The following is a 72,089-nucleotide window of genomic DNA, read 5'->3' on the forward strand; positions in this document are numbered from 1 at the left end:
TTCTGTCCTAAGCCACAGGCCTGTGGAGCTTAAATGGGGATGTACATTAGCTGTTGCTTATGTCATCTTTGCTCTATGTCAGCTGCTGCTAATAGAAGCTAATCAGTCCCAAGCATATGAGGAAGACTGATTTCTTCCAGCAGAGGACAGTGGTGCACATAAGCACTTGAAAGTATCTTGCAACCTTTATACCCTCTTGTCTTCCCAAGCTGAAATAGGAGATGCTGAGTGGTTCAAAATCATGTGGAAGATAATTTATCCAACTAAGAAAATGTTTAATAATGATTGTTCCATAGCACTGATTTTCTAATGTATTTATATTTTAAATTAGTTAAATTAATGGGAGGTCTTTATAAGAAGAACCAGTTGAGAGATACCTTCAGCAGATACTAATCTACAGTTACTTGTACAATATAGCTTAGTTTAATTAATTAGTCGCATTCCTTTTCTTGGGGAATATCCCTCCCTTGTAAAATTCCTTTCCAGTAAAGAAGAACTGGCCACAGGCCATCTTGGACATGTTGTGGAGAATGAAAGAACGTTAGAGTGACCCTTTTCTTTCTCTCCAGTTGTGAACCTCTTCACATATGAGATAACCTAATGTAAAGCCTGTATAACAGACTTTAAGCTAATGAAATAGGTAAGAGTTTTTGATAATTTTGATATGAGGAAAACCCCATTGTCTTTTGGACTTAGTGGGGACCTATATAATATATTGTGATGAAGAATGTATTGCAGGCTGAAGCTTTAGTATATGATTGTTATTTCTGCAACAAATTTATTCCTTTAATGATTGTCCTCCATGAACTCTGGATTTAGTTATTATTTGATACTTTGTAAGGATTGATGGATCATTTCAACCCAGCTATGAGGATAGGTTTTGAATATAGCTCTAAAATGTTTTTACTGGTGTAAAAAGGGTAAGTCTGGAATTATTTTACTTTCTTTTAAGCCTGTTATTCTGATGTAATACAAGATTTTGTAAATAATCACTAAGAAGTTAAAACCTTATGAATATTAAAGTCATGTTACTTAAAGCCTTACTCTGCCTTGATTGCACAGACTTCTGCCCTTTGTGCGTATTAGTTAAAAGGGAGTAAACACAGAGGGGTTGAAATTCACTTTTCACATCCCAAACAATTCCCCTGGAACTTTAGGTGTATGGGTGTTGTCTTACTTAGAGAGGAGAATTAGGAAGTGCCATTGTTTGTCATTTAAATTGTCTCAATACTATTTTAATTCCTTTTCCAAAAAAAGTATTGTTAGAAAGATCTTTTTCTTTGCAGCCCTGTGCCAGTGACCAAGTAGGTAATAAATGAAAGCTCACACATCCATATAGAGGAAACTGATCAATCACAGACAAGGAGGGAATAATTGGCTTTCCCAGCAGCTTACTTTGAGGTAGGAAAGGTTACGTATTTGTTCCTTATATACCCTGGGCAGCAGCCTCTACTTTGCAATGTGTTTGTAGATCATGCTGTGGCTTGGAATAGAAAAATATCTCTAGCACTGCGTAAAGATTGTGCAATGATAGTTCAGTAGTAACTATGTAGACTTCTGTTTTAGAGAGGGTAGACCCAGGGGGCAGGTTGCTCTGAGTCTGAATTTCTTAATACTGTAGGAATTTAACCAGTGCCTCAGAGGAAATCAGAATTTTGTAGGGGAGGAAGACCCAACAGCATATAATTTAAGCTATAAACATGCAGTCTGTCCCATTTATTTGAAAGAAGATGCCTCTGAATTTCAGTTTATAGGGTCTGAACTCTAAATTCTGCTTTCTTACAAGCCATGTTTAGCATGCATACTTAGTCCATTTGTGGACTGTGAGATCTCCTTTTGGTATAGCAGGGAATGGGGTATTCAGACTGGGAATGGGGTCTTCAGACTGGGGAGTTTGTTAGATACCTCACAGGCTGTCTGCAGTGTCTTATTTCAGCATGTGAAATCTATTAGATATTGAAGCAGAGGGTGTGGTTTTTGGAAGAGTAGATCCGTATTCTATCAAATAATCAGACATTGCCCTAGAGGGAGTAATGAAGAGGATTGTTAAGCTTGAAAACAAACTATGGTATGGGATGTTCTCAAACTTTTAGGCCCCTAAGATCACCTGCGTGCCTTGAAAGCCTTTTTTTTTTTTTTTTTTTTCTAGAGGTATAAAGAGAAATTGTCCTGTTTTTCTGCAACTTTCAACTAATAAAGGCAATGCTTTTCAGCCTGGACTATTGAGTCATCTATCTACCAGTAAGGGGAGATGGTCTTGCAAATTAGAAAAGGGTATTTCTCTTAACCCCAGGAGGCAGTTTTTAGGGAGCTAATAGAACTGCCTTGTATGATCTGCTGACTATGCATGCATGCAGTGATAGAGTGGGTAGTATGAAGGGCCCCGTGGTTTGAAGGGTCTTGCATCAAAGTGTGTTAATGTACAAATGGCATCAAATTCTATTGACTGAGAGGTAGTGCCATTTTATTTTATTTCATAAAAGTGTTATAAGTTGAAAATAAAGGTCAGACTCAGCTAGAAAAAACTACCACAATAAATATGTATGCAGAAGCAATTTCTATAAACAGTCATGGAAATATAAAAGTAACATGCAGATACTAATATTATGTGGAAGGTGAATTCACTATTCCTCAGAGGCTGTGTTGTAGGAGAGAATCTGTATTTTTGGTTCAACCTTTATACTATGGCTCTTCTGTACTGGTTTTCACCTGGCATATCTTGCCCAGGAGTGCCGCAATGAGCGAGTGACTGCACCTGTGATTTGAATCAAGTGTTGGCAATCTTGAAAATGAGCCCTTTGGTAATAGTATGCTCCTTATGTCTCAGGATACTGAGTTAGTTGGAAGCAAAGTTGGTTACTGAGCTTATTGTATTTGGGGAGCTTTACAGTCCAGTCCTTAAAGGTAAGGGCAGTGTTTGTTTGAGGGAGTTCAGCACCCCTAACCTTGTCTTATGATAAGTACTACTGCTAATCTTATTGTTTAATAAATTAAACTCTTTTTCTTCCAGTGTGAAGTTCAGCTGTTACAGGCCTAAGAGGTTTTCCTGATATATCACTGCCATATTGGTGTTGTATCTTGACTAAATTATTGGAAAATTCACATTACCAGCCTGTGCTACCTTTGGTATGATTTCCAGCTGCCTAGAGTTTCATTTCTTTTAACTGGAAATCAGTATAATTTATTTCCAGGGTAATGGCTTCTTTTGGTTTGGACCTGTTATAAAATGTTTTCTAAATGCTTGAGTTGTAATTCAGGAATTGTATCAGATACGGTTCAGTCTATAAGGAATATGCTTTGGTGGTGCTGGTTTTTTTTTATAGTATGTTTTTCAAGCAATGAGAGCTACATTTGGAAACAGCAGAGGCTAGGCCAAAGTGTCTAGATTAGAGAAGAGTTCATAAACTTATCGTATGAATCTCATGTGCGTACTGTCTGTGATGGAGCATGCAGAAAAAAGTGATTGATAATATTTCAGCTGACCTAAAATTTACTAGTATATTCTCTCTAATTGTCTTGGCACATGCAAGAAAGCCTTTAAAATGTCCTTCCAGCCTTTGGTTTTCACTTTGTTCTTCCTTGTTCTTTACTATATGGTGTAGAGAGCATGTAGAAGCGAGACTAATCTGTTCCTGTGTTTTGTTACTTTTTGCATGGCATTTTTGTGTATACTATTTCTTCTGTTTTCAGTCTTCAACTGAAATTTCAAAGACCTGTGTTATGTCTGAGGCATGTTAACTTCCTAAATTAAGAGCCACAACTCTTGTTGCAGGCTATCGATGACTTTATATGTAAGGTCAGGGATATAAGATTTCAGCAGCATATGGTTTCACGTAACCAGTACTAAAACAAGAACTTTCTCCCTTGACCCCAGGATAAGGCAAGGATCTAAATGCTATTGTACCAAGTGCAAGACTAAGTACTAATCTTTTGTTTCTAAAGGTAGCCTGAGATAGTCTTGATGCTTGTTAAAGTGTTTAATTTTAGACAAAATATACCTTCCACACTGCACTTGAGGTATAGATTGTCTGTTCTGGTATCCTTTTAAATTGTTTATGGCTTCAGTTTCATATACTCATTTATAAGATTCCAGCTGACAGCCCCACCCCAGGAAAAAATAGATACCAAGATCTCTGCTGAATTTGTTAAAGAATAAAAATTTTAGTTGAGCAGTCAAATCATGAATACACATCAAAGTGTTTTCCCTGCTAAGAGATGGCATTAATAATCAACAAAACCTTCAATTATTATTGACTTCTCTGTCATGAATAAAGTGAAAGAATTGTTTGAAAGAGTTGTCAAGCAACATAATACTTGGAGTAAGTCAGTTATAATAATTACATTCATTTAGTCTAAAATTAAATTTTTTAATCATAAAACAACCTAAAGATAGTCTCTAGTGTTAAATCCTGTCAAGGTGCTGCTTTTCAGAGAGAGATTTCTTTAAAACATGAGATGTAGGTTGAAGCCAGTTTGAAGAAGTTATATTTTAAAAGAAAATTATATTCCAGAGCCTCAGCACAGTGCTTTTAGAGGCTACTTTTGTTGTTCTTAGCACTAAGGATGTGAACTTTGTGATTAATTACTGTGCTAAAAGCACAGCAGAAATGTAAATGAAGGAAAAGAGAGAAAATACTGCAGACAAATGCTCAAAAGCTTTGAATAAGGTTCCACATCCTGAAGCGAGACAGCCGTCTCACCTCTTTTCTGTGCAACAACAGACTTTTGTTTTGCTTGTTTAGGATTGGTTTATAAGAATTATTTATTTTCAAGACTGTTTGTATATTCCTTGCTTTCAAATGAATATACTTATACATTGCGTTATGCATCACCCAAGTGGGCTTGAAGAACACAGTCTGAAACCCTTATACTGCTGGATATAAAATTTTTACTCCGGGATAATTTTTTTTTTTTTTTTTTTTACTTTTATTACTTGCATAGTTCATACACATCTTCCCGCAGTGCCTGTGGCTTTTGAAGCAAAATCTGATTTATGTTCTACTTTTTTTTAATAAGTGACAAGAATGTTTGTGGTGTTTGGTTTTTTTTTTTTTTCCCTCTCTGGATTTATGCCACACCTATGTGTTTGGTAACTTTTCTTACAGTGAAACAAAAAATGTCGATATTGCTTCCTCCTGAGAATGAAAAGAGAATGGCAATGCACTGGACATGATTCATCCATGTCACAATTTAAATAATACTTATTCCTGTATAAACACTGAATACTTACATGCCAAAGTGATGAGTGAAATAAAGAAGAAAGGAAGTACCACTGTTTAGTAGATTAGATGGAGGGATGCTGTTTGTTTTTTTTTTTCTGCAGACTAAGAAAGGTTTATTGCTTTTGAATCCTGGTTATGATTTCTCCATGGACCTGGTAAAGGTAGTTAGTGTGTTAGTCAGAGGCATCAACTGAGAGCTTGTAAACAGCCATTGTGGTGGTTTAGCCCGGATCACCACGCAGTTTTCACTCACCCTCCCCTTACCCTGTGGGACGGGGGAGAGAAATTGGGAAGAAAGGAAAATTTGTGGGTTGAGGTAAGAACAGTTTACTAAAAAAACTAAAAAGTACAAAGCTAACAGGATATAAGGATATTAATATATACAAAATGAACGATGTACAATTTCTCACCACCTCATGTCCGAATGACCGACGCAGCCCGTCCTGAGCAGCGATTACAGGAACGACACCGAGCAGCAAGCAAAGTGGGGAGAGCAAGCTAGCAAGGTAGAGGGAACAATGCCGACAAGCAAGCAAGAAGCAAAGGATGCCAAGGGTGCCCAAACGGATACCCGAAAAGAATGCCAGAAAAGAATGCCCTCTCCCATGAGCAACCCCCACTTATATACTGAGCATGACGTTTATGGCATGGAATACTCTCTTTGGCCAGTTTGGATCAATTATTCCGTCTGTCTTTCGCCCAGCTTCCTGCATCTGCATGTTAACGAGACTTTAACGAGACTTGGAAAGCCAGACAGTGTCCTTGGTGTCATTAACAACAACTCCTATCATCAGAGTGTTTTTATCAACATTCTTCACACACAAAATCCAAAACACACCGGCTACTGAGAAGAAAATTAACTCCATCCCTGCTGAAACCAGGACAGCCATATTGTGCCCATCTCGAGAAATTAGTGCCTTTGGGTGCAAAACAGAGCAGAACACACAGAAGCAGCACAAACATATTTACTGTTTTGTTACCTGTGTATCTAGTGTCCTAATGGAAAGGACTGCTAACAAAGTTGAATCAAGTATTTAATCTTGTGTCATTTATTTGGTCCTTGGGCTTTCCATGGCACCATCAGTTCCTGCTGCTGACTGGTATGAACTGCTGCCCAGCAGTAACAGCAGTCTATTTCACATAGGCTGCTGGCTAACCAGAGTATTTTTTTTGTTTTGTTTTGAACTTGTGACCTGGTTGCTCATGGGATAACTTGGCCCCACTGAAGACTCTTGGGATGGTGTTTTGTACATATTATATCACAGAGTTTCTGTTTTCCAATTTATACTTCAGAAACATTCTTGTGAACAACAGCCATATTAAAGCCATATGGCAGTGTATAAAATACATTAATACTAGAATACCTGTTTTACTATTATTTTAAAGATAGGGAAAAGAATTACGTGCTGTTTGGGGGGGGGGGGGGGGTTTGTGATTGCTTTTATTTTATTTTTTTTCTTTCCTTACATCATCTCAGATCTGCCCCTTAAACTTCCAATTATGAAAGTGAAATTCTGTCTGTAGAAACTTTTACTGACCGATGAATCTGTAACTGCATTCTGAAACCAGAATGTAAGAGGTGTTATGTGCTTTGCACATATCGGGGCAATGGCTCATTAAGTTTTAGTAAGTTGGATAATCTTTGAAGTTTATATTTCCTCCTTGTCTTGTCCAGTATAGCAGCATGTGCAAGGCATGCAGTACAAGCCAGCAGCAGCACAGTATACTGCAACTGTGTCAGAAGGCTGCTTCTACAGGCCTTGTTCAAACAAAACTCTCAGACTTCGGTAAGAGTTTGGGATTGATCCCAAAACCAAAAGAGTTAGCATGTTTTAGATAATTGCAACAGTGCCTTCAGTTAAGGGAGTTCAGAGACCAACCTTTGTAGCTTTGCCACATGCCCTCTTCTCTTTCCTCTCTAAGTATTAGCATCATTTATAGTATGGTAGCACTGCTTTCTGTGTACTCGAGTAATATTTTCTCTCTCCTGATGCTCACTGTGGTGGTCTAAGTAGTCGTAACGGCATATGAACGCATTGTTGGCTTTTGTTCTAACAATACTTTTGGTCTCTCTTCTGTCTTTTTCTGCTGCTGTGTAGATTAAGGCGATACATAAGTGATTGCATAAGAAGCCTTTTTACATCAGGGTAGTATCAGTATGAAGAGAAGTGATACTCTACTAACTCACTAGACAGTTCTTGTGTTTGTAATGGATGTACAGAAGAACCTTTCTTCTGGGCCAGACTTGCAGTAGTGACTGTGTATTGGAAGGCTACGTGATGTACTTGGCCTCACAGGCACGCTCTGGATTACTGCTTCCTGTTACTGAGATGGAAATTCAGTGAGATACTGTTTTGAATAGATATGCAGCTGCCTTCTACATGGATGAAAGAAATACATCTGTGTATCAAGAGATTTTATTTTTTCAATTATGATGTGCTATCTCATGGTACTAGATAGGAACTATCTAGTTCAGGGAGCACTTTATTACTGCTATATGAGTCATGCAAAACTTATTATTTCTTTTAGGTCTTGAAAGCAAGAGATTTAACTTCCTCTTGGAGTCCTCTTCCCCAAAGCATCTTTATTGTTTTCTTACAATGTTCTGAAATGTAGTTAAGCATTAATTGGAAAAAACACCACACAAAACAAATGGGCAGAAATTAAAACAAATATTACTACTGACAGTCTTTCAATGATTGGAAAATGCAAAGGACAAGAGCAGTACAACAAGCTGTGCTCTGAAATATGCAGGTCTGGACATACTGTCCTGTAAGTATATGTATATAGTGTTTGGTGATGCAGAGTTTATACCCTCAATGAAAAGGGGTAAACTACCTTCTGTGGTAGTTTCTGTGCCAAATCTGATGTTTTGTAATTACACAGTCTTACTTGATCTTTCCCAGGCACTGAATGTCTCCTGGTCTCCAGCCATTTCATTTTAAAATCCATTTTTATTGTTATACACAGAAAGTAAAGACATATATTTAGTCGGGATGGTTTTACTCTAACTTAAGGAGAAGAAAGAATGAGAAAATTTCCATGAAAAATATAGTCAGTATATCTGCTAACCTCCTCAGAACTGAACACAAAATGAATTTGTTGTCCCTTTGTACCAAGGAGTACTTGAAAGATTTGCAAATGCATGGTAGTAGCATAGTAAATAAGCAGCACATTGCAAATATATCTTTCAAAGGCCAAGGAATAGCTTAAATACTATTTTAAGTTGTGGTTGATGTAAAACATTTCCAGTTGGATCATGTCTAGAGTAATTACTTTTGACAAGTTAATTTTGCAAATGTCCAATTAAGCTATTCATTCATAGCTTATCTCTTCACACTGTGGCTGTATTCACTTAGATGTTCAGGCTTGAATTTTCCTTTATGCATTTAAGTATGGATCAAAATCCATGCAATGTGGAATCATTGAAAGGCCAGTTCTTAGTGTTGAGAGTTTGAACCACCCAATCTAGATCACAAGACTAGCTTAAATCAAGAGGAATGTGAGCTTCATAGAATCTTATCATATGATGGTTTGGGTTAGAAGGGACCTTAAAGATCATCTAGTTCCAACCTCCCTGCCATGAGCAAGGACACTTCTCACTAAACCAGATTACTCAAAGCCCCATCCAATCTGGCCTTGAACGCTTCCAGGAATGGGGCATCCTCAGCTTCTCTGGGCAACCTGTTCCAGTGTTCCACCACCCTCATTGTAAAAAATTGCTTCCCTATATCGAGTCTAAATATACCCTCTTTTAGTTTACAAACAATTACCGATTGTCCTATTGCAACAGGCCCTACTAAAAATTTTTTCCCCATCTTTCCTATAAGCCTCCTTTAAGTATTGAAATGCTACAGTAAGGTCTCCCCGGAGCCTTCTCTTCTCCAGGCTGAACAGCTCCAACTCTCTCAGCCTGTCCTCATAGGAGAGGTGCTCCAGCCCTTTTTTCATCTTCATGGCCCTCCTCTGGACCCTCTCCAGCAGGTCCATGTCCTTCTTATGTTGGGGGCTCCAGAAATGGATGCAGTACTCCAGGTGGGGTCTCATGAGAGCAGAGCAGAGGGGGAGAATCAACTCTGTTTTACTGCCAGGCACGCTTTTTTTTTTTTTTTTTTGATGTAGCCCAGGATGTGGTTGGCTTTCTGGGCTGCAAGTGCACATTACCCACTCATGTTGAGCTTCTCATCCATGAGGACTCCCAAGTCCTTCTTCTCAGGGCTGCTCTTGATCCATTCTCTGCCCAGCCTGTCTTTGTGCCTGGGATTGCCCCAACCCATATGCAGGACCTTGCACTTGGCCTTGTTGAACGTCATAAGGTTCTCATAGGCCCACCTCCAGCGTGCCAAGGTCCCTCTGGATGGCATCCCTTCCCTACACTGTGTCAATCATACCACAGAGCTTGGTGTTGGCAAACTTGCTGTGAGTGCACTCAATCCCACATACAAAGATGTCAGTCCCCATGCTGACCCCTGAGGAACACCACTTGTCACTGTTCTCCACTTGGACATCAAGCCGTTGACCGCAACTCTTTGAGTGCGGCCATACAGCCGATTCCTTATCCACAGAGTGGTCCGTCCATCAAATCCATGTCTCTCCAATTTAGAGACAAGGATGTCATGTGAGATAGTGTCAAATGCTTTTCACTAGTCCAGGTAGATGGTGTCAGTTGCTCTTCCCTTATCCACCAAAGCTGTAATCCTGTTGTAGAAGGCCACCAAATTTGTCAGGCATGATTTGTCCTTAGTGACCACGTGCTGGCTATCACCAATCACCTCCTTATTTTCCATGTGCCTTAGCATGGTTTCCAGGAGGATCTGCTCCATGATCTTGCCAGGCACAGAAGTGAGACTGACCGGACTGTAGTTCCCCTGGTCATCTTTGTTTCCCTTTTTAAAAATGGGGGTTATGTTTCCCCTTTTCCAGTCAGTGGGAACTTCACCAGACTGCCATGACCTCTCAAATATGATGGACAGTGGCTTAGCGACTTAATCCATCAGTTCCCTCAGGACCTGCAGAGGCGTTTCATCAGGTCCCACGGAGGAGGTTTCCTTAGGAGGTCTCAAACCTGCTTGTCTCCTAGAGTGAGTGGTTCTTCATTCTCCCAGTCTATGCCTTTGACTTCTGCAATTTGGGCAGTGTGGCTAGAGCACCTGCCTGTAAAGACCAAGGCAAAATAGTCGTTGAGTACCTCAGCCTTCTCCATATCCTGTGTAAACATGTCTCCTGTTTCCTTCTGGAGAGGACCCACATTTTCCCTAGTCTTCCTTTTATCACTGACATAGCTGTAGAAAATTTTCTTGTTGCCCTTGATGTCCCTGGAGAGATTTAGTTCTGTCAGGGCTTTGGTTTCCTAAACTGATTCCTGGCTGCTCTGACAATTTCTCTGTATTCTTCCCAGGCTACCTGTCCTTGCTTCCACTCTCTGTAGGCTTCTTTTTTTGTGTTCGAGTTTCTCCAGGAGCTCCTTGTTCATCCATGCAGGCCTCCTGGTGTTTTTGCCTGTCTTCTTCTTTGTTGGGATGCATTGCTGCTGAGCTTGGGAGAGGTGATCCTCTTTCTTCAGTCCCTCTTCCTTCCTTGGTACTCTACCAAGCAGATCCCTGAAGAGGCCAAAGTTGTCTCCCCTGAAGTCCAGGGTAGTGAGCTTGCTGTATGCCCTCCTTGCTGCCCTGAGGATCTTGAACTCCATCATTTCATGGTCACTGCAGCCAAGCCTGCAAGGTTGTTTTGTTCTTTTTTTTTTTTTTAGTAGTCATAAGTGTTTGTTTCTTAATTACTTGGCTTTATTTTTTAAGCTGTTAAGATTCATATTCTCAGTTTTTCTTTAAACTCACTTTAATTAACAATATAAAATAAAATTTAGGGGTGTGGTTTCTCATGAGGCCACCGAACTCCCAAAGTCGAGACTTTAAATGGAATACCAAATATCAAAACGTGCCTTAGAATTAGAAGACTAGACAGAACTACTAACTCTGTATAAATGTCGTAACATAAATATGAAGAGTATGGAGTATCAAATCTTTGAGATCCCAGGATGGCGCTAAGTATTTTCAATTGAATGTGGAAGCTGTTTATTCACTGCTGTTGATAGAAGTGGAAATAAACCAAGTCAGGAGCATTTGATTATACAAAAAGTTCAAGGGCATCTGTAACCTGCTTCAGTCAGGTGTTCGGTTTCTAGGGAAGAACTGATAATATGCATTAAAAATGGACTTTGGCAGCTAGAAGCTTTTAAAAAAGAACTTAAAATTAGTATCCAGTGCTTATCCTCTGAGTGAGCAGAGCAGGATTAGGGAACTGCCACACGATTAATCAAGCTAGTGATTATACCAAACTGAAAACTCAAGGGACCAAACTTACTAGGCCTTGGGCAGATAATTTACATGGTCTGCTTTGGTATTAGTGAGGCAAATTCAACAAGATGTATGATAGTGATGGTAGCTAGTGTTTCGTCTCTGTCACCTGTCCTGTTTTTCACTTGCTCAGAAATGTCTCTAGTGGTGGTAAGATGGGGTCAGAGCATGACTGAACCTTTATGGTTCTTTGCTGCTGACACAGAAGTTTGTAGGTTGCTGTTCTAAATCCCACTGAGGAGAGAGAGAAGCATGTTTATGATAGACATAACAAAAAACCTAGACTAACGCTTTTGAATCTTTTTGGTTTTTTCCTCTTCTTCTTGCAAGCCTACCACCTCAACTTGAGAGAGACATTGATTTAGGTACAGCTCTCCCTTGCTCCCCCCGCCCCGCCCTTCCTTCTTAAAGGAATTCGTATGGACACTCACACACAGACTCGGGTACCTACATAGCTCTTTCCAGTCAAGACTTAAGTACTTCTGAGTTCTTTCAATTCCTTTGTCTGTTTTGAAACTTAAGCTATAAATGGATCTTGACAGCAGGTTTCACACAGGCATCTAGATATCGAGCCGTATCATCCCACGCACATATTTGGATTAATTTCGTATCTATTCTGCAACTCTCACGTTGACACCTGTTTGAACACAGCAAAAGCCTAGCTTTTCCTTGCATGGCTGCAAGTCACTAACATGAGAGGAAGGGCAGGCCAGGCAAGCACATGTTGGGAAAGATAATTAGAAGTTGTGAACGTGACTTGGATTTCTAGGATTGACAGGTGAGCCCAGCAGATTTATCACCAAGTTTCATTAGTGCCAGTAAGCAATGCAGTCTGTAAGCAGCAGTGATTGTTTTTCCCAGACTCTGAGTAGCTTGACTTTCTCAGAAGCTGTGCATTCAGAGGACTATACCTAACCATGTGGCTCAGGATGCCAAGAAACTCTGTCTCTCCTAAGGTTTCTGAGTTTGTGTCCATCCTACACACTGCTATTTAAGTACCACTGACCTAGGCTTCCTAAACATGGCATGTCTAATGCTATTTGTCTACCTACTTATTGAAACAAAAATATCTGATCTTCAGTATTTGTCCGCTGGGCTATTTCTCTGAGATTAATTTTGTAAAAGATAGCTGAAAATCACTTTATATATTTGCTTTCATATCCAACTGTGGAATTATCTAAAGAATAATAGTAATATAAATCTTCCAGCCAGATTTTATGGCATAGTTTCTACTTTTTTTTTCAGCAGAGTTACAGTAGGTCTGGGTTCAGGTTCACATTGTTCCCTCTTGCATTATTGCTTGTATGTGAGAAAATAACTGAAAAAAAAGCACAGTGTTCCAGGGTACACCTCTGTTGACCTCTGTTTTGGTGCAGATAGTGTGATAACTGATGACCAATAATATAAACACGTACCAGTTTTAGTATGATTGCTTTTAGCTGAGGCAAGAAAGATTCCTTGAACTCCATTCCAAGGACAGCAAAGCAGCAAACAAACGGAACTCACATGGCCTGAATTTTAGTGACAATAGCATTAACGATGCAAAAGAAATATAATTTGGAGGGCCTTCAAAAGAACATTAAACCTGTGAGGATTTTCCAGGTAGAAAAGCATGTTCAGATAATCTGCTTGAGACTGTTGTATCCCAGAGTTGGTGTGAAAAAGCTGAAGAGGTGGTAGTGTTTTGGTTGAAGAAATAAACCATTATTAGTGCTCCTCCAAGTGTTGGCAATGCAGGACTTCAGAAAAACTGGTTAAGTACCATTGCATTAAATGTAACTTAAAACAAACCTGATGCTTTTCTAAGTTATAATGGAAGTCAAATTTCTTCCCAGCAATCCTTAGCAAAGTACAGATGTGGCTGAACGTTTTCTTCCTGTAACCAGTGACAGCAAACAGAATTGTGGTGCAGTTGAAGCTTGGTTTTCCTCAATGCTAGTTTAAATCAAATCTTGGTGTAGTGAAGGCAGTGTCATTACAGCCATATAAAATGAATGTAGTGTAGGCTGGTATCCAGTCCAGTTGTGTATTTGATTTTGATGTCTAGACTCAAAGATGTTTTAGCCTTCAGTTTCGGAGTTTGTTCACATATTTAATAAATACATCATTAGTAAAATTTAGTACTCTCATTGTACTTCCTGTCTTCTGTCACTGTGCTAGTATTTAATCTTCATTTCATTAGTTATATATTCATTAGCCTAAGCAAACACTTGAGGCTGGATTCATTGTCCATGTAATGGGTGGTACAATGATTTAAATGCAGGAAAAATTGCTCTCTAGGGTATTTAAGTGAGGGGGGAGTCTAATTTACATTTTGGAACAATTTGGGGCTAGCAAAACAGTGGCTGACAACCCATTCAACTAGATTGGAATGGAAATGGAGGGAAAATGTACTCAGCAGAGGAAATGTGGATTATTGAAATGTGTATGTATATGAGCCTTTAGGGCAGTTCCTTAGGAAAGGGGAAGTGCCCTATCTGTTTTTCCCTCCTTATGCAACAGGGAAGTAAATGACCTCTTTCAGTCTGACCCAACTTGACTATAGTCACCAAGGGCATCTCTACTAGGGCGACAGAGGCATTGTCACCCCCGCTACCAGGTCCTGGGGGCAGACAGCTTTTACTGAATCTGTTATTTTCTCCACCTCTATGTGAGACTTAAACGCCATCTCTCTTGCAGCAGAGAATGAGGCGTCTGTCTGTGCTTTGGCACAGGTCACAACAAGAGTGTAGGGTTGTGCTAATGTGCTGAACTGTGATGAGGGCTGGCTGAAATACAGTAATGGTTTTGCCATCCTGTCTAGGATTCCAGTTGTGCTGCTTCTACATTTTTTTCCAGGAGTAGAACAAGCTATTTAGTTATTCTGTGCCTTGGCATAGGCATGTGAAACTGGTGGCACACTCACCCTTTCAATTCAGTGAGACTGAGGTGTAAAGTACTATTCCTTATGAATATGTTGTATGACTCTGTCTTTTGCAAAAGTAGATGAAGTTCCAGATGCTGATAATACTGTTTGTGTGGAATTGTTACCTCATTCCACAATTAATCTCAACGACAGAGGAAAAAATATAAAAATATTTTGTATCAAACCCTTCAGTCTCTTCTAACATGGGTAACTCCTTGATTGGACAGATAGTCTCATAAGATTTCATACTAATAGGGACTACTGACTAAACTGAACACATACCTTAAAATATTTTTTTAGAAAGCTTATAATGTAGCAAGATTTTAAGATAAAATAAGCATAAGTAGCAATTCAACTATAATATTGATTGAGTTGCCATGTTTGTCCTGTATGGTTGCATTAAATTTTGTAACATTCATTCTACTGGAGCCCACAGGCATCCTGCTGGTTGTCAGTTCTTACTGGAAGATAAATAACATAACAAAGCGAAGAGGTTAATCAATGCAGTGGTGCAGCAGCTATTCTTGTAGAGAGAAAGACCCCCAGAAACGTCTTGCCAGTGTGCAATGCTTGAAATAATTCTATTATTTATTAGTTATTACTAAAGTATTTGCCCCATCTGCCCCCATGCTTATTAATGCTACTGTGCTGCCCATTGATAACCCTTTTCATTAACTCCCTATTATCTACCACCTCCTCCTTCCACAAATACTAGAGTTGCTAAATCATGTGTAAGGAATGAAAAAATTCTTAAACACTTTGAGTAGAGATTCACATAATCTGTTTGGTGTACTGTGATTTATTTGACAAATGAGTTGAGAGAAGGATAGGGCATGCAAATATTGCAGTGTTCTTGCTTTGTCACATTTGAAATTTCTCTTTCTTGATTTCCTTCATTTCCTAAACACAATTAGTACGTGCATGTATGTCAGGTGCAAGATGATGTGTATGTCTTCCTAGAATTTACATAGCTTTTCAAATTTTTTGAAAGAGAAAAATGAAGCACAGTACACTGGATAAGTTGACATCTTTGATGTATTGCTTCTCAGCTGCAGTAATGCATAGCTTTGGTTTAGCAAGAATATTCTCAGGCCTTTACCAGCACTCAAGAAGTCTTACAGTGGATTGTACTTCTTAAGTTATTACTTTATTCTTTAGACTACTTTTTTTTTTCCCTCACAAATTCAGGCATTTTTATAGGACTTTTTATCCAATAGAAATTGTTTTCAGCTAATACTAGGCATTGTTTTTGAGTCCTCAAAAGCTAGCAGTTCTGCTTGCAACAGCTTTCAGTGAGTGAATGAACACTTGTGCTATCCCAGGCCAGAAAGTGAAGATGGGCTAAAATGAGTAAGTTACATACTACAAAATACTTTGAAGAGTATGCATAGAATCAGGAAATACTCTTTAATCCCAAGAACTCAGCTGTGTCTTGGCCTTGACTCTGGTAGTGTTTCTGACAAGTGTTTGTCTACCTGTTCTCAAGGACTACCAGCAGAAGATATTTCCTGCCTCACAGGCAACTTATTTCAGTCCTTTACTATCTTTACCAATGCAAAACTTTTCGTAATATTTGTCACAAATCTCTCTCTCTTTTTTTTTTTTTTTTTTTTTTTTCCCCTGTTATTAAGACTACTACTTTCTGTCCTATCCACAGTGAATGGGCAGAACAAATGGATCCCTTCCTCTTTGCAGCGGTCCTTTATAATCCAGTAAGGCTCTAACTAGTACATTTCCATTTGATCTCTTGAAGCTAAATAGTCCTGTGTCTGTCTTTCCTTATATCAGATATATATTTTAGATCCTTCATCTCTCATCTTCTCTGAACTCTCTCTATGTGGTCTATGTTTTTCCTGAAATGTCATGCCTAGATATGAATCCATAGCTTAGCTGAATTTTCACTTGTGCTGAATAGGGTTACTAAACTTCTCTTTCAGCTTATATATTATGCCTACAGATGGCACATCTCCTTTTCTTTTGTATGGTACTAAACTAAAGAAACATAATAAAATTATTTAATTCACATTTGTGATCCAAAGTAACTACCAGATTCTTCCAACAGAACTGATACCTAGCAAGCTGTTCTCCGTGTGCTTTGAACAGTTAATTTTTCCTACCTAAGTGTATGAACTTGCAATATGAACGCTTTCCAATTACTATTACAAGTTATGTAGTTTTTCTTAACAGACTAATTGCTATGCTTGTAAGAAGGCAGGTTCTACCCCTTTCCCTGTAAGAGAAAAGATTGCAATACAGAAATAATTTTTATGATGGTAACTGAAAAAAATTACATGGTGAGTCAGTCTTCTTTTCTTCTTCTTTTTCTAGGATTTAATGCTGTTGTCCGTTTGAATTCCCAGTAGCAAATTAAGATTTCTTTTTTGAGTAGTGTGTTTCTTTTTCCCTATTCTGAAATAGTTGGAAGAGGAGACTTGTTCTGAAAATCTGTATTTGCAAACTTAGAGTGGTCTTGCAGTCAGAGGTGGTGATAGCAAGATTTCCACAATATGGAGCAACCACAATATGGTTTGTCCTATCAGATCCAAAAATTCCTGCTGGAATTTCAGAAGCCTGTAGAATTTTAGGGATGTGATGGTCTTTTTACCTAATTTTTCTGCCATTTCATTTTCGTAATGTTTCGTATTAGGACTGAAATATGATTGTAGATCTGAATGCTAGAATATACATGTGTTTAAAGAGTTGTTTTTAGAGAGAATCAGTCCTTTCTATGGAAAACAACAAAGGGATGGAAATTATTAGCAAAGACTCTAATGGTCTGGAGTTTGTGCAGGAAAGCAAGCTCTGCTGATGTATAATAAATAGATTGTAAGACCTTCTCTGCACAAAGTTCTTGAGAGACCATCACAGTGCAACCTAGTAAGTATAATTGACTAGATGGAAAGAATAGGACTTCCTCCCAGATCATAGCATACATAGACTTCATTCAGAGGATCAACTTTAGACAGAGAAAGAAGAGCAGCAAGGCTTTAATCCCCTAAGCAGGGATTTTTTTAAAATAAAAAACAAACTACAACAACAAAAACTAAAGAGGAAAGACTGAAGTAGTGCCAGTTGTCACAGGAGTCTGGGAACTGTCCAAAACTTAAAACACTTTCTCCTTTCTCTGTGACTTGGATATTTCCATCAGCATCCTTGGTCACGAAAAAGCTGCTATTTTGAGACCTCTGTAGGAACCAAGATGTGTAACATCTTGACTTTCGCTGTCCAGCTGATCTCCAGATCAGAGGTTGTGATGCAGACTCATCAGACTATGAGATGGATTATTAATATTTACTTTTACCATTATTATTGTGATCCTGTGGATTTTGTGAAAAAGAACTGTAGCTGTTGTGAAATTCAGTGACTGAGTTGCATATATTGTTTCATAATTGCAACAATAAAGATTGAGGTGAGATGCAATAAATTGCCCTAGGGATGATTTTTTAAAGCACCATCTGTGGCCTGATACTTCTGGGTTGTAAAAAGTGGTATTGTTCAGAAATCTGTTTTGTGGCATACAGGTGGCTCATTCTGTATTTGCCTGCTAATCAGCAGTAGCCCATGTTGGTGGGGGATACCTCCACAGTGAAAGACTATGGTACTTATTACTGGTTTTGGAACAGAAGCACTCCCCACAGGCCATAACACAGTGTTTTATTTTGATTGTCAGTTTCCCACAAGACCGAGTTTCCTGAAAAGGGCGAACACTCAACCAAATGCTCATTATTTGGCTTCATGTATTTGAACATAACACAGCAATCTGATATAATTCATTCAATTCCACTAAGTAGCATATGATGATGTTGTTGGTTTAGATGCACTGTACAAGGAAAACAGTAGGAAGAAAAATGCTCTAGTGTCACGTCTTTATCTAGTGACCTTCAAAGCTGACAGATCTGCATTACTGAATCGTAACCACAAAAAAGCCAACAGTAGAACAAACAAACAGAAAGAACACACCATTCCATCCAACACCCCAAACCAAGTAACCAACCAAAAAAAAAAAAAAAACCAATCCTCAATCCCTTAAGAGTAAGTCCTGGATCCCCTGAAGATATTACTTGAAGTTGATGTCAAGGAATCAATTTTTAATTTATATACCTTTCACCCCTCACCTCCTCTTGTTAGCTTTTATTCCTTCATTGGACCAAAATCAGCATAAATCATATTGCCTATTCTGTGCCAGTTTTACAAGCAGAACCTTTTAGGGTGGTAGCAGAGTAGAGGGAGAAATAAGTTCCTATTCCAGGGAATTTTAAAGAGATGTTGGCAGCTGACCAGTTATCTTTAAGGAGGAGAGTTCAGAATGAGTTTTGCAATCAGTAGTTGTCCTGGCTGTGGTAGGGAGAAATACCACCAAGAAGTATGTGCTGTGCCATCAGCTAAACCTTCCAGCACCTGAAATGAGCAGGTGCCCCCACAGGAAGCCTACCACTAGGAAGACAGATAATATCTCATAGGGAAAGCAAACTTAAAATGTTGATTTTACTGCATTGTTGTGCAGTGCCAGTACGTGTCAGTCAAGCTGGCATCCCATTGTGCTTGAGTCCATGTAAAATAATGCATTGAAGTGCCAGGCTGAAAAGTGTAGTAAAAAGATAGGGGCACAGTGTGGCCAGAGCAGAACTTGCAAGTAGCGTGTGTTACAGTGTGGCGCGTGACTATATTATCCCTAGTAATCCTAGATCTCAGTATTACGCAGTTTTGACATTTCCCATGGCTTTCATTTAGAAGAGAAATACTTTCTTCTCTTGATAGCTCACCCATCACTGCTGAGCACTTACTAGTCAGTAACATAAATTTATTTGTATCATATGTTAAGGAGATGGAAATTTATAGCATTAAAAAAAAAGATGAGTATTGATATGACATTTGAAAAGGTTTCTTCCAGTTTGGCTAGGAAAACGTTTGAAAATAAACCAAACCCCAAAACTCACATAGTGTTTGCCCAGAGCCTATTGCTGGCCTATTGAAAACTGTACTTTTAGGATGCCTCATTAAACACTAGTTAGAAATCATGTTATAGCGTGCTGGTCAGTTAGAACTTGGTTACTGAATGGAGTCTTCCATTCTTCCCCCACGCCCCCTGTATTGGCCTTCAGATAGTGAATGAGATAAACATATGATGTGTCCAGAGAGGACAGTAAATTCTGAGACCTACAAAAGGAAGGATATTAGTAGAAGGTATTTTTTTCACCTATATAATTTGAATCCCCTTGTACTATTTGCAGTGCCTTTCCTTCAGCCACAAAAGCTAACTTCATATCACTCTCATTTTGAAAATATTTCGAATTCCGCTGCTTTCTGCCCTCAAGTTACATTTTGACTTGTTTATGCTAAAACTTGATTCAGTAGTTTTTGAAATTAGTGTGTTGTTAAAAAGGATGGATGAGATTGAAGCCTATAACAAAAATTGGTGAAAAAGATTAAGGATTTGCAAAAGCAGGGTGAAATGTCTTACGGAAATCTTTATTGTAGATAACCTTAGTTCAGTGCAGAATAGAAACTATGGAAAATAGCATTAAATCCTACAATGATAAGCAGTAAGTGCTGAAGATTCTATACTGCATAATATTTTGTCTTTAATCTTAAGAAGTGTTTTGGCTTATTTCAAGTGTTTTTGCAATGTTTCATTTCGTGTCTTTTTGCTATAGGCTTGAGCCAAAACCCTTTAAAGTCAATGAGAGGATAATATTTCACCTTTACCTCAATCAGCTTTGGATCCAATACCATGACTCATGAAGCTCTGTGGAGTTCTTATTGTTGCACTTGACTGATAATACAATGGCTATTCAAGTATGCAGGAATTTAAACAGATTTTGAAAAATGAAACTCAGCTCGCACACAATAGAAAACAAATTTGGATTTTTAAAAATATTTTGCTGTTTTTTTATGAAGATGTTCTTTGGGTATGATTTGTACCATTGTGGATAATGCAAATGTAGTATCAGGCAACACTTAAACTTCAGTACCTATCTGTGTTATTTTATGTGAAGATAGCTCACAAGCCTGTGCTTGTTTTTGCTTGTAGCCTTTTTAGCAGTCTGTAACTCAAGTAAAATAAAAAGAAGTGGGGGAAGGAGAAGCAGAATACTTGCAAATACAAAAATGTAAAGGCCTGTCTTCAGATTGATACTGCCATGTTCAGGAAAGGCTACATTTTGTGAATAGGTTCTGTCTTAAGCACTGTTATAGTGCTTAGTTCTTGTGCCTTGCAGTGTTCTGACATCCCACACTTTCATGAGAAAGAAAGAAAGAAATTATTTTCTGGAAGGATTGTGACTCACCATCAGATCAAGCTTCAGGACAGTAACAACCTTTCATTGTAAGCAAACTGCATATGAATGAAATCCAGACTGTGGCAACATTCCTACAAACTTCAGCCAGAATTTGTTGTTGTCTTCTGCAGTGGGGTGTATTACTTTCCTGGATTGCTGTTTTGTTTTCTCTTGTACTATCAGTGTTGATGAATGCTGATGAGATAATATGTGCCACCAGTCTGCTGCCTGTTTTTTTTTTTTTGTTTGTTTGTTTGTTTTTTTGTTTGGTTTGGTTTTTTTTTTTTTTCCACTTATTAAATTTAGTGTTAAGTAGACAGGGATCTCGGGCTTACATTCTTAAGTCAATCCTTTTACTTCTAGGTTAACATTTCAAGCTCCCATCGGCTGTGATAAAGCACTATAGTATCACCTCATTCTTCAGTAGCCAGAGATGTTTATAATGTGTACATTGAGTCAGTGACCATCACTGCAGCTGGCACATGGGGTAGGCCTGAAGGCAATGGAAAGTGGAAGCTCCTCTGCTTTCTTACTTTTTATCAGGGAGCTGATGTGAATGGCCGTCATGCAGTGTTTTGTCCTAACTCTATGCATAAATTCAGCTTTCACAGTTTTTAATCTGTCCCACTCAAGTTCAGTACAAATTACACTGGAACTACTGGCTTTGGAACACAGATGTTTTATGCTCTGTAAGGTTTTTTAATGCTGGGATCTTCTTTGTACTTGTAACTACTTTAATAGAAGCTCACAAAGCTTGGGGAACTGTATGATACAATCGAACAACTGCAGTGTGATTTATATACATTGTATGTAATGTATGCCTGCTCATACATGTATTTACAGTCCTAGCTTTTCCCCTTCTAAGCCACTGTATAATGCTTGCACAAAGCTTGATGCTTTTAAGAGTAAAGCAAATGCAGCTTGCTTGCTTGAATGAGCAAGTGATATTTCAACCTTACTTAGGACTTTTTGCTATGCAATGTAATGGTTTCATTTGATCAGATCCTCAGAAACAATCAGAGGAGGTGTTTTGGACAGGTAGATACGAAGATGAGTTTACAGTAGTGATCACAAAACCATTTCTAAACCGCACCACACCAGCTGCCTAGAAGAATAAAGTTTCTTGTTCTGAATGCTGTATTAAATTGAGGGAAAGCACTGAACTTTGTTTCTTTGTTCCTTTGTTTGCCATAGAAAAGGAACCTGTTGTTCCAAAAGTTGCTTTGTTTTACTAGGAGGAGAGTTGGGCGAGAGATGCTGAAGCTTCTGCCTGTGTTAGAATTTCATGACAGTATGTAAGCAGTTATATCTCTCCTGAGCTGTCAGTAGCTCAGAGTCTTCTACTTTGATTAGACCAGTGACTGAAAAAATTACCATAATCCACTGACAGGCATGAAGAAAGCCATAATAAGACTGATAACAATGTGTCAGTTAAGAGGCTATTATATTTTACTGCCTTACTACAGCAGACTAAAAATCCATTCAAACTTACCATTGATATTACTAAAGCCTTTTAAAAATCTTCTGCCTGCCCTAGTCTTAATAATACTTATTATGCCGATGGGAGAAAGAACTAAAATATGCACCTGTTTACATGAGCGTTTAGATGTCGACAGTTTTACTGCAGGCATACAGAGTAGCTACAAATAGAGAGCCTTGGGTTTTTCCCTCTGTAAGCGGCAAACTTATAGATCTGGGCTAGAAAAGAAGCACAGAACAAAGAGTATGGCTTTGAAACATTATGCAATGATAGCTCAGACCTGCAAAGCCCTTTCTGTGGCAACTTCACAAGATACTAGATACCTGAAAGGGAGACACGCTCTCTACTTCAATCTCTACTCTTTTTTTCCTGTCATCCCCTACACAGAAAGGTGTACTTCCAAGTAAGTCAGTACAATGTTTTGGAGGCCTTGTGCAGATGGGGCTTTTACTATAATTATTCCTATTTTTTTAAAAAAAATTCTTGGTGTTTCAGTTGAAGGTATTTTATGTGTCTGTTAGATTCAACAGGCCAAAGTTCAGTTTTGACAAAAAGGTTGGTGGCGTTAGCTGTCTGCACTTTGGGTCCAAGATGGGTTGACTAGGGAATGTGTTGATCCTCTAGCATAAATTAAGCAGCTCTAGAGCACAAATTTGCAGTGTACTTTTCCTGATGTCCAGTTGGAACCTCCGAAGCTGCAGATTGTGGTCAAGACAGATTGTTATATCATCTGATACTACCAAGAAGAATGTGGCTCCATTAGCATTGTATCCCTTCTAGCAACCCTTAGCTTCCTCATTGAACTACAGAAGTCCAGCTTCCTCAATTGCTCCTTACAAATAATGTTCTCTAGACCATGACCATCTTGGTGACCCTCCTCTAGATGTTCTCAAATTCTCTATATCCACCTGGAACTGGGCACAGATTCCTGATGCTTTACCAGCACCCTGTAGAGGGAGAGAGTAACTCCCCTTGATTTGCTGGCCATGGTACTCAATTTGATCATTATGAGTGAAAATTTATAGCTCATGTTTGGCTTGGTGTCACAGGTTCTTTTCAACAGGGCTGAAACTTATCCAGCTGCTTCCCAGCATTTATAGGTACCTGGGTTTATTCCACCCCAGCTGCAAAACTTTGCACTCTGCTGGATTCTTGTTGTTATTGCTTGACTATTGTTGAACAATATGGACCTCAATATCAATCCCTACCATATGTTTCTCACTTTAGACTGTCAACCATTGAGCAGTCAGTACTCAGCAGTACTCTTTGAGCTCAGCAGTCCAGCCTTTTTTAAGCCTACCTAGCAGTCTGTTCTTCCAGACCATACTTCTTCCAAAAACCTTACTAAAATCTAGATAGATTATGTCCACCACTCTCTTTTTATCCAGCTAGTTAGTCTATAGGTTGGCTAAGTATGGCTTACTCTTAATAACTGAGTGCTGACTTCCTGATTACCTTCTTGTTTTGTGTGTGTTTGGAAATATATTTGAAGAGGATGTGCTCCATGATTTCCAGGGCTTCAAGTGAGATTGTTTTTGGGTTTTCCTCCTTTCTATTCTTAGGGACCAGGATAACTTTTTTTTTTTTTTTTTTTTTTTTTAATCAGTGACCTAGTCACCATGAATTTTCATAAACTGTAATAATGATGTTACTATCAGATTGACTGTCACTTTCAGCCCCTTCAGGAGGGGTCCAGTTCTCTCTGGTCCTGTGGAGAGACAGGAGACATGGAGACATTTTTCCCTTGAAAAAAATCCTATTTCTGTAAGTAGTCATAACCTGTCACTTCATTGTTTGCTACACCTCTCCATCCAAGACTATTCTGATACATGCAAAGATCTAGAAGGAAAGTCAGCCTGCGAAGATGAAGGAGAGGGGAAAAGATACCACGTCTTCAGCAGCTTCTGTATTGTCCATTACTAGGTTCTATAGGGTTTGTGATACAAGGCTCATAAAATTGCCTGAGAGATCTTAATTATGTGGCAACTGATGCACTCGGTAGTTTAGGAACTTTTTTTTTTTTTTCATTACTTCTGTATCTTTATTTTTCCTCCTCTTCATCTGTGTGATGAATTTCATCACTCATTTAGAAAAATTGAAAACAGTTGGACGATAAGACTGAACCTGTCTGCAGGTTGCTAAAACCTTTAGGTTATATTATGTTGCTAGTATTTAGCATAAAAGACAATTTTTTTCAGGAGGGTGTGGGAAAGCAGTGGACTTTGCGACACTCTTCAGGTGGGCACGTTAGAAGTAGAGGATCAAAAGATCTCACAATAATTATGGCATTTCCATTCAACCCTGCAGTTTTCAAGAATATTTGAGAGAAGTGATGATGGATGGTAGTAAATACATTAGTGAAGTCACTGAGGGTAAGCATAGATTTATTTCTTTTGAGTAGAGGAATCAATCCACCAGAAACTGTCTTGGCCCAGAGAGGTGGTAGATGCCCCATCCCTGTAAACATTCAAGATCAGGCTGGACCGGGCTCTGAGCAACCTGATCTGGTTGGAGATCACTGCTCGTTGCAGTGGGGTTGGACTAGATGACCTTGAAAGGTCTACTGCAACCCAAACTGTTCTATGATTCTATAAAGCCCATATAAGAGACCTATGATGTAGGAACTTGGCAAGTGACAATAAAGACTTTTTCCTTTTTTTAATAATATATTTAGAAAACTATTTTAATGTTGACAAGCAGAGTGGATTATCTGTAGTCTTTGATTTGGTGAGGCTCTTGCACTTTCCCTGCAGTGGTTACTAGATTCCCTTGTCAGTTAAGAGTTAGCAGTCTTGAGATTCTACTTTCTCTCTGGTTTTTAAAGCACATGCGTGCATGCATGAGCAGTAATAGTTAGGCTCACACAGAAAAAGAAATAATAAGGATCGACAACTGACATTCCCTTTGCTAAGTGTGTTGTCATGTCTTTTATGTAGCATGTAGCATGCACTGAGTTATTTTCTTGTACTTCCTGAATCTTCATCCTGTCCTTCTCTCAAAACCATCCTAAGTCGTATCCATAATCTTCAAAATCTTCACTCTTTTTAGGCCTTTGTCTTTTAGAACCTCGTCTTTTGAAGATTTGATTTCTGAATAGAAATGCATACACCTTCTGGATGCTGACAAGATAGAGAAGTATTCTACAGCTTCCGTGATGAAACTAAAATCTTGACCTGTCTTCTGTCTGCCGGGGCCTGTCTGTGCACCTGATGAAGCTCCCTATAGCTGAAACAGAAGCCTTAATCTTCCCTTTCAGCCGTCCTCATACCTTTCTCTTGTATCCCTTGATTATGGCAGCAATCTTTCTCCTAGCCTTGGGAATGCAGTTTTGACCCACTTGTATCAATGATAATACCTGCTCTAAAGATCATTTCCTTAGCTCTCAATTTGACCTCTGTCACTTCTTTCCTTGACTTCATCAACTAGCTCCATCTAACCTGTCACATTAAATGTAAGATGTTTGTCTTTTGTTTTCAAGGCCCTTTATTCTCTCCCACCTATCACATCTCCTGCATTACTATAACATTTGTTTCTGCCTTCAGCTGCCAATCAGTGTAATCCACTTAAAAACTTTTAACACTTTTTTTTTTTAATGCTATGATTTATTTCATAAGCAGGCGCAAAGCTGCAAACTATCTTCCTTCAAAGCCATTCAAAAAAGTTTCTTTATTTGTGGTGCCTACAAAAGTTTTCCACCAGGTAAGCAGCTGTATTATGCCCAGACCACTATTCTCCATACTGACCAATGTTATCTCATTGTTTCCTTGTATTTTTGTCTTTTGCAATCTGCTGTTACGCAAGTTGTGGTAGTGGACTTTTTTTTTCCTTCTTCATTTTTGTTCATATAGTGCTTAAGAGAATGGCCTGAGTTGCACAGGCACGATGGTTACACTAAATATAAGGGACAGTATTTATGGCTATGGCTTTCTTTTCCATTCGTAAGCCACTGCTTTGCATATTGTGTTTGCAAACCTCCCAGAGATTAGAGTCTGCAGAACAGAAGTTAAGTCCATCTGACTGAAGTTTTTTCTGAACCTTCCAGCTGTAATTCACAGGTATAGCAGAGAGGCATTGTGTGCACAACTTGACCTGTCTTCAAACAGGTCAAATTGTTGGAAAGACTTAGTGCATATTTTTTCAAATTGCATGTACTGAAAGAAACACTTGTACAGGTCACTTGACCCATCGCATTTTGGGCTTTCTCTTTTTAATTGCAAGGCAGCTTTTTAACATTGCTTCTGGATGAGCCCAAATGCCAGAAACAGCTAGTCAATTTGATTGCTGTCTGTCAGCCAGCATTATCCCATTTTGGAGACTACAAGAGAAAGTGTAAGTGTGTGCTGCAGCTGCAGATGTGCCACTTGATGGAACCCTGTGAAATGGAGCACTTCTGGAAAGCATATTCCTCAGTTGCTGATTAGTCTCATGGTGTCCTTTAAGCTCAGCACATTAGATATGTGCTGTTTCAGTTTCATGACCATGCATGATGAGAGCGCAAAGCTACTCACTAGAGCCTTTTTAGAATTTGAGTCAGTTTTCATTTCACTCATATGCAGTTCTTTAAAAGGGGACATTTATGAATAGATGATAGATTTTTTTTTTTTCACCAAGCCTGGGATATTGCAAGTCTTGTACTAGATAAGTCTTATTTTTTGACTAGATAGAGTGCTGGTGGAAGAAGCTGATGCTTGCTGTTTGAAAGGGTGTGCTTTAATAGTCTCCCATTCCTCCTCTGTATGCTGCTTGCTGTTTTAGATTGGGAATTCTCTGAAGCACTGATGGAATCTCTGGAAATTATTGCCTGGACTATGAGTGCACTTGTAACTCAAATCATGGTAATAATAAGAGGGCTTGATATATTCTGACTGTATTTAACACAACAGACAATAGCTTGATATGTTTGTTATATTTTGACTTTTCTTTGTGAAAATTAAAGATTCCAGGCTTTTTTTTTTTTTTTTGTAGCAGGCTGCATTTTGCTCTGTGTTCAGAATTTCACATGTATCAAAGCCTAATATGAACAAATTACAATGTTGTCATTGCAGTGTGATTTGCAGACTTCTTCCTGCTTTGGGGATTGCTTTTCTCTTTCTCTCTCTCTCTCCTCTTTCTCTGTTTTCTCTTTTTTTTTTCTCCAAGGCCTTTTTCTTTGTGCCTCTGAGTTGGGTGTCCTTTTTCATCTCTCACTGATTGCTTTTGGATCCAAGCACCAAAATAGGATGGATTTTTGTTTGTTTTTTTTAATTAAATAAAAATACCTGAATCGATCTAGGTCTTTTGTACTCCGTCTGTAGCCTTCAGTAAATGTATTCATGTATTGAAATTATAATAAAATTCAAATGTGAATGCTGTTTTGGCTGGAATGCACGATGTCATTATTACATTCTACTTTTTATACTGACTAACCTGTGATTTTTAGGGGCTGTGACAAGCTGCATATTATCTGCAAGAAATATATACTGGCATCATCATAAATTTTCTCTGCTTTAAGCTACTACATCATTCTTCAGACTTTTTCTTGCACCATGTATGCTCTTAGAACAGCTTTTCTTTGAGATTTGCTCTATTACAGTCACAGAAATCTCCCCAAATCATAGCATTCTTAACTCTGCCACTAGCTAGATCTTGGAGAAGCAGAGGAAATATCTTTTACTTGTCCCTAACCCCACAAAAATCACAATTCTAAACTGATTGGAGTCTTGTGCTTAACTGCACTAGATCATTCCAGAGAGATGGAAGGAGAGAAGCAAAAAAGAACCTTGAGGAAAAATATTATCTGTGTGTATACAGATTAGGTTTAGTTGTTCTGAGTTGTTGTAAATCACAGCCCAAGAGGAGCATATATGTGGGCTATAGAGCATGGGTATGTTTTCAAAACAAGATGGGAAATCTGCTTCTGATCTGAATCCTTTCTGTGCCATCAAATGACCTTCAGGGTATCAGCTGGGCTCAGCAATCCTTGTGTGTGTTCTGCCTCTATTTGCACATCCTTTGTTGTTAAGTCCCGTAAGTTTTCCGTCTGTTCATTTCTTTGATAGATTCTTTGAGCCAGCCCTTTAGTTTCTTCCAGCTGCCCAATAACATGCTTGCCACGGCAGATGCTCTGGCTTCATTCTTTAACACATATCACAGATACTTCCATCTTCTTTTTTTGGATAGCTTTGGAGATAAAAATTGTCAGACACTCTACTAAACTTCAGCGTTTGTTGTCAGTTAATTCAATTTGATTGAATATCTAGTATTTTTCAGAAGCGTTTCCTTTCAAAGGATACTTACATGTCATTCTGTCCCTCTGTTGGATTTCTTTATCTTGTGTTCGTACGCGAGATGAATGTTTGCAGTTGAGTCTGTGGATAATGGCCAAATTAGGAATGACTATGAATTCAGCTGTCTGTTTGTGACTTCATTACATTATTTTCTCTAGTCATTTCCACTGGCTTGCATTATACTTTCAGAGTACAAGGATAACTGATCTTTTGTATTTGTTTCCCTCCTAATAAAGTGCTTGCTGAGAGGCAGTAGAACACCATAGTTCCTGGCGTTAGCTCAATGGTGTTACACTGGCAGGGGGACGGGGGTGGATTTGACTCTTTACTTAGAATTTTTTTTATTTGTTTTTAAATTTCCTTATTTATTTTTGAGATGCTAAGAGGCAGACTTGCTAGTAACCTGGGGTGCTGAGTGTGATAAATAAGCTTCTGGAATGTGTTTCTGCTGCATTAACTGGGCTGCCTTCATTATGGTCTGCCTGTCAGGACGCCATCACTTTGCAATTGCATGTGGCTTCTCTGGGTGTTTCAAGCAGACAAATCAAAGCTTACTGGCATGCTTTAGTCTCTGAGCTGTGTCTGCAGTCCTCTTGTATAACGGCTACTTTCTTTCAGCCTTTGGCGAACGGTGCATGTTACTGCAAATGGGAATGACATTCCATACATGTGCAGTAGCAGCTGGAGCATGCCACAGCTTTACAGAGGTAAGGCAGTCTGGCACGCACCCGGGGGAAAAAAGTTCCAAATCCAAGTGCATTTTAAGGTCATTAATGTGTCACTGGCAGCACTATAGTTAGAGGGGGCCATTTAATTAACATTAATTGCTCACAGCTCATTGTGTGGCTCATGAAGGGTTTACTGAAAAGCACCTCATAAGATACACACAGCTTGGAGGGAAGTGCATCTTTTCTCATGTACTCAAGCTCCATTTATTTAGGTTTTCCATGCATGAGGCAGTGGTATCAATATTATTTTTATTTGCATAATATTTGTGGAATGTTTGAAGCATTTTAAGTACAAGGCGTGGCAGAAGAGAGTCATGGGCAGAAGCCAGCTCCAGCATGCATTGTGTGTTAGTGTTGTGTTTTTTTTTTTTTTTTTTTTTAATAGCATGAGAGTAGAATGTCCTCTGCAGAGAGAGCAGATTTATCAAGTCTCTTATCTCTGCCTTTCTTCACCCTCCCTTCTCCTTTGTTCGCATGCTCCTTTCAGTTCATTTTTGTATAGGTGGTTTTATTCTCTGATAGAGACTGCATTTTTTACCTTCTTACAGCTTGTTGGCTACAAAGAGGAAGAACTGACAGGTTTGAAATAAAAGTAATGATAGGTAATGGTTCATATAACTCTGCCAGTGCAATCAGAGAAAAGCACTCAAAGCACATTCATATGATAGCTCTAGCACAAAATAAAGTTAGCAGGTTAAGATGAAAAAGGAAGTTAATGGTGTAAGGGAAGAACTTTGCTGTTTTATTACAAGAACTAATGATATTTTAGGATTAGAAATGTGCTTTTTAATATTTACTGGTATCTTAATCCCACCTGTCTGCTTTTTACAGCCCTTTTGCTGTTTTCCTATTTTGATTCCTATTCTGTAACTTTTAAGTTTTGGACTTGAATCCTGCTCCAATTGTGTGGACCTCTGAATAGGTCTGACAGCAAAAACAACATTGCCTTTTTTTTTTTTTTTTTTTAAATTGCAGATTTTGCCTTTTACTAGCCTGAAAAATAACTAGCAGCAGAAAGTAGTAATGAAAAATCTCTATTTTGTCACATCTCCATGTCATCTTTTCCAGTGAAAATGAGCCATGACTGCCTATACTTTTCCTCATAACTTTCATTGTCCTAAAATATCAGTGGTCATATGTAATAACATTCCTTAAGTGTCACTGTGCCGTGTTCCACAAATCTTTGTTTTTAGCTTGGCCTTTTGTCTTCACATTTGTATAATATTAATTTTTAAGAGGACCAGTTTGCACCAGAACTGACAACTCTGCAATGTTTTTGTATAGCTGCGTCCCAGATCTGATTACTCTTTGTTGTTGTCATTGGTTGTTGTATTATATCTTCTTTGGACACACAGTTCTTGGAACCAGGATTTTATTTCTACGTGAATTATTTTTGTGCCACGGTGAACCGTGATGTATATAACTAGTGTAGCTGGTTGTGAATTTTCCAAGTTTTAACAAAAATTAAAATCCTACCTTTTAAAATAAAAGGGACCTTTGCTTTAGAACAGAAGTGGGAAACTCAGTCTAGAACAGCTGATAGTACAGTCATTAGAATTGTGTTTAGAATCCTTGGTCTGCCTAGTTTAGATGAGGAACGTACGTTTTTGGTGTCATACACGAAACTCAACCGCTCCAATGGGGAGACTGAGAAGTCTCCTTAAGTTGCTGCTTCATTGAGATATTGACTATTAATGAGGTAGGTTAGTGTTTCTCACTTTATCTGGGCTTGTTTTCATTTGTGGCTTTAAACTTCAACAGGCCTTAGTTATATTCTAGTGTACTTGATCTTCAAATAATTTTATTGACTTTGGATTTGATACTATGTGATGCCAAACACGTCCTGTAAGGTGTTGAATGCCTCTGCTTATACTTGCATTTTCACACTAGTTGGTCCTGTTACCTAATTAAATAATTTGCTGGCTGGATCTCTAGTTCACATACTTTGTACCTCACAGGTTCTAATAAATGCCTTTTACCATTTCCTTTTTAATTTTTTTTTTTGCTTTGCTAATATGCTGCCATAACCTCTCTCTCTGAATGGTTTAATTTTTTCCCCACAAATAATGTTTTTTCTTAATCTTTATGCTATATGATTGTTCCATTTAGCACATATTCCCAGACCAATTATTTTAAACTTTTGTACATTGAACTGCATTTGCCATCTGCTGGCCTAATTACCTAAATGATCCAAATCCTTTGGAATCTGTTTGTATTAATCTTCATTATTTGCTCTGACTCTAATTTTAGTACCATTTGAAAATCTGGAGATCTTACAATGATTGCTATTCTGTAAACCAGTGGCATAGGTGATGATTTGACTCACATTAATAGGTATATGTTACATTTCTCTCTTACATTTTAAAGGTAATTTTTGCCCTCAAATACCTGCTGACAAAATGTAGACTATTTGATCTTCAGAAAGCTGTACAGTTAGGTTTGATCTTGCAAGGCACTACCGCGTATTGCAAGGTGCTGAATGTCTTTCACTTACGTTGATGCTGTCTAGATTATATGAAGCTTATAAACTGATTTGGTTTCACAGTTCTTTGTGGGGAGAGGGGATATTTCCCTTCTGGGGACACTGAGGCAGAAAGTGGTGACATGTCACAGGATGTGGTAGAAAGCAGGTAGAAAAACAGGTCTAGAACTTGATTTATCTGTCCAAATCTGTCATGGTATTAACCGTGAAATCTTGTAACAGTATTTTCCTTCTGCTTTGTCAATATACATAGGAAAGGCACATGCCAACTATCTGTTTAAGGAATATAAATGTCAAGTAGGTTAACTTCCATATGGATGAATATGTAATTTTATCTCTAGTTCATTATTGATTTGATTTTGAAAATTAGCTTTGTGATAGACTTAACTGTACTTGGCAGTTTTGCAAGTTAAAGTAACTAAAGACACCTCATATTATGTTAAGATACCTCAGAAGTTAAGTAATTCATATCCTAATATGCCCAAAATATTTGCTGCCAGTCAAAAACTGTGCTTACACACAAAAAACCACACCAAACCTCCCACCTCATAACCCAAAGACTGAGTTGAGGCTTCTTTTAAAAAGTCAAAGCCCGTAATATGTATCTTCAACTTACTTTTATCTTTTTTCAGTTCTGTTTTTACCATATTTCACATGGAATCAGAATATTGCACTGATAAGGAGCCTTTCTGGCTTGTGTGGTGCTCTGCACGGAATGTGCTTTTCAGGCTGGCATTTCACCATGGAAAATTGTTGCCTTCCTACTTATCTTAGTACCACTGCTGAAATGCAACAGTACTGGCAAACTTTCATATAGATGTAGCTTATCCAGATTCCCCAGGGATCATAAGCTGTTCTGCCAAAAAGTTCTTTTCTGGTAAAACTGGGTAATTTTAGAAGTTGTTATATTAAAATATCCTGCTAAAAAAAATTTAAAAATCGCACTGCAACTGATTGATAGTCTTCATGCATGATAGTCTCCATGCCATAGTGAATGACTGTATGAAGTTTCCCCTATTGATTCCTCATGGTTTTCTTGTATATAGTATGTGTGTGTGTATGTTTGAGAGACTGTCTGAATATATGAATACATGAATAGGTATCAACATGCATACACACTGTTCAAACTTGGTGTGCGTATCTAGGTGCATGTGTATCATGCTGGTATGATCTGAAGAAATGAGCTTTAAGTCTAGTCAAGAGTAGCACAAAATAATTGTTAAACTTCACAATAGTGTATTTCATAAGTGTGTTGCTTTTCTTTTGTGATAATATAGTCTTTGGTGAGGTCTTTCTACCATTAATGCTGACCACTTGCTAGTGCAAAAAAGGCTTTTTTTTTTTTTTTTCAATCCACTTATTTATATCATGAGGAAGGGAAAGCACATTTATCTTGCGCATCTCTTAGAAGACATTTGAGAAAGACAAATAACTGTAAATTGCAGGTGAGGCTCAACTGAAATTAAGTTTATATGTCTGACTAGAGTAACTCACCACTCCTCCCCGCCCTGGTGTTCACTCTTGACTGGTACTGCCAGTTTTTTAAGAGGTACTTGCTGACTGGGGGAATTCCCTTGGCAAAATGCACTCCATCCCCTGGAGTAATAAATCATGGATTTACAGGGCAGAAGCCATTGTCACATAGACCTAAATATAGCTTTTGGCTTTTCAGTGTTATCTGGGCAGGTTTGAGAAGGTTGAATGATGCCTGGCATTTGTACTGTCACATTAGTAGTTTGCTTTTTCCTTTTACTTACCATGAAAAACAGAATTTAAAATCTCTACCTAATATACTGCAGTTTTTCACATAACGGCACCATGAGGTTGAACAGCAGAAAAGTTAGCGGTTCTTACCGGATGTTAGCTTCAGAAGGATAGCTGTGGGGTTTTGCAGACTGTAAACAGAATGTCCAAACAAGTCTCATTTTTTCTCATGTAAACAGAAAGCAGTGATGTGCAGTAGAAGTGCCTGACATTCCTGTTAATAGAGTGGGTTTCTGAAGTTTTAGCATCTTAGCCATGTGGGGTTCCTTATGATTAGCAGTGCATATGTGGAGCAGATTCTGGCTTCTGTGTTGATTGACAGCCAAGGAAAGTATTTCCAGTCCCAAATCCAAGGAGCTCACGCTCCACCATTGCACTGTGTACTGAAATATGGGGGAACATTTGTGCATGGGAGAACTTGGGATCATGGCTCGTGATCTGGATGTACATCTTCTCTTAAAAGCAACGTGGTACTCCACACTCTCCGTATTCTGCCTCATTCTATAACAGAGCAATCTGTAGTTTCTGGGGTGACCTGTAGGCACATCATTGCGGTTTTATGGGACAAAGAATGAAAACACAGCCTAGACTGGGCTGCACAGGTGTCTTTCAGTTAACTTCAAGAGCTGAAATGGCTTAATTGAAGAAATATTTCAACCTTATTTGAAACTTAAGCATATTCAAATATAAGATTTTTAAAAAATAATGAAAGTTTGCAGAGTGAAGCACTTGCCAAATCTTCTCCTCATAATTTTGTAAAATTCAATAATCTGATATACATCAGCAAATAAGAAATGGAAAAGGAGTCATGACGAGGGGAATTTACATTATGTTTTCTTCATTCCAGGATATGAGTCATCAGGAAGACAAATGGCCTTTATTAGATTGAAATTTAATTTAAGATTCTTTCTGAATGAACATTTTTGTCATGTTTTATCTATTGATATACAGTAGATTGAAGAACTCTTGAACTGATTTTTTTTTTTTTAATCAGTTTTGCATATAGTTAGTCATTACTGGGCATCAAGTTGTCTTTCATTGTTTTGCTTTGTGTTGTTTTTCTAAATCCTTCCTGCTGCATAGAATAAAAATGAAGGAAAGAAGACATTAAACATGTGTAGGAGTTTATTTTCAGAACCGTTTTCCCCATAAATAATAATGTTCCTGTTAAACAGTGTTTGTTATGAATGCCACCTCTGATGCGTGGTAGGCTTTTTTACAATCTTGAATTTCATTTACCTGCTTGAGTACAAACCACTACTCACCCAAATGAGCCTTATTACAGTTTTATTGGGAAAAAAAAAACCCAAAAAACTAAAGGAAATGAGTTGTGGTATAACAGTGGTGTGACAGGCAGTTTTGGGTGCTGTAGTGGCTGTACATAATGAGGTGAGCTGGGGACATCCTTGAATATCTGGTGGACTAAAGAATTAGGACTTAGATTGCAAGGTGCTCAGCGTCTGCGTCTTTGAGCAATGCCAGTTATGGAGAGGTGAGATTTTTGTTGTTTCCCAGTGGGAACTGAAAGCAGTGGCTGTTTCACAGGAATAGCTCCCTCCCCTTTTCAAATGCATTCTTTTCCTTGTCTCTCAACCGTAACTCTTTAAAGAGTAGTTATGTGGTGTATGCATTTGAACCACTGACTCTAGGCAAATTGAAGCTGGCATTTCAGAAAGAGTACAACACATTATAAGCTCCTGACTTCTTTTCACTGCCCATAGCTATTGTAGCTGAGGTCATCTAGCCAGTGAAGCAGCAAGTGCACATCACAATTGGGGCTAACAGACAATCAAACAAAGCAAGCAGATGAAGCAGCTGATAAGGGACAACCAGTGAAGAAGAAAATCTCTCTTCTCAAGGCTCTACCACAATTTAATTAAGGAAGTAAACACTGTTGTTCATTCTTTTTTATGTTTTCTTTCTTCAAGCATCACTTCTACAAATAATTCTGCCACTTCATCATCTCACTAACAACACTGCCAAGAGTATTCAGATACATTCAATGGTTATTGTATCTATAATTTTTCTTTAGCAGATCAAAGGGTAAGAGGCGACATGGGCATAGTATGATTTCCTCTGAGCTTAAAGGAAAGGTCTCAGTCTCTTGTAGAAGAATTCATTTAATAAGGAAATATGACATGCACTTCCTTCTGACAAAGCCAGATCATTCCTCTCAGAAAAGGTGTCAGATAGGATTTGAATCTAGAGGCACAGAACTGTAGGAAAAAAAAACAACGTTTGCTGCTCCTCCAAGTTAACAAATTTCCACCTACTAGTTCTCAATAAATGCTCACCCAGTTCTTCTTTCCTGTCCTACTTCTATGCATCTTTTTTTGCCCCACAAGGCACTGCAGCATTCAGTTCCATCACATGTGATGCAGAGTTGTGTCTGCATGGCTAGGCTTCCTAAAAATCTCTTCCTGAAAGAAAAAAAGTTTTTGTCAGGACTCCATGAACCATGTGTGATTGTCATACATGCCCTCACAAGGTGGGGTTGATATAATCCACGTGCAGTGTTGCCTGATCTTATGAGTATTTTTTTCGGTGATGGCTGATGCAAGTTTTATAATAGGAGAAGAGGTTTCAGTTATGGTGAGAATAAATGTTTCATTTTGTCTGTCTGTCCCACTTGTGCTGCCTGAAATAGAGACAATGATCACAGTTGCTATGAAGGAAAGATGACAGCATCTTCTAACAACATAGTAATGTTTCCTCAGGTGCAGCTAGGGGCCATTATCTGAGTAGTTCAGATTCCTGCCCATGTTAGTCTCACTGTTCCTTTGGAAGCAACAGCTTGGTCACTTTGCTGCTCTGTGCTTCACTTGCTTAAGGAAGTTGAGTGAGAGGACTGCAAAGAAAACCTGAGTACCACGGTCAGTCTAGAAGAGGAGAAAAAATTCTGTAGCTTCTTCCCACCCCATTCTTCTAGGATGGGAGGAACAGCAAAGACTCATGTAAAGGTTTTGCAACAATGATTAAAGAAACTAAGTTACTACAGGGTTCAGGAAAAGGCTATTTTGTGGACTGCAAGTCGACTAAAGACCAAGAAGCAAGTGGTGGAGTCTAAGTGTAGTAGTAGTCAGTCACTTATTGGGTTGAAAAAGGAATCCTGAGTAATCACCATCAGTGAGTCAGAGAAAGAAATAAATGTTGAAATCTCCAAGAGTTCAGTTGCTAAGCTTGTTTCAGAAGGTAAACATGGTGTCCTAATGGTGAGGATCTCCAGCAAGACCTTATGAAGCTCTGGCGGGGGCGAGGGGAAGGTGGCAGATCAAGCGTCAGAATAGATAAGCAATATCATGCATCCAAGTAAAAATAATGTAAACCATACCCACACAATGCCAAGCTCAGAACAAGCAATTGCAACACAAGAAGAATATCTTGGAGTCAGTTAAGAGATTTCTGAAATTGTTGGCTGAATGTGCAGTAGCAGGAGCCAAAAGAACAAGCAAATTGGGGGCGTTATAATAAGACAGAGGGAAGCATCTTGGAACTATATGAAGCCCTGGTATTTTACACAGCACACGGTGAACTTCTGGAACATGCTGTAGGGAGCTTGTACAAGTAGACAATTTCAGCAGGTTCGAAAGGGATTAGATTAAATCACATACAACAGGTCAATAAATAGATGCTAAAGGATTAGGCAGGGATGTATCCTCTAGCATCTCTAATACAACACTTTCTGATGCTAGGGGAATATTGGAAGAATGGATCACAGGCAGTGTTGGGCTCGCTTGTTTTTTGTAAATAGCATTCCCTAAGGTCACTCCCAGAGACAGGATCCTGGGCTAAATGGTCTGCTGCAGCAGGGCAAAAGCAAATGAGGCAGCTAGAACAAGTTGGGGATTGAACAGATGTGCTACTGAGAGACGGACAGGAGTACTAATAGGGGGCTGGGAAGCACAAATGTCGTGGTAGGCAGGCTGGTGGGGAATGAGACAGGACTGTTTTGCGAGTTTGGAGGGTGGAAGGAAAGGGAGAAGAGGTGGGCCAAGATAGGAATGTGCGCAGTGGAAAATGTCCTGGTAGCAAATTTACCTTCCTTAATAAACTGTGCATAGTGAGCAAGGCCAGTTGTCCCTCTGACACACAGAATGGATCCAATGAGGTCTAACATGAGAGAAAGAAGAAAGATGCCATGTAGTAAATCTCTGAGCTAATAAACAAATTTTGATACGTGAGCATGATAATACTTTGGTTTGCCTAGAAACGAAAATGAGTAATTTTTAAAGTTGGATTGCTACTGCTAAGGTATTAGGACTCATAAATTATTCAGACAGTTACTATAGCTTAAAATGTACTCTTTGTAAGCTGCAGTAACTGGCAGATGCTGTGCCATCTGACTGATACAAAGGTGAGGAAATACATTAGAGGCTTAAGCTTACATGTAAGTAATAGAAAAGCTACCATGGCTGAAGTTTTGTGAGAAACCTACTAAATGCTGCTAAGTGAAGAAAAGAAAACAAACAAAGAAAACAGTAGTTGATGAGCTTGTTAGAACTGACTTTTCTATATCTAGTCCAGCTGGAGATGTGAGGGAAGTATTACAGCATTCAGAAAGCAGGTTTGTGAAGCAGAGCATGAGATTCTCCAGAAGCATGTGATGTAAAGAGTAAACAGTCGCCTATGTGGGCCCCAAGCAGGCATACTGAACCTCATAACAGCACTTGCCTGTGCTGTTGCACACCTGCTATGTGTATTACAAATCCCAAGTGATGTTCAGTACCACGCCACTCTGAAAGACTCACAAGTACATGCTAATGTCGGAGTTGTCAGTCCCCCACGTTCAAAGGTAGAACATTTACTGGCTTGGCACTTAGGTTGTTATGTATGCTAACAATATAAAATGAAACTTCCTCCATTTTTTAACTCCCAGCTTCTTGTGAGTTAGCTAGTGTGTTTTTGTGTTGCCACTCTTACTGACTTTCTCAGGTTTACACTGTAAAGTGCTTTTGATGCTTATTATAGGAGCCCTCTCTGGACCATGTAACTAAGTGACAGGGTGAGAGGGCAGACATTCAAATAACTTAACTGCCTTGCCATATGCATCTTGCATTGGGGTTCTGAAGTTGTAATTCTCTTTCCCTGCCTCTGTTCAGGGAAAACAGTTTTCTCTGTGTGTTGTAGCAATCAGGGACTGCTAAGCATATTCTAAACACTGGTATTATTGAGCTGAGATTTAGTTGGATCTGGGCAGTGCAGTGGCTAAAGACCTAAACTCTGTCCTTCACTTCTCCCACTATTTCTGTACAAGGAGCTGCTTTGGGGTTAGTACTGCAGTGGGAGATTTAAAAATGAAATGCTAGGATATTAAATTGTAAATACAACTACAAACTAAGATTATACGTGAAGGAAGACACTAGAACGTTCTCTACCTGTGCCTTGTGTATGGATTTTAATCATCACAAAAGTATATGAGATGCTAATAAATGTAAGTGCATTGTATTTAAAAAATAAATTAACTAAAAATTATGTGAAAACTGAAAGACAATATTTTTCAGCCTTATTTTCACCAAGCCTTGAACAATTAAATGTTCTTATCTCCCCTTTATCTAGATTCCTAAACATGCTATGGAAAAGACGGCAGTGGCCTGTGCTTCTGTACAGCGTGGGGCCCATATGCTCCTTTTGGAGCAGGGGAGGGAACAAGGAAGAGCTCCTGCAAGGGCAAAGAAAATTAGAACTGCTAAAAGTAGGAGGTTGTGTACAAGGGATTTTTTTTTCTTGGCCTTTTTTTACGCTAATAGTAGATTCTGTGGGTGTACAACTGCTGACAGCCACATATAAACACCGCTGCAGAATTCCACTATCCCTGCTGCAAATTTTGGGCCTGTTGTGCTGTAATTTCAGAGCTTCTGATTTGTATATCCAATTATAGATCTTATTTTGGTGTTGAAATTGCAGCAGGTGGCTATAGTAGGCACAGATCTAGCTAATTTTTATATATGGAATCATAAAAGCAAGCGACAGAGACAAAGCTTGGTTGTAAACTGATTGTGGTTTAGTCCCTTTTTTCCCATTAAAAAGAAAAGGCATACAAATCCTTACAGATTTGAACCCCTCTGAACAGAGAAGTTAAAATGATATGCAAAGTATCTGTGCTCCACACATACACTAACATTGCAGATATGTAAGAAATTATAAACGAGTTAATTGTGTTGTAAGTGTACGTAATCTCATGAACTGTTCTCCACTGAAGTCGTAATTAACCGTCTGCATGCATAGAGCTGCCCAATAATGTTTCCTAGCAGCACTTATTATCAAGGACTTGGCATCAGGTTAGAAAGGTTTACACAGAGCCAGTTAGAAATTGTAATTTTCATCGAACAGTACAGTACTTTTGTCTGTTCTGATTAAGAACCACACTAATTTTCTAGCTTAAGATGTAGTAACAAGTGTCAAAGCAATTTTTTTCATTTAACAACATATTGAAGCATCAGTGTTACTGGTTACAAATAGAAGAAAATCATACTCCTAATGCAACAAAAAAAGAATGGATGTAATTGTCATATCCATAACCTGGGATTTTTGGACAGTAAATTTGAAAGCTACACAGTTTGAGTAGTTGAATGATCTTTTTTCTGCCTCTGCCCCCACTCCTTTTACAAAGGAAAATGATCTCCAGTTTTGTGTTGCCTCTTATTGTAGCTAACGAGGCAAGGTAAGTAAATGGAAAGAAATCATATTAAAATTCCCAATGTCACATGCTAATTCAGAGACAGAACAAAGAAATTAAAACATTTTTGTAACTAGTTCAAAGGTAATCTCTCTAGTGATCATGTAAAATTTAGACTTCAGCATGAGTATGCTCATGAAATGCCTTCAGATAACAGCCCACGTTACAATCTGCTATTTTGTTTTGAATGAATGTGTCGTGACTAGAAGTTTAAGTGGTAACTACAGATAAGATTGAATGCAGCACTTTAATGATATCCCTTTTCGAGTTAGCTGCTAGAAATAGTTTCATTTAATTTGCTGAAGTCCATTGAGAATATAATTTTATTTTGCTTTACATAAAATTAACAAACTTGGGATGTTCAAAAGCCAGTGCCAAAATCTTAATTGAAATGGGCAATTTAATTTTTTTTTTACAGTCTTAAGCATATTGTTTGGAAAAGAAGCATCCTGTCTGAAATAATTTTATCTTTGATCTTTAAATACTGAGACAAATTCAATCAGACTATTTTGCATGTATTTCAATTGTATAGAGTGTTTGGTTTTTTATGCTACTCTTTTAATATGTTGTACCGTAACACCATTAGTTTAGAAGGGCATCCTTGCTGGGTTTTGTCCCAGAGCAGTCATTCTCATTTTCTGTAGTGGGGCAGAACTGTTTTTTGTTCATTCTCAACAATTCTAGTAAATCTGATTTGGACTACTGTATTTATGTTAGTGGTAGTAAGATCACTTTAGCTCAAGTATCTCAACCTTTATGAAGTGCATGTCTAGCTTCTGGTATGTAGGAGTGCAAAAGTCTTCTGCAGTGGAATTTGCGTGGTTTCACCATGCAGAAATGGGATGTGTGGGAGGACAGGAACTAAAGTTAAAATCCAACGAGATCAAAAGAAGGATATACATATCTTTTGTTAATACGAACTCAAATCTGAAATAGCATCTTTTTGATCCTGTAAAGGACAGGAGGAAAGGCCAAGTGCAAGGTCCTGCACATGGGCCGAGGCAATCCCAGTCACAAATACAGGCTGGGCAGAGAGTGGATTGAGAGGAGCCCTGAGGAGAAGGACTTGGGAGTGCTGGTGGACGAGAAGGTCAACGCGAGCCAGCAATGTGCACTTGCAGCCCAGAAAGCCTACCGCATCCTGGGCTGCATCAACAGAAGCATGGCCAGCAGGTCGAGGGAGGTGATTCTCCCCCTCTACTCCACTCTCATGAGACCCCACCTGGAGTACTGTGTCCAGTTCTGGAGCCCCCAACATAAGAAGGACATGGACCTGCTGGAGAGGGTCCAGAGGAGGGCCATGAAGATGATGAAAGGGCTGGAGCGCCTCTCTTATGAGGACAGGCTGAGAGAGTTGGGGCTGTTCAGCCTGGAGAAGAGAAGGCTCCAGGAAGACCTTATAGCAGTCTTCCAGTACCTAAAGGGGGCTTATAAGGAAGCTGGGGAGAAACTTTTTAGCAAGGCCTGTTGTGATGGGATGAGGGATAATGGTTTTAAAATAGAAGGAGGTAGATTCAGACTTGATATAACGAAGCAATTTTTTACAATGAGAGTGGTGGAACACTGGAACAGGTTGCCCAGAGAGGTGATAGATTCCCTATCCCTGGAAACATTCAAGGCCAGGATGGACGGGGCTCTGAGCAACCTGATTTGGTTGGAGATGTCCCTGCTCCTTGCAGGGGGGTTGGACTAGATGGCCTTTAAAGGTCCCTTCCAACCCAAACTATTCTATGAAAGCAATGAATTGAGATGGGAGGCACTGGCTAGGGAAGCTGGCACAGCACTTCTAATCCTTTCTCTGGAATAGGTGTAAGGAACAAAGAGATTCAGATTTGCTCTGCTCATTCTCAGAGCTGGCCGCACATTAGCTTGTTTTGGTGTTTAGTTGATGTGCCCTGTCTCTCAAACAGCCTTTTGAGAACATTGTGGAAGAGCTTACATGGATCTATACGTGTCCTTGTAAACAGGTCCAAAAAGGGAACCTGCACCTCAGTATTTTCTCCATGAACAGAGCTACCTATGTATGCTGGAGCTGGGAAGGGGAGCTGAAGCTGTGAGAGAGTCACTCCTAATATAGAAATGCCACTACAACTGAAATAAGTACTAAGGATTTTTGTGTATGGTTTTCAGATCAAACCCTTTAAAGAAAACCTGTTAAATCTAAGTAGATACTACATTGCTCCATGCCCATGTAGCTTTCCCAAATTTATTTTATTTAGTCCTTCATATTTTACTCCAAATTATTTTTTAAATGAGGTATAAGGATCCACTAATTTGCCGTCCTTACCAGGACGGCTTCTTTGGGCTGTTGCTCCCAAATAGTCTGAGTAGCAGTTGACATACGAACCTCATTGGCAAGGATGCCAGTGTAGCTATTTCTTGACTGGGATGCTAAGTAAGACAGTGAAAGCATTTTCTTACTGTCTAGCTTTTCATTGTTATTTGCCCTATGGTCACATTCAAATAGCTTTAAAAGAACATGGAAAGTAAATTAGCAAAGTTTGAACAAAACTAATTATTTCATATGTAGATAGGATTTGATTATATATCATTAATATCTTTGTTTGCTTTCAGTATTCTCTATTAAATAAAAAGGTTTACTGTTAGAAGAAAATAGAAAAAAAAAAAAAAACACCAAAACCAACCCACCCCCAGAAAACCCACCCCAACCCCCTAGACATTTTCCAAATCAAATTTCATGCCAAGATCACCAGCAGATAAAAATTCCATTCAGATCTGTTACAGTCAGGGCAAAGCAGTTCTAGAGACTGGACACAACTTTCTGAGTTATTATTCAAATGCAGGTTCCAGATATGTTTTTACAAGACAAAGATGTTCTGTGGCTGAAGGTGACCCTCCATTGATCCTATCCCTTTTCTGCCTTGTTATAGATTTCTTGAAGTGTTCAAGATATTAGGCACTGAATGCTGAACATTGCCTGGTGATAAACTGCAGAGCCTTTGTTTGTGACTCTGTATGAGGAGGAGTCTGAATTTGGAATAATGAAGCTCTGACCTTCAGTGTGGAGCAACACTCATACAGCTTGCATGCCTGTGTACATCTCTTTCTGAATGAAGTGCTCAGCATCAGCTCTTTGAGGACATGAATGGCCTCAGAAATGAAAAAAAAAAAAAAAAACTCAGTTAAAAAGCCAACTGGTTTATTAGGTTGGAGTTAAATCTTTCACCCTTATTGTACATCATAAAAAGAGACATTAAACTTTAGATGTTTTTAAACTTGTGCCTGCTAGAGCTTTTCTGAGCAAGTGGGTTGATCGGTCTTTATCGTTTGGGATCTTAATTTGCTAAGTTGGCTGCCTGTCTTCTTGCTTTCAAGGGGAGCTCATTGAACTGAGCCCAGTTCATTAATGTGATTATAGCCTTCAATGTAGTACTTTTGCAGGGGCCTGAGATTGTGGGAGACTACAATCACTACCTGGCTGCCCACTGGGAAAGGGAAGTTGTTCATCCAAGCGACTTAAAAAAGCCAGCACTGTTCTTTGACTTTCTTCTCTGAAACTTCCAGAACTTCTGTCATACGAGAGCAGGAACAGTTTAGCAAGTCTGAAAATTTGAGTTCTTCTCTCCCTGTCCTTCTTGGGTTAAAAAAAAGGTCTGTCCGTCGAATCCTTGCTAATTTCCAGACATCTCTTCTAGACATGTAACAGTAACTTCTAAAAAAAAGGAAGTACCTTGATGAAGTTCCCCCCGTCAGAACTCCGTAAGAGTAAAGACGCCCTGAAGTTGCCTTTTGCCAGACTTAGAAAAGTGAGATGAATTTGTGAAAACTGTGTAAAAAGCATGTATGGGGCAGAATGCCAGGGGGAAGCATGAGTTCACACTGGGAGCAGTGAAAGGCAGGGGAAGTGGCAGCTGGTGTTGCCTGGCTGACTGAAGTGGAGATGATGGCTGAGGATACAAAATTCTATTGATATGACTGCAGAATTTATATGGGTTTGTCGTAAACACATGTTACTGTTGAACTGGACCAACAAACGTATTAATCATAGAATGGTTAGAGTTGGAAGGGACCTTCAAAGATCATCTAGTCCAACCCCCCTGCAAGGAGCAGGGACATCCCCCAACCAGATCAGGTTGCTCAGAGCCCCGTCCAACCTGGCTTTGAATGTTTCCAGGGATGGGGCATCCACCACCTCTCTGGGCAACCTGTTCCAGTGTTCTACAACTCTCATTGTAAAAAATTTTTTTCCTAATATCCAATCTAAATCTACCTCCCTCTATTTTAAAACCATTACTCCTCATACTATCACGACTGGCCATACTGAACAGCCTCTCCCCATCTTCTTTTCTTGTAGGCCCCCTTGAGGTACTGGAAGACCGCTATCAGGTCTCCCAGAGCCTCCTCTTCTCCAGGCTGAACAGCCCCAACTCTCTCAGCCTGTCCTCATAGGAGAGGTGCTCCAGCCCTTTCATCATCTTTGTGGCCCTCCTCTGGACCCTCTCCAGCAGGTCCATGTCCTTCTTATGTTGGGGGCTCCAGAACTGGACACAGTACTCCAGGTGGGGTCTCATGAGAGTGGAGTAGAGGGGGAGAATCACCTCCCTCGACCTGCTGGCCATGCTTCTGTTGATGCAGCCCAGGATGTGGTTGGCCTTCTGGGCCGCAAGGGCACATTGCTGGCTCGTGTTGAGCTTCTCATCCACCAGCGCTCCCAAGTCCTTCTCCTCAGGGCTGCTCTTGGTCCATTCTCCACCCAGCCTGTATTTGTGCCTGGGATTGACTCGACCCAGGTGCACTTGGCCTGGTTGAACTTCATGAGGTTGGCACGGGCCCACCTCTCCAGCCTGTCAAGGTCCCTCTGGATGGCGTCCCTCTGGATGGCATCCCTCCTTTCCAGCGTGTCAGTGGCACCACACAGCTTGGTGTCATTGGCGAACTTGCTGAGAGTGCACTCTATCCCACTGTCCATGTTGCCGACAAAGATGTTGAACAGGGCCGGGCCCAACACGGACCCCTGAGGGACGCCACTCGTGACCGGTCTCCACTTGGACATTGAGCCGTTGACCACCACTCTCCTAGTGCGGCCATCCAGCCAACTCCTTATCCACCAAGTGGTCCATCCATCAAACCCACGCCTCTCTAGTTTAGAGAGAAGGATGTCATGTGGGGCAGTGTCAAAAGCTTTGCACAAGTCCAGGTAGATGATATCCGTTGCTCATCCCTTGTCCACCGATGCTGTCACCCCATCATAGAAGGCCAACAAATTGGTCAGGCACGATCTGCCCTTGGTGAAGCCAAGAGAGGCTGCAGTTAAAAATTTTGGTGGAAAATCTACAAAAGGATATGTACACTTCATAGAAATGCATGTCATCCATGTTTGGATTAGTGTCCAGACGGCTGCAACGAGGGTCAAAAATTGCATTACTCAGTTTATAGCTGTGAGGGTTCCAGTACCATAGTTGTTACACATGCTGTGGATGAGGAGGGGGCATTGAAAAAAATAACTTTAGACAAACCACAAATAGAAGTTATTTTTATTTTCTAACAGTCTTGTAATTTTGGAGAGGGTATAGCTTATTATAAAAAACAATCTGTCCCCTTCACGCTGTCCTCTGCTAAGGTAGGAAAATCTCCTAATCTGCATGCTGTGAGTTCAGTACTGAGATGAGTGTTTTCCTCATTGCTTCAGCCTGAGATGCTCTCACTCAGCACAGAGTAGCAGGAGGTAGCTGCCTACGCTGGAATTGTGGATTTGGTGAGAAAGGCCTTTCAGCACAGACTGGAGTGGCATGTAGGTGAATTTTCTGGGTTCCCCAGTACATTACACACTGAATCTGAAGAAGAGCTCATTATATTGATAGTATAGACTAAAGAAGAGTATCAATAAACTAAAAGAACTAGCTTTACACCACTGTGATCCTCTTCCATCTTACAAACACTTTTGTGCAGAAGCAGGCTCTGATCATTGTCGTCCTTATATATAATGTACAGAGTTCTATTTCTGGCTATGCTATTTTCCAGAAGTATTTCTTCAAGAACTACACTATACAATACTGCTTTTGGCTTTAAAATTATGAATATTCCTATTTTGAATTTTAGAACTCTGATTTGTTTTAATAAGCTATGATGTCTTTGATACTTGAGTGCACATTCAACTTTCTCAATAATATCTTGTTTGCTGTGTAAGAAATTGAACTCTGTCTTTCTGTCAAGTACATGCAATCAAATATCTGACTGGGCTGACATTTTAGCCTGCTTGTACAGCATGTTCTCTGCTGCAGCTCTAGGTGAGACATTCTCCACTCGGGTAGTGTATCTTTGTGTTATGCTAGGTACATGGGGGCAGGAGCAGAAGCAGCACTTGTCTTGCAAAATGCTCCATTGAGCTGTATTGATTTCTCATTTAGCTGTATTGGGTATGCACTCTGGTCATCCAGCTAGGTTTCTAGTTGCTCATGAGAAGGCTGATTAGTAGTATTATGTTATCTAATGAATGTGTGTAGGCACCAAAGGCTTATGCAACTTTTATGCACTCTGAACAAACCAGAAAAGACATCTATATGAAGTGATGAGCTGCCCATAAAGTAAATCATGGAGCTTGTTAGACTATACAATTAAGTTATTTTTCAGTTTTCAGAAGGCAGAAATAAACAATGGATTAGTAATTTGATTATTTGTCTGATGTGTTTTTTAAACCAGTTGTGTACTTTGAGATTCTGCAGCGTAAGATGAAACAGAAGGAAGATACAATTTGGAAACCTGATGAATCAAGTTAAATACATGTGGCCAGAACCTTCAGTTCTGCTTGATTTGGGCTCTGATCTAGGTTTTGTTATTGTATGATGACCCAGGAGTTCCAGATTTCTGCTGAGGATTTTCAGCCTTTCATACAGCCTTTTCAAATATTTATTGAAGGCAATGTTGGCACATCTTAGGAACGCTCTATTACACTAGCTGCTCTGGCTGGGAGACTGGGTCTGCAGATGAGTACCCTTGCTTTTCTCCATTTCAGATGATGTAGATATCAATGGTGGGTGTGTGGTGACTACTTTTTAAGGAAAGTCAGTCAGCTAGTGATGAGTTCAGGCTAGACAAAGCATTTTTCAAAAACTGAACCAACAATTATGGTTCCGGATCATAGAAGGTCAAAGTGATTTGTTCTGAGTGCCCAAGTAAAGTGCTTTCAGAAAGGTGATGGAAACTCATATTTCTCTCCTAAATCCATGAAGAATATCTTCCATTCCATTTTCTGCATTTTTCTTTACATAGTTCCTTTGATCCTTGTTGCAGAGAGTCTTCCTGATTTTCAAAGTTAATGTCCAGTTGCGTATGTGCATGTGTGGGAAGAGAAGAATGTTTCATTCACTGCCAAGGTATGCTTTTGTGAGTGGGAGAGTTTCATTTTATTCCTACAGACCAAGTGCCCATCACATCAAACAGGTCATGCAAATTTCCACGTTTATCTTAATTTTAATACAAGAATTTTGACTCAGTCCTTTGTCTTGGAAATGCTACCAAAAAAAAGGAGGAAAACTGAAGCATGTGCTATAATCATAACGGCATTGCAAAATGTTCTCACATTCTTTCTTCATGAAGTGTGTATGCCAAGGAGATTTTGACAAGGAATAGCAGCAGTCTAGCCTACTATTGCGGTATTAGTCATGTAATGGCTATAAAAAGTAAATCCTTCAGTGGTAGTCTCTTCTAGATTGGACATTATCCAGTTTTTCAAATTTCAGATTTGCGTAAATGTCTGCAAATTTATAATTTCTTGGTCATACTTTGCATTTCAGGAATGGGCTTGGACTTTGTACAATTGTCCATGGTACAATGAAAAAAGATTTTCTGTTTACTTAGTGAAAACTTTGTTGCTGTTTATTAAATGGAAGCCATGCTTAAGAATGCTTCTTGTAAGTATTATATTGTCACACCTTCATCTTCAAGCAATCCAGAGAGAAAGTATCAGCAGACTATTGGAGCAGAAGGAGTGATTCAGGAGGAGCTAAGGCAGTTATTTGCAGGGGCAGGGAAGAGAGGGAGACAACAGGCAGTCAGAGGCATGGGTGCTGTTAAGAGAGAGGTTCTTGGGGTAAGCTGCCATGTAAATAACACTGCTGATTTCAGAAGGTTTATGCTTGGTTTTATGTAGGTTTGAAGATACAGTGCTTGTAACTTCTACATGCTTTGTATTCACAGAATTTCAGATAATCTCACTGACTATTGTGCTTCCTCTTTAATATAGAGAAGATGGGTTAGAGTGCAAACAGGATAAGTTTGAATTTTACTTTTAAATTACTTTTGTTGTTTACAAATGTAACAATTTTTATGTGGAATTAAGCACAGCTTAGTCAAAGGCAGTATGTAACACACTGCATTCCTCTAGAGCTATGGGGTTATTTCCATTACTCTTGCTTGATCATGCTATACTGTCCCAATAAGGAAACTCTTCTGTTAATTTCATGAGCTTTGAATCTCTTATGTGAAAATTTGTGTATTATAGCTGCCCCAGGCATGATGGCAGTACTGGCAGTAGGTTACAGAAATAATTGCACAGTGAAGTTTAATTCAAGCATTGTGCCTGTATAGAACAAAGTTGGTGTTGTAAAATTGGACATTTATAAGTTACTGCAATGGAAATGAAAGGACAAGAATGAACATCCAAGCCTATAGCTTACAAAGCACATAAACTGCAAAAGGAAAAGCAGTATCTTGAAGAAAAGAAGGGGTTGTAGGATACTGTTGAGAATTTTAGACAGGCAGAATTGCTATCATATTCATTAAGTCCAGCAGTCAAACCATTCCCCAGCATTAGTTGGTTTTATTTCATTTCACACAATCAAACTGAATTTTGCTAGCCACTAATGGTGTGGCTTCAGTAGCTGGACAGACAACTCTTTGTCCTGCCAAATGTGTTCTCGTCTATGGTATCACCAGCTGCTACTTTAAATGGGAGAAGCATTGTCAGTATCTTTTGCCAGATGTGGTTTAAATGTGTCACTTATTCTGTGGTAATAAAAGTGCTTTTATAGGCAAGTGAAGGTGTGTCAGGCTTGGTTTTTATAGGTGAGATGAAGTTTGCAAGGTTGTTACTGTTGAAAAGGAGCTGAAAAATGTGATACCTGGACATAGTATGTACCATATACTCATAGTGGAGTTATGCCTGCCTGTCAGTATCATAAAATGTTTGCAAAAAATTAATCTTCAGTGCAGAAACTTTTTCAAATAATTGAATTGAGGTTATTGAATTTTGAAACTTCATTCTCAACTTTTTTTATTGTTTAATGTGTAGACCACTCTTAGGCTAATACTTATATTTGAAAGGTAAAAAAGTAAATATCACTTTCTTCATAACAACTTGTAAAAATTAAATTAATTCTACATTTTTATGTTATTAGATGGAGTAATTTTCATATTAAAGAGCTCTTAGATTTGACTGGCAGTGCACTCGTAATCTCTAGAACAAATTGGTTTCTTCCTGGGTTGTTCTTTTTCTTTTTAATTTTTTTTTTCCCTTCCATCTCTGAATTTCAGATTGACCGAGAGTAGTATTGGTTTTGTTCATTTTCACCACTGTGAGTTGGGGTAATTGCTGAAAGCCCTGCAACGAGGAAGAAGTTTAAAATTTAGCTGATTTAGGAATGTGTTATTTTACCTGTATGATTACATCACAGTCTGGGTGCATATCCCACCTGTGGTCTCTCCCCTCAGTTCCCCAAGAGGACTCTTTCTAACACTGAGCTGATTTTTTTCTCAAAAAGTAGCCCTCTGCTTCAGTGTGCTCTAGGCTGGATCAGCAGCCTAACACAGGTTGTGGTCACAGTGACAGTGGCAGTGCCCTTCCCTTTTCACATTCTCTTAGTTGCAGCCTTCAGGTGACAGGTTATTTGGGAGCCTAAAACTGGTAGCCGATTAGACTGACTGAAACTTTTTCAGAGCAAGTATTGTTTATTCACTTGAGAGCATACAGGCTGTTATCATTTAACCCAAATTCCTGATTACTATCAGCATGTTTTGTCTTACCTTGGCCTTAATCTTTCTATTAATCCTTAGCAGTAACCTTCACCTGTGGATGCAGGAGAAACCCAAAGGGACTCCTGGGGCTTTCAGTCATCGCTCCGTAAAGACCCATGTGCTTATCACTCTTTCACCTTCCCTTTTCTCAGGATGTATTTTCAATGTTTAAACTTTTTCAAGGCAGTAGTGTAACTTTGCCTGGCTTGGAGAAAAACATCTCCTCAACTATTGGCCCAGCTCTTGCTATCCTTTTCCTGTGCAGATTTCTCCTTCAAAGAAATGCCTTCTATTTTATTTATTTTGTCCCACATCATTCTAGTCTAGCAAGTTAATAACAAAGAAGTAAAGCTGAAACACATAGGGTGCTGTATACTTAAAATGTAGGTAACACCTCACTCTTTACTTCTTTAGTGGGTAGGATTTTCTCTTGTTGCAGGAGTCTATTAAAATAGTTGGCAAAAGAGAAGAAAACGTGACTGTACAACCTGAGCTTAGAAAGGACACAGGTTTTGTGTTATCTATAGTGAGAGCCCACCAGTGAGTAGCAGACCATAAATGAACAATAAATATGGTCATTAATTAGAACGTTGGTTTATTTCCCTACTTAATTTGTCACCTCCATATTTCTTTTCTTAGGGGAAAAAAAATCTGAAAAAAAAATTCTAATCAAATAATGTCCAGGCAAACAAAACTTACTGTATGACTACTGTTTATAAATCACCCCCCATATAGTTCCCCTTAGAAACTCTGAAATCATGAGTGTTTTCCAGATATGCTGATGGTGGAGGATGGAGGTAATTATTCAATAAACCAATTCTAATTTCATCTCTGTTCCATTGATCATTGTATAAGTTGCAAAATTGCTTACTTTGGTGTATATTGTCTAAATCCCAGTTGCCACTGTATCTCTTAGTTGGTGGTGATCTTTTCTGGATAGTATTCATTCTAGCTAGTCTCACTTCTTTAGAAACTTGTTTGTAGTACATAAACCTAATCAATATTTCTATCCAGGAGACGTTTAGTTTCAGTTTACAAATAAATATTTAACCCTTCAGAATAAAGATGGAATGTCTTATGGAAGGTGCTGGATGTCTTAAGTCTCTGTTTAATTAAATGCACAGGAATAGGCTTAGATGATCCAGTTCAAGTTTTCTGAACATTTATTTTCCTTTATATTAATAAATTTATTTCAGTCAAAGAGGAGTTTGGCTCATGGAGAACTATATCCATATTACAATTCTTAGTATTTTTTCTGTAATTTTGAGAATCAGAATGTCTGAAATTGAATAAATGCAATTATAGTGACTTGAAGTGTGGCTTCAAATGCTGTTTTCTCCACAAATGTCTTCCTATACAAGAATTACATTAACGCAACATACATAAGCTGTCCTGGTTCTGGCTAGGACAGAACTATTTTTCATCTGATCTGGGAGAGGAGCTGGAGCTGGTGCCTCGTGTGGCTGGGGGACACAGCTGGTGTAGGTTACTAATTAGCTAACAGCTGGGATAGTTTAGCCAAAATAACCAAAGGGGTCTTTCAAACCTCCTGATATTATGCTCAGTATATAAGGGAGGAGGGCACTGAGGGGTATTTCTTGCTGCTTGGGAGGAAGCTGGGCATCAGGATCCACTGTGAGCTATTGTACTGTAAGTTACCCACTTAAGTATTTTCGGTTGTTGGTTTTTTCATTTGTTTGTTTTCCATCTCTGTTTTCTTTTCCTCTGTTTTTCTCCTAAACAGTTTTTATCTCAACCCATGTGCTTTGCCTTCTATTTCTAACTGATTCTCCTCCCTGTCCCACTGCAGGAGGTGGTGAGGGGAGAGCGAGCGACTGTGTGGGATTTTGGCTGCTGAGTGGGGCTAAACCATGACATAAGCACATGTAACCAGAAAAGAAAAGGTTGTGGGTTTTTTTTTTTTATACTAGCAGTTATTAATAAAACACTGAAGTCTTTTAATTAGTCAGTGCAGTGTTAACGATGTTTCTTTTGGGAGACACAGAGAGCATCCTTTTGGTAGGACTCATATTTTACTGTCATTGTTGGAACTTAGCAGGCATAGCACTACACAGTGAAAGCTACAGTGCTACTGATTTAAGAGATAATGGTATAGGCCTGTCCCAGTGTATCATACTGAACTTTTGATTTGTGGCACAAAAGGGAGAAGTTTATAATCTTGAAAGGTACAAAAATTACAATGGTTTGAATAGAGCTGAGAGAAACACATCCATTATGTTGCTCAGAAAGAAAGAGGTTGATGGTCTGGGAGGGAAAAATAATCTCTAGGAAGCCTAGTTTTCCACAGTATTTGAAAAGTTAGTAGCAGGTTGGGCTATGCACTCAAGTTGTGTATGCACAAAGCCAGCATTTTTCAGCAGGTGGAGCCTCAGACTTGAGGAGGCTCAAGAAAGAGCTGTGTATGGGGAATAAAACTAGTAGAGTTCAGTCACGTGTGTTAGTAACAACAGGTACTACTTGCCATAGCAAAGATAAAGACTGTATCTGAAAAGGGGTAGGTCGGAGAGTTTAGGCATCTGGAAATGGAGTTATGGCTATCTTTGAATTTAATTGAGAAGCCTAAAGATAGTCTTAGTAGTGGCCATAAATTAATTTGTTAGTAGATGGAAAATATTGACTTAATTGGTCACTGTGGATTGGATTAGTGATACCAGTCCATTTTTTGGTGAAGAAGCACCTGCACTAGCAAAACTTATCATCCAAACTGGCACTAATTCCTGTCCTTGTTTTCAGCCTCAGCAGAATTGCCAAGAATGAATTGGTCACAGACTGATGTATCTATTAAGTCCTCAGCACAATCTATAAACCTTAGGGTTCAAAAATGTTAGTATGCCCCTCTGGACAGCAGTTGAACTGTCTTGTTGCTGAACAAAGGATTTCAGAGCTATTAATGAACAACCTTACACAAGTCCTTGAATATAACTGTAAGTTAATTTGTAATATTAAAAGTTAACTTGCAATGTGGAATGCAGCATACCCACTTTCAAATTCCAGGTGTTTGCTGTTCACAGAAGATCTGCTACATGTAAAAATAATGAATTGGAGATATTCAGCTTGCAGCAGTGTATAGCTTTAGCATAGTATGGCTGGGCAAGCAAAACTGTCTTCAACTGAAGCCTGTTAGCACATTCAGAAGTGTTCTGTGGTTTATATATTTTTTTTAAGTTTTTAGCAGCAATGGCATTTGAAATGTTTATGTTCTGTTTAGTAAAGAAATTATTGTGTCTGATGTCAGAACTCTGGAAAAAATGGTGTTGTGCGATGTCTATTACCTAGGCTGGGACCTAGCATAACCAAGAGCTGTAGTAAAAAATTTGGAAAGTATTTTGTAGGCTGCCCAATCCTTTGACCACATCTTTCACTGCTATGTACCGAAGGTAAATGTAGCTCTGATGGATTCTAGCCAGCTTGTTTCTCCTCATATGAGAGACTTACTCTGCTGTCTTTGCAAGGTGTATGTTCATTCTTTTCAATATTTGTAAGACATATGGAAGGGCTTAATGTGATTTAAAAAGAAATAGGATTAGCCAAACTGTGAAAACTTAAAGGATTTGAATAGCGCTAGCAAAGGGCAAAAATGGAAAATACTTAGTTTGACTGTCTGTAGCCACAAGTATACTCTAAGAGCTGAGAGTACAAAACATCCTGACTTTGTACAATACTGATTTTTCTCTCAACCTTTTCCGCTCTTGATCAGTTAGAGAAGGCATTCCTATTTGTCACCGTAGTTATTTCTTTGCCATATTCTTATTCTTTTTTACCTGCACCTCCTGTTAATGATTGGGAGGAGCTGCTATTTCTGACAACAGCAATGAAGTCTGTTTTATCTGCTTGATAAAGAGAAGGCCATGTGGCCTTCTTGCCTATCTTGCATTTCAGAAATTACTGAATCTGTAAGGACAACGTTTTGATTGAGGTATTACGCTGGGATTCAGGTGACTTGTTTTAGTACCTGATGGACAGAATTCTTGTGTTAATTTTGTGTATTGTGCTTTTTTCTTGTTGTAAAGGATGAATGAAATGAGATTTGCTCGTTTTGCTGACATTCCAGTTCCCTGGGGAGAATGCTGAAATATTAGTTAATATTTTTAAGAATTCTCACACGCTACAGAACAAGGGGCCTTGTAAATATCTTCTGAAACACTGACTCTTCCTGTGGTCATGAAAGTCATCCTTTTTTGCCTGTGATGTAACATCTACTTTTTGGCTCTAATAAATAGGTAAGAACTGTAGAGCACTGGCATGGCAAATACTAAATGCTGTAAATGTTGGTATAAGGAATGATGTTTTACAGGTTGTACCTGTCACGTCGGCAACCTTACTGATGGTGGGGAGGCTTTAGACTGAATACTCAAATCGGGTTATTTTGCAAACATCCTCCTTAACTCCATCCTTTGGTTCTTTCATGGAGCAAGCCAATTCCAGGAAGAGTTTATCTTCACAGACATTGGAGTAATTTTAGCAGTAAATTTTAATATTTATAGCATTGAAATATATAGGCCTCAGATATTACAGGCAGAGATTATTCCTTCAGCTCCAAGATTAAAAGACTTGGGCTCGGAGACAGGTGACAAACATGGTCATAAACACTATTGGTTAAGGCAGTACATTGCGGAGGGAGCATAGAGTACTTCTGTGCAGGACCAGATCCCAAGAATTAACCTTGTTTGTTTTGCCCATTGGAGAATGACAAATCTCAAACTCAGCATCCATTGAACACTAATATCATTTGTGCTGACAAGTTATCGGTCTGTAGGGAAAACTTCTGAGGATCATTGTCTTTATTTCAGCTAACCTTGTGTTTGAGATGACACACTCGGAACAGACACTGATGTGGTTTATTTTTCCAGATATTCCAGTTGATTATTCTTTGTGCGTTCATTTCTGACTTGTCCATATTTATATGCATATATACACTATTGTCAAAAGAAGTTCTACAGTGGGAGCCATCGTCACTATTTAATTTTAAACCAACTCAGTGAGACACTAGCCTTATAGATTTTATTTTGTGAGCTGCTTATGCTTTTCCTTCTGCTAAAAAGCTTAGCTATACAATACAAAGAGATTCTCAGAATTGCCTTTTAATGTCTGACTCATCAGAGAAAGGAGGGGGTGGAAGAGCTTCTCTGGTGCACATACACAGGAAAAAACTCCTGAGAAGCAAGAGGCGTCATGAAGTTCAGACAGTGCTGTAGTGTTGAGGATTTGTTTCTGTTTCTGAGAGGAGCAAGAACCCTGAGGCTGAGAGACACAAACAACTTTGGAAAAGCAGAATTAGCTACATTTCTTAACTAAAGAGGAGTAGGGGGTGTGTAAATTACTTCTCTTCTTCTGGCTGTCCTGTTGTTGTGTGCTCCTAATAGGCTCAGTGGTGAGAGTACAGTATTTATAGTTAGTACAGCAAAATTAGTCTAGGGTACTGATTTGACAGAAAGTTCCAGATATTCCAAACTGGAAAAGCCACAGAAGTTGGTTGAGTTTTTAATAACTAAATAAAAAGATAAAATCAGTCTTCAACTCGAGTATAAATACGTAAGGAACAATTTAAAAGGATGTTTATAAGTAAGGATCTTTAATAAATTGTTCTTATACCAAATTCAACACTTCTATTCCTATTGATATTAGTGGAAAAACTTGCTTTTGCCCCAGTGGGACATGGATCTGGCCTATTACCTATTTCTATAATAAAATCTAGGAGGGGGAAAAAAAATTGCCAAAGGTGCCATGCAATAATAAAAGTAATTCATGTTCATTCTCCCTTCTTCGGTTCTACCTCTGATAAAACTCTTGCAGAAATATCATGTGCTATTGTATTTATAATCTTCCTTAAGATGTATCTAAAAATTCTGTACTTGCAGGAAGGAAAGTATGTTAATATATAGTTGAGGTACGAAGAATGCTAGTGATGTTGATCTCTGTTTTTCCATTTGTGAGTGCTAGAAGGCAAGTTAACTGAAAAGAACAAAAGATTATCTGAGTTTAAAATAAGCAAATAAAAATGTTGGCAATTTAATTAATCCTCTGCCAATTTGTCTGAAAAATACCTAAACTTGGTTACCTCTGACTCCAGAATTTTGAGAGATCATTCAACTGCTGATGCAATTGAATTTAAGCAATTGGATTTTAAATTACAACTTTTTTTAGTACATCTAATTGGTAGAATTAGAACATATAAACAGTAATGGAGAAAACCAGGAATAAGGATGCAGGTTTTTAATGCAGTGATTCAAAAATTTGTAGAACAACCTCTTTCGAATGCTGACATTAATTTCAGATGTGCTTTAAGATAATTCCTAGCAAAGGATTTTGCTCCTGGTACAGAGCCTATGCAAAGGCAACAGCTGAGTGTTTATGTGGAGCTCTGTGTAATAGAAGATGTATAACTGCAGTGATTTAAAAGGAGTATTGAAATAATTATGCTCTGAGGGCACGGTACTCTGCTAGAACTACATGCAATGTGAAAGATTAGAGGAAGAAGAAAGTATCTCTTGGAATTTAGAAGTGAAAATTTTGTGCACGTTTTTAAAGATCTGTAGGAGAAAAAAAAAACAAACCAGGAGGTCTGACTTCTATTCTGAGCATATTAGTAGAAAAAAAAAAGTAATCTCAATTTTGTTTTATAAGCATGGATTAAGCATGCTTATAAAAGGGATTTTTATCCTCCACCCTCCCCACTCCTTCCCACCTTGAAAAAAACTCTGCGTCGCCAATCTACTAGGTTTTCTTTTCTAGAGTTTTTGAATTGTGTCAATGAGCATAAATGTGTGAGATCTGCTTAGTACCGTATGCAGAGATTCTTCAAGTGTCTTTCGAAAAGAGCCCTTATAAACAACTCTTGAAGAAATTAAGCATGATGAAGTAAGGTCATCCTGTGGATGAATGGTTACTTAAAGATAGGAAATGCAGTTGAGTCAAAAATAGTCTGCTTTCACAATGGCAAGAGGTAACTGTTAGAATCTTCCTTCTAGCACTTTGATTCTGGGATTTTGCCATTTAACATATTTATGAATGAGCTGGAAAGGGGATGAAATAAAAGCGTACTTAACTCAACTCTGAAAAAGCATGCAGTAGAACTAGAGTAGATGAAGAGGCATACGTGGAATAGTTTTTACACGAGCAGCAACTGAAGAGACTAAGGATGCTCTGCCTAGAAAAGAGTCAACCTAAGAGAATGTGATACAGACCTATAAAATTACAATAAGAAGATTAAAAGGTACTATGGAAAGATCAATCACTGTTTCCCATAGCACACAAATTAGAAAACTGTCAGATTGAACACTTAAGACAAACAAAAGGAATTTATTTTTTCATGCATTGACTAGTTAAATTTTTAAATTTCATCCATTGCCAGAGGATGTTTTAAAATTCAAAAAGCTGCACAAGGGTTAAAAAAGGCTGAGATAATTTTAGGAAGGACTGTCTGTAGAGTGCTATTAAACATTATGATCTGGAGGAAATATACCACTCAAAAAAGTCCCATAACTAAGTGTTAATGATAATAAATATTCCAGGGTAGCTGTTCTTATATCCTGCTTATGTTTCTTTTATGCTCTGCTTCTGCATATATTTCTCCTTCCAAGAGAACTCCAGAGTCTCAGCACAGCTCCACTGCAGTGTACAGAAGTTGACAAGTTACCTTAGCTTTCAGCTGTTTGGAACTGCTACACAATGCAAACAGGGTTTTCAAAACCTGTTTAAGCCTATGTAAGTAGTTGTTACTGTCATTATTACTGTATATTGTTGTTGATATTTCCTGTTGCATCGTACTTAAGTAGTCCCTGCTTGTTACATGGATGCCAGACTCCACAGATGGAACATATATTTAAGGGACTAACAGAATCATAGATGGCAATGTCACTTACTGGATATTTACAGTTGACTTTTCCAGACCCTGAAATATGTAATGTTTTTCAGAAGGATTAAAATGGCAGTATTACGTCAGGACAAACTTACACTAGCTAAGTCCCGTATCTTTTTTTTACTATGTCTTTTAGATACAAGTTTAAGACCTGAACAAAAATCCCAGACTTTGAGTAATATCCCTATGGATATGAACTTTTTAGGATCAAGTCTAACCTTAGTGGGGAAAAAGCAGGAGCTACTGCATTGAACAAATCAGGAATTTTTGGTAGATTAATTAAGAAAAAGTGTTTCCTTTGGCTTAGGGTAATTTCTATGCAACAAGTCAATATGAAGAATTATTCTTCTTGATCACCAGTGATCTATGATAATACACTTCCACTGTGTCAGTCTTCACACAGTGCAGAACACTGTCTCCTACTCTGTGGTTTGCACATTGGCCCATAAGGGAGATGATGCTGGGATGACACCTCAGGGATATTTATAAAGATAAAAAAATTCCATTAGGTTGTCCTGAAATTTAATCTATATCCTGCTATGGTGCAAGGGTGGTAAGAGAAGCCGTGTGCTCACTCCAGCTCTATTTTTTGCACTTGTACAGTTGTTATGAGCTCTTACTCTTACAGTAAGAACAACTGCAAAAAGGGGAGCTTTACAAAATTTGATTTTACTGGTACAAACTTGTGACTAGAATTCTGAGAGAATGCTTGTATTTCTAAGGACTCTATGGCTTTGGATAATTGTGGATAAATACTAATTTGGGAGTTAGTTTTGTTAGATTCAGATTGTGTTCTTATGTATGGTACAGATCAGTGCTGGGACTCTCTGTTAATGAGTTTCAACAAATGAAAATTAATTGTTATATTTTATTTTCCTTGCTCAGGCAAAAGGTGAGGGCAATTTTTCATGTTGGAAAACTGCAATTTCATTGCCCATGAAAACATTCAATCTTTTAAAAAAACCCAACAAAACACCAACCAAAAAGCCAAACCACAAAAAACCCCACACAAAAACCCTAGGAGAATGTGCTCCAGATAAGAATTTTGTGTTATGTATTTAGCAGCACTAGCCATAAAATACCTCTCCCCATGCAGCTTTACAAGACTGTAAAGTTGCCTAGGGTACTCCTGACATTTTTGTAGTTGTGCCTGTAGTTTCTGGACATGAAGCTGCTGTGTTTAAAGAAAAGATGCAACTATGGCTTTCTTACAATAATTGCTAGCTGCTGTATTGTTTCCTTAGAAAGCTACTGAAATTATTGGCATGAGCTGGGCTAATGGTAGTATAGATGCCAGGCTCTGACAGTCAGGTGAGAGGTAGCTTAAACACGTGCCCACCAGGCTGTTCTGAGAACTCTTGGACTTTCAGAATAGTCCAGAATTTGGGATAAATCATGTTTGCAAAAGTTCTCTCATATAGTAGAGTAAGGCTAGGTGAATACTATTGAAAGCCTTCATTTTCTTAATAGAAAGAAATGGAAATATGGAGTGTAGTTTGCTAGGTTTTTCTCCCCTCAAATATTCCAGGTTTTATGCTCTAAAATAGAAATATTGGCTCAATTTTGTGTCTCATTAGAATTAAGGATTATATGGTTGGGGATTATTTTATACTGCTGATTGCAAAAATATTTGAAAGGAAATCCTATGTTCTTGCTTTCCTGTTGTCCCTTGTTTTTCTAGGTAAATTAAAATTAAAAGTAGTAAACCCTTACTTCAGTCGGTAAAGGCTAAATAGAGAAAGGGAACAGATTGCAGTGTGCAGAAGTAATACCTTCTTATTAAATCACTTGATTCTGAGAGTAGAGTGACTGTTTAAAATAAGGGATACGGTATCCCTAGTTTAATAGGGTTCATCGGTTTGAAAATTATTACTGTATTCTAAACCATCACTAATTAATTGAAACTTAAACCTGTCATATCTTTTTGTTTTTTTAAGATGGCATTGTATTTGTGTTAAAACATCTGTCATCTTGTGTATGAATGCTTTTTCCTAATGGTCAGCTTGTCACAGTTAATTAGTCTTTAGATATATGAACAGTTATAAAGCAATGTGACTTTGAAAATTGTTTCTAAACACCCATAACTTTGAACTCTAAAGAGACAATGTACTCGTGAGATATTTGTGCTGCAAAGCCGACTGTAAACTACCTTCTCTCAAGGGCTGAGGGAGCAGGCGATTTTCTACATGGAACACTTCTAGCATTTACTTTTAAGTTTGCTGTGTGCATGTATCCAGTTTCAATTTCTTCACTGGTTTTTAATAATGATGTACAATTGCATGACTAAATTTCTGGAATTTGAAGTTCTTTCCTGAGCTCCAGAAAAAAAAATGGTCATACTGACTAGTATATTTTTGTGTGTGTGTGCCTCAATTTTGCATGTCCTACTTGACATCAGTAAGCCCTGATTGTCATCTAAAAAAAAAGTGTATTATATGGACATCACCCTCAATTACTGACCATCTGTAACAATTTTGAAATACCATGAATTTACTGTAGGATTTGTTTAGACTAACTGGAAGGGTATAACAATTTAAAAAATTTGGACTTGTATCCAGACTTGAGAGAAATCTGACATTAGGTTTTTCATTCAGATTTATCTCTTGTTTTTAACTTCTTGATGTTCCATACTGTTCCATCAGTATGATGCTGACATTATATATGGGACTTATCTTGCAAGAAAGCAAATGAGTTCTAAAATATACTGGACCCCCTGGATCCTTGTTTGTTTTCAGGGAAGCTGAAGGACATCCAGAATCCTGCAGGAGATATGTCATTTCTCTGTTGGATTGGACTGTATGCTATAAAAGAAAATAGGGAAAAAGAAAATGAACATAATAGAATAAGTCCATTCGTAAAAAAAATGATAGCAGACACTACAGCAAATGTCTTAGTTGCCTGATATTTTTGCAAGAGGCTTTTTCTATCAAAGGTAATTTGTGATGGTCCTGCACTCTATTCATCCTCTTTTAGATAAGGTGATTTCCATTTCACAAGAATTAATAAAAACTGGTTCCTATATGCTGCAGCATTAAAACTCTCATTATGGTGTTCTGAAGAATACGTAGTTGCAGGAAGATCAGAAACTACTGGTAAATGTGTATGTCTCTAATGAATTCTATTCAGTTTCCAAAACCACAGCAACTTATATGTCTTAAATTATAAGATTATTCTCCTTTTTTTCAATATAATAGTTTCAGTAGTCTTTTAAAAATATTGATTGGGATAGAAGAACTGTGCGAGGGGAGAAGGCATGAAGAGCTGGTGTAAGAAGCTGACAAAATCTGATATGGGTACGTAGGTAGCATTTTATTTTTTAACAGTATCCAAAATTCCAGTAAAGAATGAATATATCATTGACCTCCATGTGTTTGGGAAGAATGAGTAGGTAGTGCCTCCTAAGCTCCCTTCCCTCACTTATTAACTTTATAGTTAGCTGTCTTCCTAGTTTGGGATTCTGTATGGGCACTTGACACAGAGTAAGGGGTACAGATACTATTCATTAGATGCTAGTAAATGCTTAGAAAAAGCAAGATAATCTCAAGCACCTTCCCCTAGAGGTGAGGGAGAGTATGCTTCCAAAGGTAGCCACAAACCAAGGAAGTCACTAGGAGAATAAGTAAAGTAGGCCTGTATGACATGGGAGGCAGACATCTGAGGTGGTATGGAATCAAAGAGCCTCCATGCTGATAGACCTTTTTCTAGCTGGTTTTGGTATTAGAAGACCTGGGAAAGTAGAGGCTTAAGGCCTGACCTTTAGGTCTCTCAAAAGAGGTCCTTTCAGTCATAAGAAATTTAGAGAAAAATCAGTTAGGGCAATTTAGAGGAAAAAGAGGTAATCAGAGGCAATGTGATTAAATCTATCAGCGGCCAAATGGAAGCATTTTCCCAAGGTCATAACTCTGTGTGGAGCTGCAGTTTCCCACCACCTGTCCAGCATTTTGAAATCTTTTCATGTAATACAGCTATTCCTTTCTTTGAATCAAGCATTCATCCTGCAGTCTGACTGCTGTATAAGAGATGCATAACAAAATTGCAGAATACACTTAACTAGTTTTATGAATCAAGCTCTAAGCTCTCTTACATCTCCATGTACACCCTAACAAGCAATAACGCTAAATGTCTTGGATGTGAAAACAGTTTCCCAAATGCTGGGGTAATAAAATAAACAAATATTAACAAAATGGAGTCCTGCTCTGATAAATATGTGGTACATTAGGTTTTGAAAACTAGACTCTCAGGACCAGATTATCCTCATCTGATTTAGACCAGCTCAGCCTCATTAACTGTCATGAATTTTCAAAAGTTCTGTAAAAATCTGAATCTAAAGTTATGGATTTCTTCCCTCCTTAGAGATGATTTGCAAACCATGTTTCTTTTATTCCATATGGTGTCTTGGGATTATGGTACAGAATTCAGGCTTGACTTTGAGAAAAGCCAAGAATCTGCAGCTTCTCTCAACCAGATTTGCTCCACAGTCACGGAAGTTCTGCTGCAACAACATAATAAAGCAGGAAAAGCTAGCTAGTAAATAGCTAGGAGATCCTCTACGTTGTCTTTTGAACACTGATTTTTTTTTTTTGTGTGTGTTTTTGTCTCTGCATCTGATTTAGAGGAAACAGACTTATGATGTAATCAGCTGCTGATCTGAACAGTTGGAAAGGATAAACTCATGCAAAAATAACTCTCTCTTGCTAAGTAATATTTTCCTCTTATAATGCATTTTACATGCTATGGATACAACTCAATATCTTGGATACTTATCTCCAAAAGAAGTGGAGAAGTGCTTGTGTTGCATAATTTTTATTTGTATTATTTTCCGAGGGATGTTGAGGCTGCCAGGTTTGTCCTGCAGTTTGTCCTGTAGTTTGGAGGGTCGTCTTGATTTCATTAACTGATTGCAGTCTCCTGGACACAGTCTGCAGGTTCATCTTGCTTTCAATTCTGGAAGTTCTGCTGGGATAGTTAAGTGATAATGCACTCTGAACTGTTCTTGTTTGGAACTTTGTATACTATCATCTGCCACCATACTTTCTTACGGTAGCTAACAGTTGCCTTTTGTGCAAGCAATATTGGATGCAGTTCAGCACAAATCCAGATTCTGACAGAATTTTCTGTGCTTGCTATTGAAGGACATTATTATCTCCTATGCAAAAGTAAAATAACTTCACCAGAATTGCATACAAATGCTTACGACACAGAGGCCTTTTATCCCTTTCCTCCTTCCTTTAGAAAGATCAAGAAATATGCTCCCTGAAAGTGATCTCCTGAGGCTGAGGTCAATCTGAGGAAATTACATGAAAGAGGATGATTTGGAGGAAGTACTACATAAGCTATGTCTCTTCTTCTGAGCTTCTTTCCAGTTCTCTGGACAGTACATCCTACTGAAGCTAATGTGATAGAATAACTCAATTCTCTGTACTAGAAAACTACGCTGTTTTGGGAAATTAACACAGAGCAGTTGATCTAGCGGAAGCTGGTACATCCTCAGATAAGTTTTCCTTACTTCTGGTAATCTTTGGAAAAAAGCTAGAAACAGTAAATATAGCTTTCTTCATTGTTTCATAAGCACCTAGAATTTTTATTTATGAAAGAACTCCACTAAAATGCGGATGTTCATGTGGTATTTCTGTAATAGATTAAAATAATCCAGTATTTTGGAGATTTCACTAAAGAGAATTCCCCCCAGTGCAACCTTTGAACATTCCACAATTTACTTCTAGATTCCTGTTATGATTTCTCTGGCTTTTTAAAACCATTTGTAGCTTTTTAAAAAATCAAATATATTGAATTTGGAGCTCAACTCTAATGTAAAAAAAAAAATCAGCTTAGGTTTTAACAAAGCATAGATTCTCTTCCAATTGGGTTAAAAAAATGTTGACAACCCAGGCTGGGATTCAAGGTTATTGTAAAATCTGAAACTGTGCAAGTTTTGACAAGGTTTGATGCTTTGATAAGAACATTTTAAGCACTTCTGAAGATGCCGACACTTCATATATTTGACACAAAGGATTTTCTCTATAAGCAGTATTTTCCAAGTCTCAACTGTATCTTGAGAGATTAATGAGAATTTTCACATTTGTTGCTGGCATATTTGTTTGCCAGAAGCAAACTGATTTTCCTTATGAGCAGAACATTACTGATACTCTTACTAAAACAAACAAACAAACAAAAAACACTAGGTGAAAGTATAGAAGGGTAACAGTATGCTGATGCTGTCCTTTTGCCTTCATCCTAATTACACATAGAAGGAAGGTTCCCTGTTATTTAGCTTGAAAGAGCTCCCTTTCTCTGCAGTCTTCTCCTGGTATCTGTGGGAAAATGAGTATTGTTAATAGAGTGGAAGCCATATAACCTTTATGTTTTCTGTGTAGTGGAAGTGTTTCCTGGACACCACATGTGACCAAAACCTAAGCAGCTGTGCAGCCTCTTCAGTCTGTGGCAAGCTTCAGCTTTCCATGCAGGAGAGACTGTGAACAGCTTCTGTTCTGAGACACAAACTTCAGTGAATGTTTTAAGTGTTCATTTACCAATTCGTCCAAGAGTGTTGTAGTTACAAACCCTCACCCAGCAAACCATCTGCAGGATGCTGCTGGTTGCTGGGCAGGCTTGGATTGTTTGGCAGCGGTGGCAGGAACACTAGCCTTTGGCTAACAGTGCTGGATCGAGAGCTCCAGTCTTAAGGGTTGCCGTGTGTGGGACCTGGTGAGTAGGATGTGGAACTGGGCACTGTGGCCAGATTACTTATCAGTTACTCACCTTAATCACTGTAGAAATGAGGCAGACTCTAGCTGCCATAAGGACTGTGTGTGTAACCCACTGGCACAGACTCTGGAGCGGGTTTCTTCTGTGATGTGGTCGTCTTCCTTGTTACTTTGTTCCTGGTGTGACAACATCAGGTCAGCTTAAGTGTGTGTATCTGAAGAGGAGTACCATGTATGAGAGTAGGGGCAGGGGGGACAGTGAGGCACAAGGATAATGGGAAGTGCATATTAAGGAATCCAGGTTGATTGAGGGTGCATACTGGAGGGTCCCGAGTTTCTTTTTCTCCTCTGCAATATTTCAACAAGGCAGCTTTTATGATGCACTGAGTGAGGTTTGAGGCCAGAACAGCACGGGCAAGCAACAGATTTGGGCTTTGAAAGACAGATGCGGGCACTGTAACAGCACAGCATAGGCACAACTTTTTAAAATCCTCCAAGGTTCCTGTGCATGTGCAGTGGGAATAAGGAAGGAAGAGTACTTAACAGGAAAGAAATTTGAATCTGGAAGCTTTTGAGAAGTCAGCTTAAGCCTCATAGAATAGTCTTAGTGTAGTTTACCTGCCAATAAAACTTCTGAAGTGTGTCTTTCCCAGTCTCATAGTTAGTCCTCATCTCTACAACTTTATTAAGTCTATCAAGAAAACATTACTTGGGGTCTGATGGAGACATCATTTTTGAGAGAAGATGGAAAATTCTTGTTTGAAGAAACCTTGACAGAAGAACTTTCCTCCCAAACTTTTCCTATTTTAAAAATCTCATATCAGACTAATCTACAATTTGAAGATAGAAATTATTCTCCAGGGTAACCACATTGCTCTTGTTATAACATCCAAACTCATTATAGCAAGGGGAGATTGACTAAAGAAAATACTCTTAGTTTTCCACTTTGGTTCCTCTTTATAACTAGTATGACTACTTTTGGTAATTTTTTTTTTTTTTTTTTTTTTTTTTTTTTTTAAGTCCACTTGTGTTTTACTGTCAGGATCTTTCTGACTGATAGCATTACAAGAAGGAAATTATTTTGAGGAAAAACTAAGGTGGGTAGTAGCCACTGAGATTGAAAAGGAAAAGATTCTGACTGCAAAAGTCATACAAATTAGCTGAAGGACTCTGGGAGCTGTCACAATGCTTTCAAGGCATGGTTTGACTAGATATCAAATTTGATTATGTTCCTTTAACTCTGGAGGCATTAGAAGTTCCCTGTAATGAGTCGTAAGGGAAGTTTGCCTTGGAGTGTATTTCTCCTCACTGTAACACTCTGTGGTGCAAATTATAGATGCATGATTGCAGTCTTCAATTTTGACAGGATTCCTATGTTTCAGTTTTAATGAAGCTACATGAGAGTTATTTGGCAATATTAGGGCTCATTTAAAAAAAAAAAACAAACTGTATTGATGATTAAGTGGCAAATACCACTGTATCATTGGGAGGTCTGTCAGCAATAGTTACTGTTTTTGTTGTCTTTAGCACATTCATCAAAGGGATAACAAACAGATACTTTTTTTGAATTTTAATAGAAAAAATTGTAGTGCAGTCATGTGGCTTTAAAATTCAAAGGTCTATAAATAATGAATTATTTCAGTGATGGTTACTGTTTCCCTATCTTTAGGAAAAATAGCATCTATATGTTGTACTTTGTTGCTAACAGCATACTTGAATATTTATGAACTGCCAGTTTTCTATAAATGTAGAAATTCGGTATTTGTCGCTGTAATGGTTTGTTATTTATATGCTTCTAAATTTTACAGAAGCAGAATACTATTAGTGTATTGAATTTGAACTAACCAGAAACATCCTCTTTTACTGTTACATTGAACACAGTAACTTGAAAGCTACGGAAGTGCTGCCATATGGCCCGTCACCAGAAAATGGTCCACAAACCTTGGCTCAAGAGAGGTCAGTGGGACTGTGTATGTGCAGGACCTCAGCCTGCAGGCAGGAAACAAATTAAAGAAGCAAGGCTTTCTGTTGCAGTATGATTTCTTATCTTGGGATGAATGGAGTCATTGTGGCAATAACTAGATTACTTGATCAGGAGATGGATCTTGCTGCAGTTGCATAGCCCCATTTTCTAGGAAGAGTTAATGTCATTTGAATTTTATGTATACTGCTGGTGTTCTGAGAGGCCTCTGAACATCTTGTAAAAAGACTGTGATTCACTTCCTCTCAAGCTTAGTTTGTTTGCAGACTGCAACAGTAATACATACAAGCATTCATGATTTTCTAGATCACTTTAAAGCCTTTCCAATCTAAGAGTGTCCCAGGCATGTGCACTTGTTCTGAAATTTCACTTCACCTCTGAGACTAAAGATTTATTTGATCCAACAAAATGGCATCTCAGGGCTGTAAAGACAACCTTAACATTTATTGAGAGAGTATTTGTCTCAAAGTGGTTTGGTTTTGTTTTGTTGAATTACCAAAGGGCTTATAGAAGTTCATTGTTTAACAATGGTGGCTGTGTATATGTTGCTACATGGCCTTTTTGGAACTTGACTGAGTGTAATAAATATATGATCTCTACATGAACTGTTTCATCACTTTACTCAAGAGGTGTCCAGTTCAATGTTTGAATCATTTTTGCCTCTGGACAAACAGCTAAATCATTGACTCTGTTGTTTTTGTAGATGAAGAAAGATGTAGTATTGCTTCTAATGTACAAATTGTTGGCACGTACTGTCTGTCTGTTACTGAATAGCTTTCCTCTCTTCCTTTTCATCTTTCTAAATGTTGCTCCTCTGCTGCCACTTAAAAAAAGGGTGTTTTTACAAAATATGAATTGTTTGAATACGAGTTTCTGAATTTTGTTCTGCAGGACCTATTTTTAGACATCTGGGATGGGAAATAGAATCTAGAGTTTAAGAGGAGGTGCTTAAATCACCTAAAAAGGGTAGAGAGAACGGGGAGGAAGAAGGCATCTCTGAAAGGCAATGCAAAGAAACTTATCTGCTACCTAAGGAGCCATCTAGAGCAAATAGAAACCACTGTGGTGGCTTCTCTCTTTATCTCCACTCTATCTTAATCTCCACTCTCCTCCTGAGCCTAGCTGCTTGCCAGCAGCTCCAAGAAAGGTGCTTTGCTGTCTGTTATCTACAAACTAGAATAATCTTTTATGAACAGGTTCCTACCAGTCACTTGTTTTTGTTTAATTCCAGAGCTGAGAAAGTGATTTGTTTTATTTTTAAGACAGGAATTGAAAATCTACACATAGGTGCCTGATTTTATTTTTAGATACCTAAAAAGCTTTGTAATTCTGGCACTGAGTACCACAATTAAAAAAAAAAAAAAAAGAGCATTTCTGAACATTATGCTATTGACTTAACTAAAGACAGATAAACAAGGGTTCATAAGGTCTGAAAGGTAGATATCAAAAAAGAAAGCCATTTAAAGCTGATAAGACAATTAGTTTGATTTTCATTTTTTGCTGTGTTTTCCTGTTTGCTAAAAATATATTTACCTTAAAAATCTCTGGAAAAACAGCCCAGATTGTGCAATGTGCAAACAGTTTTGCTCTCTTTGCGAACAAACGAAACGTCCATTTGCTTCTATTTTCTCCACAGTTGTATGACCTTTATCTGTTCTGTAAATTAGTTTTCATACTAGTTTACAATGCATTAGAATATGAATAATTTTAATTATGGTGCACAGAGTCCACTGTAATGTACTTGGGTATTCTACAATTCATGCCAAAATTTGATTTCCAAGACTTTGGCCATAAAGACAATGTCTGGCTCCATTGTGGATTTTGCAGAGCAGTTTTTTAAATGCAGGTTTCCATACATGTTCAGTGATTCTTCTGAATACTGCTCTAGACTAGAGGTAAAAAGAAAACCAAGAATGGGAGAGATGAAAAAAAAAAAAAAAAAAAAAAAACCAAAAAACCAAAAACCAAACCAACCAGAAACAGAGGAAGAAGAAATTCAAATATATACAGAGCCTCTACGTGAGAAATACATACATAACAAATTAAGATAATCACTAGCAGAACCAGTGAAGATCACATCTGTGTAAAGCATGATGTCGCTTTATAGTCTGTACTTTCTACTTGATTTTAGTGCTGCTCTTTATTTGTATGCAAACTCCTACTCAGATGTGGGTACCTTGTCCACATTCAGCCTGAAGCTGTCACTCAGTGCTTTTTAGGAAATTTTGAATGAGCTTCAATGAGTCAAAGGAAGAGACAATAGTTGTTCAGATACTGTTTTCTTGCGATATATAATCATTCCTATGGTACACTTCCAAAAAAAAAAAAGAAACCTTGGTGAATGACAAGCATTCAGTGTGCTTTGAGATGTAATTCCTACTAGAGGTGCTAAAACAGAGGAAACATCTGAAGTGAAAGGCAGTGGTAGATGTTTTTTGATAATATTAGCAGTAAACTACCATCAGCTTTAATGGAATTAAATTTTCTTCTCACCTAGCATGGAATAACTGGGTTTGTGCATGTATTTGCTCTGCTGAGAACCACTCCTGGTCATGTCTTTGATACAGATTAGTTAACTGAATTATTCTTAATACTTTTGTTAAGCAGCAAAGACTAGAATGCTTTCAAATGAAGGTGACTTTCCTGTATTGGAATAAAGAATTGCCCAAATGTAGTTGTGTGGGGATCTCCTGTATTTTGTGCTTGGCTCTGTATAAAGAATCATAGAACGGTTTAGGTTGGAAGGGACCTTCAAAGATCATCTAGTCCAACCGCCCTGCAAGGAGCAGGGACATCCCCCAACCAGATCAGGTTGCTCAGAGCCTCATCCATCCTGGCCTTGAATGTTTCCAGGGATGGGGCATCCACCACCTCTCTGGGCAACCTGTTCCAGTGTTCTACAACTCGCATTGTAAAAAATTTTTTTCCTAATATCCAATCTAAATCTACCTCCCTCTATTTTAAAACCATTACTCCTTATCCTATCACAGCAGGCCCTACTGAACAGCCTCTCCCCATCTTTCTTTTCTTGTAGGCCCCCTTGAGGTACTGGAAGACCGCTATCAGGTCTCCCTGGAGCCTCCTCTTCTCCAGGCTGAACAGCCCTAACTCTCTCAGCCTGTCCTCATAAGAGAGGTGCTCCAGCCCTCTTATCATCTTTGTGGCCCTCCTCTGGACCTTCTCCGACTGGTCCATGTCCTTCTTATGTTGGAGGCTCCAGAACTGGACACAGTACTCCAGGTGGGGTCTCATGAGAGTGGAGTAGAGGGGGAGAATCACCTCCCTCGACCTGCTGGCCATGCTTCTGTTGATGCAGCCCAGGATGTGGTCGGCCTTCTGGGCCGCGAGGGCGCATTGCTGGCCCGTGTTGAGCTTCTCATCCACCAGCACTCCCAAGTCCTTCTCCTCAGGGCTGCTCTAGATCCATTCTCCGCCCAGCCTGTATTTGTGCCTGGGATTGCCACAACCCAGGTGCAGGACCTTGCACTTGGCCTGGTTGAACTTCATGAGGTTGGCACAGGCCCACCTCTCCAGCCTGTCAATGTCCCTCTGGATGGCATCCCTCCCTTCCAGCGTGTCAACGGCACCACACAACTTGGTGTCATTGGCAAACTTGCTGAGGGTCTATCCCACTGTCCATGTCACCAACAAAGATGTTGAACAGGGCCAGGCCCAATACAGACCCCTGAGGGACGCCACTCGTGACCGGTCTCCACTTGGACATTGAGCTGTTGACCACCACTCTCTGAGTTCAGCCATCCAGCCAACTCCTTATCCACCAAGTGGTCCGTCCATCAAACCCATGTCTCTAGTTTAGAGAGAAGGATGTCATGTGGGATAGTGTCAAAAGCTTTGCACAAGTCCAGGTAGATGATATCTGGTTAGATTAAATCAGGTCTGGCTGCAATTGCGCTGTATATTTTTCAGTAGAGTAAAAATGATGAAGTAAGATATTTTACAAAAATGTTTGAATAGTGCTGGATCTTCCTTCCCCCCGCTGCCCCCTCCCCTTAAAAATGTACATTGAAGTATTGTAATTTTAGGTCCGAGGTGCACTCCTTGGGGTCTTGTCAGAATTGGAAGGTCTCATGCTTCCACTCTTCTCAGTGGACCACAGCTTCATCTCTTAAGAAGCAGTGAATCCTGGAATTCCCACAAGCATCCCCTAAGAGACGAGGAACAGGCAAGGGCACTGTGTTAGTTTATGGGTGATGTAGTCACATGGGAAGAAATGAAATTTTTCCTTATAATCAAAACACAAGTTTTTTTTTATCCTGAAAAAAAATCTAAAAAAAAAAAATAAAATCTTTCTGGTGAATGCAATTCTTAAACTACCTTTTGGAGTTAATTAAAATGTTGTATTCTTAAATACTTCAGTTATAAATCTCTTGTTTTCTATGTTTAAACAAAGCCTGAAACAAAACCCTTTTCCCTGTTCCCTGGTTTTTTTTTCTTTCTTAGGCTGTAATTGACAATTTTTCTTTCTATTTCACTTTCCACTAATCACATTTTCTGACAGCAAAATGATCAGCTGGATAACTCCTAATCAGTCTGGCATTGTCATCTGTTAAAGCATCCCAGACTGTAATGGAGAGTCCCCAAACTGCAGTCTCTAGAGATGTTTCTGTAGTGTTTCTTTTCTAGTGTAATCTGAAGGTTCTGTAGAAATTAAAGTTGATGGGCTTTTTTGTTTGTTTCCCTGTGATCAACTCTTCTTTATGATCAGTTTTTCCTTATCAATATCCATATATCTGGTTTCATACATCAGCTCTTAAACACCTTCAGACTATAAATCTGAATTTTGATCCAGCTGCAAACATAACTTAGCAGGAAGAAATGTAAATTATTTCATTCTGTTGTTTGTGGCTTTTTGTTGTTTGGGTTTTTTAATAACATGAACACAACGTTTCAGAGTAGCAATATTGTTAATAATGTCAGCTAGTAGCCTGCTACTGGACAGACATTACAGACATTTTGATTCAAATATTACAGAAGATCAGAGAAAGGAAAAAGCAGACGTTACGATAGGCAGGAAGAACAGGTACAGAACCTCATGGATCTTAAAGCAAATGAATTCAAACTTTAAAAAAAATTCTGGTTTGTAATAGCAGTAAAGGCCTCTGTATGAATCCTTTTTAAAGCTGGATGTGGACAGACTGCACCATCAGCTTTGCCAGAGGCCCTTAACTGTCCTTGATCTTTATTTGCCAGAGGCTCTTAATCATCCTTGATCTTTATTTGACAGATAAATGGCTCATACCTTGGTTCTTAATGCTTTGTTTCAAACTTTGAGAGAAGGGGGGAAAGTACAGCATGCTCTCAACTTTGCCTAACACACATGTAAGATGCTTTGATCTGGTGAAAATATATAGTGTCAAACAAATCTCTGGGAGGACCTT

Source organism: Chlamydotis macqueenii, chromosome 4 (assembly GCF_036417535.1).
Source record: "Chlamydotis macqueenii isolate bChlMac1 chromosome 4, bChlMac1.mat, whole genome shotgun sequence".
NCBI classification, from domain to species: domain Eukaryota; kingdom Metazoa; phylum Chordata; class Aves; order Otidiformes; family Otididae; genus Chlamydotis; species Chlamydotis macqueenii.